Genomic DNA, 72,089 nt, shown 5'->3' on the forward strand with positions numbered 1-72,089 from the left:
ACCCCATGACCAGTTGACGTCCTAGTATTGAGTGACTACCCCATCAGTTGACATCCTAGTATTGAGTGATAACCCCATGACCAGTTGACGTCCTAGTATTGAGTGACTACCCCATGATCAGTTGACATCCTAGTATTGAGTGATAACCCCATGACCAGTTGACAACTCATCCTAGTATTGAGTGACAACCCCATGATCAGTTGACATCCTAGTATTGAGTGATAACCCCGTGATCAGTTGACATCCTAGTATTGAGTGACTACCCCATGATCAGTTGACATCCTAGTATTGAGTGACTACCCCGTGATCAGTTGACATCCTAGTATTGAGTGACTACCCCATGATCAGTTGACAACTCATATTGAGTGACTACCCCATGATCAGTTGACATCCTAGTATTGAGTGACTACCCCTTGTTCAGTTGACATCCTAGTATTGAGTGACTACCCCATGATCAGTTGACATCCTAGTATTGAGTGACTACCCCCTTGTTCAGTTGACATCCTAGTATTGAGTGACTACTCCATGATCAGTTGACATCCTAGTATTGAGTGACTACCCCGTGATCAGTTGACATCCTAGTATTGAGTGACTACCCCATGATCAGTTGACAACTCATCCTAGTATTGAGTGACAACCCCATGATCAGTTGACATCCTAGTATTGAGTGATAACCCCGTGATCAGTTGACATCCTAGTATTGAGTGACTACCCCATGATCAGTTGACATCCTAGTATTGAGTGACTACCCCGTGATCAGTTGACATCCTAGTATTGAGTGACAACCCCGTGATCAGTTGACATCCTAGTATTGAGTGACTACCCCTTGATCAGTTGACATCCTAGTATTGAGTGACTACCCCATGATCAGTTGATATTTTAGTATTGAGTGATAACCCCATGATCAGTTGACATCCTAGTATTGAGTGACTACTCCATGATCAGTTGTCATCCCAGTATTGAGTGACTACCCCATGATCAATTGACATCCTAGTATTGAGTGACTACCCCATGATCAGTTGACATCCTAGTATTGAGTGATAACCCCATGATCAGTTGACATCCTAGTATTGAGTTACTACCCCATGATCAGTTGACATCCTTGTATTGAGTGACTACCCCATGATCAGTTGACAACTCATATTGAGTGACTACCCCATGATCAGTTGACATCCTAGTATTGAGTGACTACCCCATGATCAGTTGACATCCTAGTATTGAGTGACAACCCCGTGATCAGTTGACATCCTAGTATTGAGTGACTACCCCATGATCAGTTGACATCCTAGTATTGAGTGACTACCCCATGATCAGTTGACATCCCTATTGGAGTGACAACCCCGTGATCAGTTGACATCCTAGTATTGAGTGACTACCCCATGATCAATTGACATCCTAGTATTGAGTGATAACCCCATGATCAGTTGACATCCTAGTATTGAGTGACAACCCCGTGATCAGTTGACATCCTAGTATTGAGTGACTACCCCATGATCTGTTGACATCCTAGTATTGAGTGAAACCCCGTGATCAGTTGACATCCTAGTATTGAGTGACTACCCCATGATCAGTTGTCATCCTAGCATTGAGTGACTACCCCATGATCAGTTGACATCCTAGTATTGAGTGATAACCCCATGACCAGTTGACGTCCTAGTATTGAGTGACTACCCCATCAGTTGACATCCTGAGTATTGGAGTGATAACCCCATGACCAGTTGACGTCCTAGTATTGAGTGACTACCCCATGATCAGTTGACATCCCATCCTAGTATTGAGTGATAACCCCATGACCAGTTGACAACTCATCCCTAGTATTGGTGACAACCCCATGATCAGTTGACATCCTAGTATTGAGTGATAACCCCGTGATCAGTTGACATCCTAGTATTGAGTGACTACCCCATGATCAGTTGACATCCTAGTATTGAGTGACTACCCCGTGATCAGTTGACATCCTAGTATTGAGTGACTACCCCATGATCAGTTGACAACTCATATTGAGTGACTACCCCATGATCAGTTGACATCCTAGTATTGAGTGACTACCCCTTGTTCAGTTGACATCCTAGTATTGAGTGACTACCCCATGATCAGTTGACATCCTAGTATTGAGTGACTACCCCCTTGTTCAGTTGACATCCTAGTATTGAGTGACTACCCCATGATCAGTTGACATCCTAGTATTGAGTGACTACCCCGTGATCAGTTGACATCCTAGTATTGAGTGACTACCCCATGATCAGTTGACAACTCATCCTAGTATTGAGTGACAACCCCATGATCAGTTGACATCCTAGTATTGAGTGATAACCCCGTGATCAGTTGACATCCTAGTATTGAGTGACTACCCCATGATCAGTTGACATCCTAGTATTGAGTGACTACCCCGTGATCAGTTGACATCCTAGTATTGAGTGACAACCCCGTGATCAGTTGACATCCTAGTATTGAGTGACTACCCCGTGATCAGTTGACATCCTAGTATTGAGTGACTACCCCATGATCAGTTGATATTCTAGTATTGAGTGATAACCCCATGATCAGTTGACATCCTAGTATTGAGTGACTACTCCATGATCAGTTGTCATCCCAGTATTGAGTGACTACCCCATGATCAATTGACATCCTAGTATTGAGTGACTACCCCATGATCAGTTGACATCCTAGTATTGAGTGATAACCCCATGATCAGTTGACATCCTTGTATTGAGTGACTACCCCATGATCAGTTGACAACTCATATTGAGTGACTACCCCATGATCAGTTGACATCCTAGTATTGAGTGACAACCCCATGATCAGTTGAGATCTTAGTATTGAGTGATAACCCCATGATCAGTTGACATCCTAGTATTGAGTGACTACCCCATGATCAGTTGAGATCTTAGTATTGAGTGATAACCCCGTGATCAGTTGACATCTTAGTATTGAGTGACAACCCCATGATCAGTTGACATCCTAGTATTGAGTGACTACCCCATGATCAGTTGACATCCTAGTATTGAGTGATAACCCCGTGATCAGTTGACATCCTAGTATTGAGTGACTACTCCATGATCAGTTGACAACTCATATTAAGTGATAGGAGTTGTTGGAACTACTTATTTTAAGATATTTTTAGACAAATTAAATGTAGGAACCAGCTTGACGGGCGTCATTTTGTCATAACCACCTTTTTTAAAACTCAGTTTTATTAATTAACTGAGAACAGTACGTGTTAATGTGCTAAGTTGGATGTTTAGAATGCTATGGCTACAAATAAGAAAACAACTGCGAGTTGCTCTTTGAAACCGTCGGTGCGTTATAAGAGTAATAGTAAAATTCACATTATTCAAAGTAGGTGCCGTGCGCTGTTTTCCCTCTGGCCTATTAGTTCAGATTAAGGAACTGCCAGTGACAATATTATTACTGAGACTGGGGGGAAATATTTTAAAACAGTTTAATAAAAATTTGTGAAAGTTAAAAAATAATTACATTTTACGTCGGGAAACGCTTATAAAGCTTGTTTTGAATTTCGCGCAAAACTACAAGAGAGCTATTTGCGCTAACCATCCTTAATTTAGAAGTGATAAATCAGAAAGAAGGCAGCTAAAAAACACCACCCACCGCCAAATATGTTTACTATTCTTTTACAAACGAAGAGTGGGATTAGCTATGACATTATATCGCTCCCACGACTGGAAGGGCGTGTTTCGATGACAGGTTTCGAGGCCGCGACGCTCAGATTGGGAGTCGAGTGCCTCAACCAGAAAGCCTGTTATGCCCTTTGAATTATTTTCATCAATACAACAAAGACAATGAAAGAGATTACATACCCTCACCTTGCCGCAAATGTTCGGAGTTTTGGTCTCAATGAGTGACTGAAATGTGATGCTGATCGCATCACTTATTACACAGTTATTAACAAAATAGAACCTATCCTCTATTATGGATATGTGTTCTACAATCTGTTCCAGGTTTGGAAACATTCTGTCTCGTGTAAAAAAAAAAATACAAATCGGTGTATCATTTTTCGAGACACACATTCGGACCCAAACACAACACCTTCGTCCACCCGTCTTTTTATTGGGTCGATGGTAAGTATAGCCTGAACGTTGTATACGAAAGGTTTAGTTAAAGCGTTGTAAGGAATAAACAACATTATTAAAATGGTAAAAATATCACTGTTCTCAAACATCACAGGTACACGTTTTATTTGAAATTATCCTCTGAACTGTATTACAACTGGATTCCACCTTGTCAACATGAAGCAGGAACACAAATTATCCTCTGAACTGTATTACAACTGGATTCCACCTTGTCAACATGAAGCAGGAACACACATGTAAACACCTTATTCAAAATAATCTGAATAATTATAAAACACGGTCAGGTATTGTTATGTAATACAAGTACGTAGAACTGTACACGGACATTCAGACCTCTAACTGGAGCCTTCACTGGACAACAATGTACACTGTTGCCTGATTAAGCCTCCAGCGAGAGGACCGAAGGCTCGCAAACAGAAGAAAAGGTTTTGAATGTTTGTTTGTAGTGAAGCTACACAAAGGGCTATCTGGACTCTTCCCATTAGTGTAACATTCTACACAGTAAAGTTTAAATAGAAAACGTTTCATATTTCTGGCCAATCGATCATTTAATATCGAAAATCGATTCATGGATCATCTCCTAAAGTTAAATTCTCTCTTGGATACAGTACAGAATTTACAAACGACTTGCTTTTATTCTACAAAACAATTTGCAACTTACTAAGTGTCCAAATAAACATATATTATTACATCAAGATATTTACAAAATTACACGTTTATACGAAAATTTCTGAAGCAAAATTATTGGGGTGTCTCTAAAGATGGCTCTGTTTTTTTCCACCGAAACCTGACAACACCCCTAACCAACCTTCACACAAAGAAAGGTCACACACCTTTACGGGACGTCACTTCATTGGTTGATAACCACATCCTCTACAGGGTTTTATAACAACTAAATAAAATTCATATGAACATTTTTTAATGAAAATGGTGTTTGAGACATTTACTAAAGACAGGCATTATACAAAGAATATGAATAACAGACTGCGCCAGATGCCGCTGTAATCAAATTAAAAAATAAAAAAGTCAAACTTTCATCATTCAACGCAGATAAGTGTATCTGAATATAAAAGTTATAACATTAACTAATCCGATTTTTATAAGTTTGGAAACTTCACGTTTAAGCACTATTAAAATCTAAGAAAGGCTTAAAATTGGTGTAGTTAATTGGAAAAATAATAAAATTCGAATATATAACTATTACTAATCAGACAGAATGCTCGTGAGGTACATCTTCACTGAACAACAAAGTAAGTTATCTGAAACTCTGTAAAATCATTAGTCTGTATTATTAAGACATAAACTTGTTGATAAAGTGGTTTATTCCTTTATAAACCATTTTATAGGAGAAACCAATTTCAAGCACTATGGTATTGCCATCTATTGGCAGATTACGTAAATTCAAAAACAAAGTGAACGTATTGGAGAACGTTTTTTTAACCTGATAAAAAGAAAATAAATTTGGCCCTGGATTAAAAAATATAAAAGCTATAAGTTAAACTTTTTTATTAGTTATGAATCTTTTCCTCTAAACACTCAATATAAATAGAAAACCGAGTGCATTTACACAGACATTATAATTTTTTACAAATAAAGTAAGAAGCCCAGTATTGTAGTCGTGGTGTTTCATGTTATTTATATATATTGCACTCTTCAGTTTTTTATACTCGTATCTATAATTGTATTTTTTTCACATATTACATATTCATTGAGAGAACAAAACCGTTAAACTTTTATAAAAACTAAACATGAAACGATAATTAACATTAGATAAAAATCATATTTACATACAGAGAAAGGCCTAACACCTTAACAAACGTTCACTAATTTAATATAGTATAAATTCACTCACTTACTATTTCTGTTTTTGTGTTCAAATTAATATAGTCCCCAAACTAGAATAAAATAATGCTGTAACAAAACTCACTTCAAACGCTTCCGTTATACACTTTAAACCCACATTGAAACTTAAATGCTACAAAAATAAAACTTTAAAAGTAGTTCCACATAAACCATATTTTATGTTTGTGTAGCTTAAAGTACATAAAGACATTATCGTATTCTATGTTTGGTAGTTTAAAGTACAAGTCTCTGATAAAGACATTATCGTATTCTATGTTTGTGTAGTTTAAAGTACAAGTCTCTGATAAAGACATTATCGTATTCTATGTTTGGTAGTTTAAAGTACAAGTCTCTGATAAAGACATTATCGTATTCTATGTTTGTGTAGTTTAAAGTACAAGTCTCTGATAAAGACATTATCGTATTCTATGTTTGTGTAGTTTAAAGTACAAGTCTCTGATAAAGACATTATCGTATTCTATGTTTGTGTAGTTTAAAGTACAAGTCTCTGATAAAGACATTATCGTATTCTATGTTTGTGTAGTTTAAAGTACAAGTCTCTGATAAAGACATTATCGTATTCTATGTTTGGTAGTTTAAAGTACAAGTCTCTGATAAAGACATTATCGTATTCTATGTTTGTGTAGTTTAAAGTACAAGTCTCTGATAAAGACATTATCGTATTCTATGTTTGTGTAGTTTAAAGTACAAGTCTCTGATAAAGACATTATCGTATTCTATGTTTGTGTAGTTTAAAGTACAAGTCTCTGATAAAGACATTATCGTATTCTATGTTTGTGTAGTTTAAAGTACAAGTCTCTGATAAAGACATTATCGTATTCTATGTTTGTGTAGTTTAAAGTACAAGTCTCTGATAAAGACATTATCGTATTCTACGTTTGTGTAGTTTAAAGTACAAGTCTCTGATAAAGACATTATCGTATTCTATGTTTGTGTAGTTTAAAGTACAAGTCTCTGATAAAGACATTATTGTATTCTATGTTTGGTAGTTTAAAGTATAAGTCTCTGATAAAGACATTATCGTATTCTATGTTTGTGTAGTTTAAAGTACAAGTCTCTGATAAAGACATTATCGTATTCTATGTTTGTGTAGTTTAAAGTACAAGTCTCTGATAAAGACATTATCGTATTCTATGTTTGTGTAGTTTAAAGTACAAGTCTCTGATAAAGACATTATCATTATTCTATGTTTGGTAGTTTAAAGTACAAGTCTCTGATAAAGACATTATCGTATTCTATGTTTGTGTAGTTTAAAGTACAAGTCTCTGATAAAGACATTATCGTATTCTATGTTTGTGTAGTTTAAAGTACAAGTCTCTGATAAAGACATTATCGTATTCTATGTTTGTGTAGTTTAAAGTACAAGTCTCTGATAAAGACATTATCGTATTCTATGTTTGGTAGTTTAAAGTACAAGTCTCTGATAAAGACATTATCGTATTCTATGTTTGTGTAGTTTAAAGTACAAGTCTCTGATAAAGACATTATCGTCTCATCAACTGTTTTAATGGTTTCTTCAAAATCAGATTGGCTACCAATTTTATAAAAAGTTATAGTTGTTATGGCAGATTGTTGTTAATGTAAGTCACTGTTAACACAAAGCTTATTAAACAAAAATGGAACAAACCATTATACATTGAAAAATACTATTCAAGTTGACAGAGAAGTTGTTCATTAGTTATTAGGTATGACTAATAAAAAGTTGAGTTATTTCTATACAAGTGAGGTTTACCAGGTATAAAGATATACGAACAATTGTGAAGAGAAAGCATAATTTGAGTGTCAAACCTGAACGGTTACCTGACAAATGTACAAATCATTTGAAACTGTTACATTTAATGACTTTATGAGTAACTACACCTAATATTTGAGGGACACTGCAGTTGGTGTATTGCTTAGTTTCCTGCTCAAAACTAAAGTATCCAGATGAGAGACGACTGTATTTATATCATTAGCAGACTCGCGTGATAAACCTTTGAACAAGCCAGACATCTACAAAACAATATTAAAATGTTTCTGTTATGCATTGTAACTTCTCAGAAAATCCACATCACTTTACAACCAGCATAGGAGTTGTGGTAGTGGATGTCACTGGGGCTGTGGAGTCCGTGGAAGATGGAGTTGGAAGTGGGGGAACGGGAACACTAGGATGGCTTAAGATGCAATCCTCTTGAGATAAATACGTTTTCTTGTAGTAAGGCGCTGTCAAGTGCTGAACACTCAGGGGGTGATGACTACTCCGTGGGCTACTTGTCGAACGTAATTGTGTCATATTTGACGTGCTCATCACCAAACTATTTTTACTGAGCTCAGATTTAACACTGATATCTCCAGAGACTGAAGAACTGAGTCCAGAAGAGGTGTTAATACCATCTTGGTCACTTTCAATTGTACATTTTGGATCAGGGGTAGGAGCTTCCATGCTGCTCACACTTCCCAGATTCTCTTCACTTTCCTCAAAGTCTGCTCCATCCAAGTACCTGATACATTTCTTCTTTCTCCTGCAATGTACAACAGTCAATACAGATGTACCTTACAAATACTTCTTACCACAGGATAAAGATGATAACATAAACAACAGGAAATGTTCATGTAAAACAAGGGTGATAACATAAACAACAGGAAATGTTCATGTAAAACAAGGGTGATAACATAAACAACAGGAAATATTCATGTAAAACAATGGTGATAACATAAACAACAGGAAATGTTCATGTAAAACAATGGTGATAACATAAACAGTAGGAAATGTTCATGTTAAACAATGGTGATAACGTAAACAACAGGAAATGTTCATGTAAAACAAGGGTGATAAGATAAACAGTAAGAAATGTTCATGTAAAACAAGGGTGATAACATAAACAACAGGAAATGTTCATGTAAAACAAGGGTGATAACATAAACAGTAAGAAATGTTCATGTAAAACAATGGTGATAACATAAACAACAGGAAATGTTCATGTTAAACAAGGGTGATAACATAAACAACAGGAAATGTTCATGTTAAACAATGGTGATAACATAAACAACAGGAAATGTTCATGTAAAACAATGGTGATAACATAAACAACAGGAAATGTTCATGTAAAACAAGGGTGATAACATAAACAACAGGAAATGTTCATGTTAAACAATGGTGATAACATAAACAACAGGAAATGTTCATGTTAAACAATGGTGATAACATAAACAGTAAGAAATGTTCATGTAAAACAATGGAGTAAAACAGTAGGAAATGTTCATGTTAAACAATGGTGATAATATAAACAGTAGGAAATGTTCATGTAAAACAAGGGTGATAACATAAACAGTAGGAAATGTTCATGTTAAACAATGGTGATAACATAAACAGTAGGAAATGTTCATGTTAAACAATGGTGATAACATAAACAGTAGGAAATGTTCAAGTTAAACAATGGTGATAACATAAACAATAGGAAATGTTCATGTAAAACAATGGTGATAACATAAACAACAGGAAATGTTCATGTAAAACAATGGTGATAACATAAACAACAGGAAATGTTCATGTTAAACAATGGTGATAACATAAACAACAGGAAATGTTCATGTTAAACAATGGTGACAACATAAACAGTAAAAAATGTTCATGTGAAACAATGGTGATAACATAAACAGTAGGAAATGTTCATGTTAAACAATGGTGATAATATAAACAACAGGAAATGTTCATGTAAAACAAGGGTGATAACATAAACAGTAAGAAATGTTCATGTAAAACAATGGTGATAACATAAACAGTAGGAAATGTTCATGTTAAACAATGGTGATAACATAAACAGTAGGAAATGTTCATGTAAAACAAGGGTGATAACATAAACAACAGGAAATGTTCATGTAAAACAAGGGTGATAACATAAACAATAAGAAATGTTCATGTAAAACAATGGTGATAACATAAACAGTAGGAAATGTTCATGTTAAACAATGGTGATAACATAAACAGTAGGAAATGTTCAAGTTAAACAATGGTGATAACATAAACAATAGGAAATGTTCATGTAAAACAATGGTGATAACATAAACAACAGGAAATGTTCATGTAAAACAATGGTGATAACATAAACAACAGGAAATGTTCATGTTAAACAATGGTGATAACATAAACAGTAGGAAATGTTCATGTTAAACAATGGTGATAACATAAACAGTAGGAAATGTTCAAGTTAAACAATGGTGATAACATAAACAATAGGAAATGTTCATGTAAAACACTGGTGATAACATAAACAACAGGAAATGTTCATGTAAAACAATGGTGATAACATAAACAACAGGAAATGTACATGTAAAACAAGAATGATAACATAAACAGTAAGAAATGTTCATGTAAAACAATGGTGATAACATAAACAGTAGGAAATGTTCATGTTAAACAATGGTGATAACATAAACAGTAGGAAATGTTCATGTTAAACAATGGTGATAACATAAACAGTAGGAAATGTTCAAGTTAAACAATGGTGATAACATAAACAATAGGAAATGTTCATGTAAAACAATGGTGATAACATAAACAACAGGAAATGTTCATGTAAAACAATGGTGATAACATAAACAACAGGAAATGTTCATGTTAAACAATGGTGATAACATAAACAGTAGGAAATGTTCATGTTAAACAATGGTGATAACATAAACAGTAGGAAATATTCAAGTTAAACAATGGTGATAACATAAACAATAGGAAATGTTCATGTAAAACACTGGTGATAACATAAACAACAGGAAATGTTCATGTAAAACAATGGTGATAACATAAACAACAGGAAATGTACATGTAAAACAAGGATGATAACATAAACAGTAAGAAATGTTCATGTAAAACAAGGATGATAATATAAACCAAATAAACTTGTCACACTCACCTACCAGGTTTGCACCAGAAGTAAGCAGGAAGGACCACTTACTGACCTGAAAGTGGACTTTCACACTCACCTACAAGGTTTGCACCAGAAGTAAGCAGGAAGGACTACTTACTGACCTGAAAGTGGACTTTCACACTCACCTACAAGGTTTGCACCAGAAGTTCTAGTTAACAGGAAGGACTACTGACTGACCTGAAAGTAGACTTTCACACTCACCTATAAGGTTTGCACCAGAAGTTCTAGTAAGCAGGAAGGACTACTTACTAACCTGAAAGTGGACTTTCACACTCACCTACAAGGTTTGCACCAGTGGTTCTGTTGGTCCAGACCAAACCTTGCTCGACATTTCTTCGGATTGTTGGCTATCAGGAACAAAAAGAGAAAGAATGTTTATCACTCCAAGATATTTTTTATGAAACTCTTGTAAAATGATAAAACTAAAAACTAGCCTTATACCTGCTGTGTTTGAAAGAATATAAAATAAGGAGGTTAAAGAAACACTTACAACAACACCAAACTAAACACGAATGATTTTGAACAACTTAGGACACACACACAATGTTGACCAATAACACAAACAAGCAGCAAAAGGGATTTATAAGAAATTTTGTCATTCACATAATTTCAAACTATCTTTGATATACAACTAATATACTTATAACGGACTAATAATAAACTGGCACCTCGGAAACGTTTTTCAGCGTCCATAATCAGAAGAAGAAAGAAACTAAAACGAATCAAAATGCTGTAACAAACAAACGTAAGATATGTAATAGGTATTTGTTTTACCTACTCGCACTGAGAAAATACAAATTACACTAGCTATCATAAGTAGATATGAAATTAACCTAATGAGATGCCAAATATAAAAATGCTACTTACACATCACTTTCCCCACCCTTTGCTGCATGTTTGTTTAAACATGAAAAAGTTTTATGAATTTCTAGTTTTCAAGTATATGATTTTTATACATGCAAACATTTAAAAGTACAAACAAACATGAAACTAAACATGAAGTACAAGATTTTTATGAAACTCAAAGATGAACGTTGTATAACACACAGTTATAAATTTATACAACACTAATCATTCAGTATATTTAAACACATTTCCTTAAACTTTATCCATCGGTTTATATGAACGTTGTATAACACACATTTATAAATTTACATAACACTAATCATTCAGTATATTTACATACGTTTCCTTAAACTTTATCCATCGGTTTATATGAACGTTGTATAACACACAGTTATAAATTTACATAACACTAATCATTCAGTATATTTAAACACGTTTCCTTAAACTTTATCCATCGGTTTATATGAACGTTGTATAACACACATTTATAAATTTACATAACACTAATCATTCAGTATATTTACATACGTTTCCTTAAACTTTATCCATCAGTTTATATGAACGTTGTATAACACACAGTTATAAATTTACATAACACTAATCATTCAGTATATTTAAACACGTTTCCTTAAACTTTATCCATCGGTTTATATGAACGTTGTATAACACACATTTATAAATTTACATAACACTAATCATTCAGTATATTTACATACGTTTCCTTAAACTTTATCCATCAGTTTATATGAACGTTGTATAACACACAGTTATAAATTTATACAACACTAATCATTCAGTATATTTAAACACGTTTCCTTAAACTTTATCCATCGGTTTATATGGACGTTGTATAACACATAGTTATAAATTTACATAACACTAATCATTCAGTATATTTACATACGTTTCCTTAAACTTTATCCATCGGTTTATATGAACGTTGTATAACACACAGTTATAAATTTATACAACACTAATCATTCAGTATATTTAAACACGTTTCCTTAAACTTTATCCATCGGTTTATATGAACGTTGTATAACACACAGTTATAAATTTACATAACACTAATCATTCAGTATATTTACATACGTTTCCTTAAACTTTATCCATCGGTTTATATGAACGTTGTATAACACACAGTTATAAATTTACATAACACTAATCATTCAGTATATTTACATACGTTTCCTTAAACTTTATCCATCGGTTTATATGAACATTGTATAACACACAGTTATAAATTTACATAACACTAATCATTCAGTATATTTAAACACGTTTCCTTAAACTTTATCCATCGGTTTATATCTATGCAAACATTGCAAGAAATTGTAATGATTCTACTTGGATTGTTCAAAGGTAAATAAATAAATATAAAATAAAGATCCATTCTGATATTTTCGGTTAGAAATTTTTATTCCAAATGCAACATTCAGTAAAGCTTATAAAATTTCTGTTGAAACTATTTACTTATCTCTTCTGTTCTGTCTTAAGGCAGTTTATATAGAAAAGTCTTTAATTCAAAGTAAAACATTCCTTTAAGATGTAAGCATAGTCGACAGAAATCTTTAAAACTGTTTATAAATGCACACAATCTTAAATAACTTTCACCACTGTGTTAAACACATTTCAATACTTATGAAGAAAACAAACAATTTGTAACAGTATCAGCTCTGCTCCTAATCTAACGTTTATACACTATTACCAACACTAAGAATGTTCTGGTTAAAACTTGAAAACACTATTACCAACACTAAGAATGTTCTGGTTAAAACTTGAAAACACTATTACCAACACTAAGAATGTTCTGGTTAAAACTTGAAAACACTATTACCAACACTAAGAATGTTCTGGTTAAAACTTGAAAACACTATTACCAACACTAAGAATGTTCTGGTTAAAATTTGAAATTCCCCTCACTGTGCAATTAGAAGAATTATTTACAGAATAGGTCAAAGTTCTTCCTAAGAATATTTCTTGACATAAATTGTTGGATTTAAATGAAATTTTAATAAAAAATCTTCACTGAAAATTCTACATTAGTAACGATGGTAATGTAAGTATATAGGACACAGTAAAGGTACAACGTATTATAAAACATATACTAATACAACAAGACCCACCAACTATTATTTTCAAATACTTGTTTACTGTCTTAGAAATTCATTTAAAATAATATTTCTTTGGATTTATTTGTTCTATAATTACTAAAATAATCCTGACATATTAGACTGTTCAATATCATTTTCCTGTAAATTCAAAAGCATGTAATTTTAGATTAAAACCAAAAATGTCTGTACTGTTTAACTCAGAATTATTGAAACCACTTCTGAAGTGACAACAACTCAGCAAATATTCTTACTTCACTCTTGTATGGCTATCAACAGTTAAACCTGGTATCAGTGACAACAACTTGGTGACAAGATTGGAATATATGTTGTTACTTCATGACTTAAATGTATTAAAGAGCCATCAGACTGTGGTAGATTCAAGAAGACTGGGACTCTAAACAGAAGTCTTGGTGAGAACTTTAGGGGTAAGAGAGAGATAAGAAATGAACAGAACCACCACAATGGACCAAGGGGTTTCATTAAATATCTATAGTTAAGAGCCACAATGTACCAAAGGGTTTCATTAAATATCTGTAGTTAAGAGCCACAATGGACCAAGGGGTTTCATTAAATATCTGTAGTTAAAAGCCACAATGGACCAAAAAGTTTCATTAAATATGTGTAGCTGAGAGCCACAATGGACCAAGGGGTTTCATTAAATATGTGTAGTTAAGAGCCACAATGGACCAAGGGGTTTCATTAAATATCTGTAGTTAAGAGCCACAATAGACAAAGGGGTTTCATTAAATATGTGTAGCTAAGAGCCACAATGGACCAAGGGGTTTCATTAAATATCTGTAGTTAAGAGCCACAATGGACAAAGGGGTTTCATTAAATATGTGTAGCTAAGAGCCACAATGGACCAAGGGGTTTCATTAAATATCTGTAGTTAAGAGCCACAATGGACCAAGGGGTTTCATTAAATATCTGAAGTTAAGAGCCACAATGGACCAAGGGGTTTCATTAAATATCTGTAGTTAAGAGCCACAATGGACCAAGGGGTTTCATTAATATATCTGTAGTTAAGAGCCACAATGGACCAAGGGGTTTCATTAAATATGTGTAGTTAAGAGCCACAATGGACCAAAGGGTTTCATTAAATATCTGTAGTTAAGAGCCACAATGGACCAAGGGGTTTCATTAAATATGTGTAGTTAAGAGCCACAATGGACCAAGGGGTTTCATTAAATATGTGTAGTTAAGAGCCACAATGGACCAAGGGGTTTCATTAAATATGTGTAGTTAAGAGCCACAATGGACCAAGGGGTTTCATTAAATATCTGTAGTTAAGAGCCACAATGGACCAAGGGTTTCATTAAATATCTGTAGTTAAGAGCCACAATGGACCAAGGGGTTTCATTAAATATCTGTAGTTAAGAGCCACAATGGACCAAGGGGTTTCATTAAATATGTGTAGTTAAGAGCCACAATGGACCAAAGGGTTTCATTAAATATCTGTAGTTAAGAGCCACAATGGACCAAGGGGTTTCATTAAATATGTGTAGTTAAGAGCCACAATGGACCAAGGGGTTTCATTAAATATGTGTAGTTAAGAGCCACAATGGACCAAGGGGTTTCATTAAATATGTGTAGTTAAGAGCCACAATGGACCAAGGGGTTTCATTAAATATCTGTAGTTAAGAGCCACAATGGACCAAGGGGTTTCATTAAATATCTATAGTTAAGAGCCACAATGGACCAAGGGGTTTCATTAAATATCTGTAATTAAGAGCCACAATGGACCAAGGGTTTCATTAAATATCTGTAGTTAAGAGCCACAATGGACCAAGGGGTTTCATTAAATATGTGTAGTTAAGAGTCACAATGGACCAAGGGTTTCATTAAATATGTGTAGTTAAGAGCCACAATGGACCAAGGGGTTTCATTAAATATCTGTAGTTAAGAGCCACAATGGACCAAGGGGTTTCATTAAATATCTGTAGTTAAGAGCCACAATGGACCAAGGGATTTCATTAAATATGTGTAGTTAAGAGCCACAATGGACCAAGGGGTTTCATTAAATATGTGTAGTTAAGAGCCACAATGGACCAAGGGGTTTCATTAAATATGTGTAGTTAAGAGCCACAATGGACCAAGGGTTTCATTAAATATGTGTAGTTAAGAGCCACAATGGACCAAGGGTTTCATTAAATATCTGTAGTTAAGAGCCACAATGGACCAAGGGGTTTCATTAAATATGTGTAGTTAAGAGCCACAATGGACCAAGGGGTTTCATTAAATATGTGTAGTTAAGAGCCACAATGGACCAAGGGGTTTCATTAAATATGTGTAGTTAAGAGCCACAATGGACCAAGGGGTTTCATTAAATATCTGTAGTTAAGAGCCACAATGGACCAAGGGGTTTCATTAAATATCTGTAGTTAAGAGCCACAATGGACCAAGGGGTTTCATTAAATATCTGTAGTTAAGAGCCACAATGGACCAAGGGGTTTCATTAAATATCTGTAGTTAAGAGCCACAATGGACCAAGGGGTTTCATTAAATATGTGTAGTTAAGAGTCACAATGGACCAAGGGGTTTCATTAAATATCTGTAGTTAAGAGCCACAATGGACCAAGGGGTTTCATTAAATATGTGTAGTTAAGAGCCACAATGGACCAAGGGGTTTCATTAAATATCTGTAGTTAAGAGCCACAATGGACCAAGGGATTTCATTAAATATGTGTAGTTAAGAGCCACAATGGACCAAGGGGTTTCATTAAATATCTGTAGTTAAGAGCCACAATGGACCAAGGGGTTTCATTAAATATCTGTAGTTAAGAGTCACAATGGACCAAGGGGTTTCATTAAATATGTGTAGTTAAGAGCCACAATGGACCAAGGGGTTTCATTAAATATCTGTAGTTAAGAGCCACAATGGACCAAGGGGTTTCATTAAATATCTGTAGTTAAGAGCCACAATGGACCAAGGGGTTTCATTAAATATCTGTAGTTAAGAGCCACAATGGACCAAGGGATTTCATTAAATATGTGTAGTTAAGAACCACAATGGACCAAGGGGTTTCATTAAATATGTGTAGTTAAGAGCCACAATGGACCAAGGGGTTTCATTAAATATGTGTAGTTAAGAGCCACAATGGACCAAGGGGTTTCATTAAATATCTGTAGTTAAGAGCCACAATGGACCAAGGGGTTTCATTAAATATGTGTAGTTAAGAGCCACAATGGACCAAGGGATTTCATTAAATATGTGTAGTTAAGAGCCACAATGGATCATGGGTTTTATTAAATATCTGTAGTTAAGAGCCACAATGGACCAAGTCGTTTCATTAAATATCTGTAGTTAAGAGCCACAATGGACCAAGGGGTTTCATTAAATATCTGTAGTTAAGAGCCACAATGGACCAAGGGGTTTCATTAAATATCTGTAGTTAAGAGTCACAATGGACCAAGGGTTTCATTAAATATCTGTAGTTAAGAGCCACAATGGACCAAGGGGTTTCATTAAATATCTGTAGTTAAGAGCCACAATGGACCAAGGGGTTTCATTAAATATGTGTAGTTAAGAGCCACAATGGACCAAGGGGTTTCATTAAATATCTGTAGTTAAGAGCCACAATGGACCAAGGGGTTTCATTAAATATCTGTAGTTAAGAGCCACAATGGACCAAGGGGTTTCATTAAATATCTGTAGTTAAGAGCCACAATGGACCAAGGGGTTTCATTAAATATCTGTAGTTAAGAGCCACAATGGACCAAGGGGTTTCATTAAATATCTGTAGTTAAGAGCCACAATGGACCAAGGGGTTTCATTAAATATTAGTAGTTAAGAGCCACAATGGACCAAGGGGTTTCATTAAATATTGTGTAGTTAAGAGCCACAATGGACCAAGGGTTTCATTAAATATCTGTAGTTAAGAGCCACAATGGACCAAGGGGTTTCATTAAATATCTGTAGTTAAGAGCCACAATGGACCAAGGGTTTCATTAAATATGCGTAGTTAAGAGCCACAACGGAACAAGGGGTTTCATTAAATATCTGTAGTTAAGAGCCACAACGGAACAAGGGGTTTCATTAAATATGTGTAGTTAAGAGCCACAACGGAACAAGGGGTTTCATTAAATATGTGTAGTTAAGAGCCACAACGGAACAAGGGGTTTCATTAAATATCTGTAGTTAAGAGCCACAATGGAACAAGGGGTTTCATTAAATATCTGTAGTTAAGAGCCACAATGGACCAAGGGTTTCATTAAATATGTGTAGTTAAGAGCCACAATTGACCAACGGATTTCATTAAATATGTGTAGTTAAGAGCCACAATGGATCATGGGTTTTATTAAATATCTGTAGTTAAGAGCCACAATGGACTAAGGCGTTTCATTAAATATCTGTAGTTAAGATCCACAATGGACCAAGGGGTTTCATTAAATATCTGTAGTTAAGAGCCACAATGGACCAAGGGGTTTCATTAAATATCTGTAGTTAAGAGCCACAATGGACCAAGGGGTTTCATTAAATATCTGTAGTTAAGAGCCACAATGGACCAAGGGGTTTCATTAAATATCTGTAGTTAAGAGCCACAATGGACCAAGGGGTTTCATTAAATATCTGTAGTTAAGAGCCACAATGGACCAAGGGGTTTCATTAAATATGTGTAGTTAAGAGTCACAATGGACCAAGGGGTTTCATTAAATATGTGTAGTTAAGAGCCACAACGGAACAAAGGGTTTCATTAAATATCTGTAGTTAAGAACCACAATGGACCAAGGGGTTTCATTAAATATGTGTAGTTAAGAGCCACAACGGACCAATGGGTTTCATTAAATATGTGTAGTTAAGAGCCACAATGGACCAAGGGGTTTCATTAAATATGTGTAGTTAAGAGCCACAATGGACCAAGGGGTTTCATTAAATATGTGTAGTTAAGAGCCACAACGGAACAAGGGGTTTCATTAAATATGTGTAGTTAAGAGCCACAATGGACCAAGGGATTTCATTAAATATGTGTAGTTAAGAGCCACAATGGATCATGGGTTTTATTAAATATCTGTAGTTAAGAGCCACAATGGACCAAGGGGTTTCATTAAATATCTGTAGTTAAGAGCCACAATGGACCAAGGGTTTCATTAAATATCTGTAGTTAAGAGCCACAATGGACCAAGGGGTTTCATTAAATATCTGTAGTTAAGAGCCACAATGGACCAAGGGGTTTCATTAAATATGTGTAGTTAAGAGCCACAATGGACCAAGGGGTTTCATTAAATATCTGTAGTTAAGAGCCACAATGGACCAAGGGGTTTCATTAAATATCTGTAGTTAAGAGCCACAATGGACCAAGGGGTTTCATTAAATATCTGTAGTTAAGAGCCACAATGGACCAAGGGGTTTCATTAAATATCTGTAGTTAAGAGCCACAATGGACCAAGGGTTTCATTAAATATCTGTAGTTAAGAGCCACAATGGACCAAGGGGTTTCATTAAATATCTGTAGTTAAGAGCCACAATGGACAAGGGGTTTCATTAAATATCTGTAGTTAAGAGCCACAATGGACCAAGGGGTTTCATTAAATATCTGTAGTTAAGAGCCACAATGGACCAAGGGGTTTCATTAAATATCTGTAGTTAAGAGCCACAATGGACCAAGGGGTTTCATTAAATATCTGTAGTTAAGAGCCACAATGGACCAAGGGTTTCATTAAATATCTGTAGTTAAGAGCCACAATGAACCAAGGGGTTTCATTAAATATCTGTAGTTAAGAGCCACAATGGACCAAGGGGATTTCATTAAATACGTGTAGTTAAGAGCCACAATGGACCAAGGGGTTTCATTAAATATGTGTAGTTAAGAGCCACAATGGACCTAGGGGTTTCATTAAATATCTGTAGTTAAGAGCCACAATGGACCAAGGGGTTTCATTAAATATCTGTAGTTAATAGCCACAATGGACCAAGGGGTTTCATTAAATATCTGTAGTTAAGAGCCACAATGGACCAAGGGGTTTCATTAAATATCTGTAGTTAAGAGCCACAAGTTTGATAAATAACAACTGTTCTAAACATCTCATTTAATCAGTGAAATTAGATAGCAGAAGTTGTATGTAGTTTATCTTCTGTTTAGATAAATCACTGACATTGTGCTCAGTTCATATCACGCAGTATCAGAAACAATAACTGACATTGTGCTCAGTTCATATCACGTAGTATCAGAAACAATAACTGACATTGTGCTCAGTTCATATCACGCAGTATCAGAAACAATAACTGACATTGTGCTCAGTTCATATCACGCAGTATCAGAAACAATAACTGACAATGTGCTCAGTTCATATCACACAGTATCAGAAACAATAACTGACATTGTGCTCAGTTCATATCACACAGTGTCAGAAACTATAACTGACATTGTGCTCAGTTCATATCACGGAGTATCAGAAACAATAACTGACATTGCGCTCAATTCATATCACGCAGTATCAGAAACAATAACTGACATTGCGCTCAATTCATATCACGCAGTATCAGAAACAATATCTGACATTGTGCTCAGTTCATATCACGCAGTATCAGAAACAATAACTGACATTGCGCTCAATTCATATCATGCAGTATCAGAAACAATAACTGACATTGTGCTCAGTTCATATCACACAGTATCAGAAACAATAATTGACATTGTGCTCAGTTCATATCACACAGTATCAGAAACAATAACTGACATTGTGCTCAGTTCATATCACACAGTATCAGAAAAAATAACTGACGTGCTCAGTTCATATCACGCAATATCAGAAACAATAACTGACATTGTGCTCAGTTCATATCACGCAGTATTCAGAAACAATAACTGACATTTTGCTCAGTTCATATCACACAGTATCAGAAACAATAACTGACATTGTGCTCAGTTCATATCACACAGTATCAGAAACAATAACTGACATTGTGCTCAGTTCATATCACGCAGTATCAGAAACTATCCCAGATATTTCTACCATGTTAATATACAAGATGAACTCAGCTAGTTTAGTTTCTCTGTTTCTAACTAGAAAAGCGTTAATGGAAAAACTGTCCTAGATAATGACAGAGGATAACCTAATTTGTTATCTCTAGCATCCTTCAATCAGAAAAGAGTCACAGAAACAATATTTTTATAAGGGTACAACAGCATCCTTCACTCATAAAACTGTCATAGAAACATGATTTTTGTAAAGCTATAATAACATCCTTTACTGAGAAACCTGTCATAAAAACATTTAGCACTATTTACTGAGGCAGTTACAGTACCATTCCTCTCTGTAGTATGCTAACAGCAGGTTAAAACAAAGGTTCACAGCTTATGAGTATCTGTTTGTATTTCTTTAAACACTATTTAAATAGAAACGTTACCACTTTGATTCAACATAAAACTCACCTCCATCAGCACTTCTGTCCTTTTTTCTCTTCTTTTTTTTCTTGTTCATTGCATAGTTGTCTCGAGCTGACCACCCCGGATAGAGCTGCATGTGGAGTTGACGCTCCTTACGTGCCATCTCATAATACTTAGCTTGTTCTTCTCGGGACAAGTTGTGCCACTACAACCCATAAATATGCAAAGTGATTAGAACTTCGGTGAAACACAAGGGTGAAATGAAACGTTTTGTTAGTATGAGATATTAGTTAATTAAGTTGGAGTGTTTCACACGTATTGAAAGCCACAAATATATGAAATTTTTGTAGGTTTAATAAAACTCCAAATCACTGAGAATATAAACAACACTGAATTCACAAAGTAGTCCAAACATTGCAGGCTGTATAAAGTGGTTGAGTAACTTCAATATTGTAAGAAACACTGATATGAAACAGTATAGTCAAAACATTGCAGGCTGTATAAACTGGTTGAGTAACTTCACTATTGTAAGAAACACTGATATGCAACAGTATAGTCCAAACATTGCAGGCTGTATAAACTGGTTGAGTAACTTCAATATTGTAAGAAACACTGATATGAAACAGTATAGTCCAAACATTGCAGGCTGTATAAAGTGGTTGAGTAACTTCAATATTGTAAGAAACACTGATATGAAACAGTATAGTCCAAACATTGCAGGCTGTATAAACTGGTTGAGTAACTTCAATATTGTAAGAAACACTGATATGAAACAGTATAGTCCAAACATTGCAGGCTGTATAAACTGGTTGAGTAACTTCAATATTGTAAGAAACACTGATATGCAACAGTATAGTCAAACATTGCAGGCTGTATAAACTGGTTGAGTAACTTCAATATTGTAAGAAACACTGATATGAAACAGTATAGTCCAAACATTGCAGGCTGTATAAAGTGGTTGAGTAACTTCAATATGTAAGAAACACTGATATGAAACAGTATAGTCCAAACATTGCAGGCTGTATAAACTGGTTGAGTAACTTCAATATTGTAAGAAACACTGATATGAAACAGTATAGTCCAATCATTGCAGGCTGTATAAACTGGTTGAGTAACTTCAATATTGTAAGAAACACTGATATGCAACAGTATAGTCCAAACATTGCAGGCTGTATAAACTGGTTGAGTAACTTCAATATTGTAAGAAACACTGATATGCAACAGTATAGTCAAACATTGCAGGCTGTATAAACTGGTTGAGTAACTTCAATATTGTAAGAAACACTGATATGAAACAGTATAGTCCAAACATTGCAGGCTGTATAAACTGGTTGAGTAACTTCAATATTGTAAGAAACACTGATATGAAACAGTATAGTCAAAACATTGCAGGCTGTATAAACTGGTTGAGTAACTTCAATATTGTAAGAAACACTGATATGCAACAGTATAGTCCAAACATTGCAGGCTGTATAAACTGGTTGAGTAACTTCAATATTGTAAGAAACACTGATATGAAACAGTATAGTCCAAACATTGCAGGCTGTATAAACTGGTTGAGTAACTTCAATATTGTAAGAAACACTGATATGAAACAGTATAGTCAAAACATTGCAGGCTGTATAAAGTGGTTGAGTAACTTCAATATTGTAAGAAACACTGATATGAAACAGTATAGTCCAAACATTGCAGGCTGTATAAACTGGTTGAGTAACTTCAATATTGTAAGAAACACTGATATGCAACAGTATGAACTTTCCAAGTTTTCTTAGTCGTAAATTTAAAAGACCTTTATCTCTAATAACTGTTATTCACATATGAGATGACTCTTGAATAACTAAAATACTCATAGAACTGTATAAAAAAAACTGGGTCATTTTGCTTGTGTAATAAATTAGTAAATAATATAACAGCACGGCAATGTTTAAGTTAACACGGTTCTCAATGAATTATAAGTGATTTGTTTTTAACAGATAAGAGTTGCTGTCAAGCTGTTGGGAAATAACTCAGTGTCATCAGTATTGTGTTTTAATACGTTTGTTACTAGTTATGTGTAACCTGAACAACTTATGTAACCACAGTGGATTATAACAAGTTTTTAAAGGTCATTATAACACTATGAATCATGGATATTTTCATACTTACTAGTTTTACAAAAGAAATAAAAAACAAACTGATGTTCAGCTCAAATCTGTACCTAAATTTAACTAAGTAGAAAATAATTTTAGTTTCTTCTGAAATGTGTTACAAGAGAAAAAACATCAATTTTGTTTATTTTGTATTTTCTAAGCAAGGTTCTGACTAATGTTGAGGCCTTTCTCACACACAACTTGCTAAACAAGTGATTTTTCACCAGTCACATTGGTCTGAGAGACTGTGTTACTTTGTATGAGTTCAGCATCTCCCGAGTGGATGGGTAAACTCTCTTTACACATCCTTACATTTACCAAAGTATTCACCTAATTATTTTTATTTAATTTTATATTACCCTTAAGTTTTATTGAAAAAGAAACTATTTACAGCTGTGTTCTAATTAATTTACGATAATGTTCCCACTAATTTACTGTTATGTTTCCACTAATTTACTGTTATGTTCCCACTAATTTACTGTTATGTTTCCACTAATTTACTGTTATGTTCCCACTAATTTACTGTTATGTTTCCACTAATTTACTGTTATGTTCCCACTAATTTACTGTTATGTTTCCACTAATTTACTGTTATGTTCCCACTAATTTACTGTTATGTTTCCACTAATTTACTGTTATGTTCCCACTAATTTACTGTTATGTTCCCACTAATTTACTGTTATGTTCCCACTAATTTACTGTTATGTTCCCACTAATTTACTGTTATGTTCCCACTAATTTACGGCTATGTTCCCACTAATTTACGGTTATGTTCCCACTAATTTACTGTTATGTTCTCACTAATTACGGTTATGTTCCCACTAATTTACTGTTATGTTCTCACTAATTTACGGTTATGCTCCCACTAATTTACTGTTATGTTCTCACTAATTTACGGTTATGTTCTCACTATTTAGAGTTATGTTCTCAACTAATCCATACAAAAGTTTGATAAATACTTGTTTCTCACTACCTTCTTTTACTGACATTTCTTACAAGAAACTTTAAACGTTAGCCTAACGAACAAAGTTAAATTATTTTGATATTTAGATCAGTGTTTACCTTCCTTCCTAATATTTGGTTAATAGCTGCACTTTCTTTCAATGTACATTCTGCAACAACTTTGGCCCGCATCTCCTTCATGTACAACATGAAAGCGTTTAGAGGTTTCTTAATGTGGTTGTTCTTCTCTGGTTCTCGCTGGTGAGAAACATTACTGTGAGTGGATCGATTGTTAGAAGATTCACTGTACTTCACTGGGGAAAACTTTTGCTCTGGTATGTAGGTTGAAAAATTCCTGAAAAAGTTCAGAATTTCAAAACTTGTCTCTATGGGTAACGGTACATACCAGTCTCAGCTAGATGGACTGAATTATTAATTTCAAAACTTGTCTCTATGGGTAACAGTACATACCAGTCTCAGCTAGATGGAATGAATTATTAATTTCAAAACTTGTCTCTATGGGTAATGGTACATACCAGTCTCAGCTAGATGGAATGAATTATTAATTTCAAAACTTGTCTCTATGGGTAACGGTACATACCAGTCTCAGCTAGATGGAATGAATTCTTAATTTCAAAACTTGTCTCTATGGGTAACGGTACATACCAGTCTCAGCTGGATGGAATGAATTATTAATTTCAAAACTTGTCTCTATGGGTAACGGTACATACCAGTCTCAGCTAGATGGAATGAATTATTTTTTACTTCTAAACAAATATTCAATTTCAAGTGCAGTAAAGTAGAAAAGCATCAACTTTAATGATTCTGTAGTTTTCTATTGGAAAAAGTTATTGTATTCAGGTGTCAAACATTGAATTTAGAAAAATAACAAACTATTTAAAGTTGTACATGTAAGTAATAAACAAACAGTATTTCTAGTAATATGTGATTGTCCACAGACACGCACAAACATATCGTGTCAGTAAAATAAATCTATCAGAGAATATTGTCCGACTAATAAAATCCACTTATATATATATAACCAACCTTTAAATTAATAGAAGAAGAAACTGATTTCAGATTCATCTTTACACTGGTGTATAATTACAACAAACGCAATTTTTATCATAAGTGGTCACAATAAAGCACCTACGAGTATCGTGTTACTGCCTATAATTTGTATTTAAATAAAACTGACATCTAGAACCAATAATTTGCTACACTTTGAACAGAGGGCAGAACATTGGAACGTAGTTAACTTTACTCTTATTTTCAAAGGAAGAAATAGAGGTTGTTCCAGTAATTATAGGCCTATTACTCTTACATCGGTGGTGTAAAAAAGATTTTAAAAAGTGTGATAAAACAATGTCCCGAGATTAATAAGAAAAGTTTTTACCCAAATAAAAACCATGCTGAATATTCAATGAAAGCCTGAACGTTATAAAATAAAAACCATGCTGACTATTCAATAAAAGCCTGAACGTTATAAAATAAAAACCATGCTGACTATTCAATAAAAGCCTGAATGTTATAAAACGAATTTATTGTCTATGTAGATAAACGTGTGTATCTGGATTTTCAGAAACTCTCTGACAAGATGCTGAATAAAAGAATTATTAAAAACTAATATCTTTAAATGTGGTGAATAGATTGGCTAATTGGATAAGAAAAAACAACAACAGACGTTTGTTACAAATGGAGTTCAGTCAAATTGGATTAGTATCACAAGTGGAATACCACAGGGCTTAGTGTTAGGACCTTTGATCATTTTATATTCACATCAATCACACAAATAAATGAATTACTTAAATTTACTACTGATGTCAAGACCTTCAATGTGCTGGTTATTAACTGATAATAAAGTATTGAGTGTTGCTGGTTATGATCTGATAATAAGGTATTCAGTGTCACTAGTTATGAACTGATAATAAGGTATTGAGTGTTGCTGGATATGAGCTTATAATAAGGTATTGAGTGTCACTGGTTATGAACTGATAATAAGGTATTGAGTGTTGCTGGCTATGAACTGATAATAAGGTATTGGGTGTTGCTGGTTATGAACTGATAATAAGGTATTGGGTGTTGCTGGTTATGAACTGATAATAATGTATTCAGTGTTGCTGGTTATGAACTGATAATAAGGTATTGAGTGTTGCTGGTTATGAACTGATAATAAGATATTGAGTGTTGCTGGTTATGAACTGATAATAAGGTATTGAGTGTTGCTGGTTATGAACTGATAATAATGTATTCAGTGTTGCTGGTTATGAACTGATAATAAGGTATTGAGTGTCACTAGTTATGAACTGATAATAAGGTATTGAGTGTTGTGGGTTATGAACTGATAATAAGGTATTGAGTGTCACTGGTTATGAACTGATAATAAGGTATTGAGTGTCACTAGTTTAACATAAGAGTATTGAGTGTCACTAGTTATGAACTGATAATAAGGTATTGAGTGCTGCTGGTTATGAACTGATAATAAGGCATTGAGTGTCACTAATTATGATCTGATAATAAGGTATTGAGTGTCACTAGTTATGAACTGATAATAAGGTATTGAGTGCCACTGGTTATGACCTGATAATAAGGTATTGAGTGTCACTAGTTATGAACTGATAATAAGGTATTGAGTGTCACTAGTTATGAACTGATAATAAGGTATTGAGTGTCACTAGTTATGAACTGATAATAAGGTATTGAGTGTCACTGGTTATGAACTGATAATAAAGTATTGAGTGTCACTAGTTATGAACTGATAATAAGGTATTGAGTGTCACTGGTTATGAACTGATAATAAGGTATTGAGTGTCACTGGTTATGAACTGATAATAAAGTATTGAGTGTCACTAGTTATGAACTGATAATAAGGTATTGAGTGTTGCTGGTTATGACCTGATAATAAGGTATTGAGTGTCACTGGTTATGAACTGATAATAAGGTATTGAGTGTTGCTGGTTATGAACTGATAATAAGGTATTGAGTGTTGCTGGTTATGAACTGATAATGAGGTATTAAGTGTTGCTGGCTATGAACTGATAATAAGGTATTGAGTGTTGCTGGTTATGAACTGATAATAAGGTATTCAGTGTCACTAGTTATGAACTGATAATAAGGTATTAAATGTCACTAGTTATGAACTGATAATAAGGTATTGAGTGTCACTGGCTATGACCTGATAATAAGGTATTGAGTGTTGCTGGTTATGAACTGATAATAAGGTATTGAGTGATGCTGGCTATGAACTGATAATGAGGTCTTTGTAATCAATACCATATAAGAAACAATGTCCTTTTCATTTGGTTAATAAATCCTAAATAAATTAAGTATAATAAAACGTTGTTTAGATATTGTACCTATTGCCCTCCACAGATGGCAAAGAAACTCCGTGCTTTGTACCAGCACTCAACAGTCCTGGGTGATGAAGTCCTGGATGGGTTGGTAAACCAGGATGTGGATGCAGAAGAGAAGGAGGACCAAACCTTGGCAGACTTGCTGTCGTCACTTGAAGGCTAGTGGGATAAGTCCCTCGGAACCCTGCAGATGTCATAGGGTACATACTAGCTGTATGCCTAAAAAGAGTTAGAAAAAACATTTACACCAAAATGTTATCTCATAATTTTACAATTTATGTAAAACTATTATTTTAGCTTAAGTCGAGTTCTATTAGTACAATGTCAGTAATGGCCAGGGGTTATTATGCTTGTAATATAATTTTCTCTAAACAATTTTTTATTTATGTTAATAAATTTAAATCTTTGATGTCATCCACCATTAACCAAATTACATGTGGGTGAAATGTCAACTTACCTTCTACTTAAAAAAATAAACAAGCTATAATAAAAGTTGTAAACTGAACCCATAGCAGAAAGTAAATATAGAAATATTTATATGATACAATGGAGAGCATTACAAGCTAAACTTACCTGTACAAGTCTACAAATTTTACAACTTACCACAACTGTTTTTGTTTTGTCTTTGATAGGCCTAGTATAAATTACACTAATTTTTTGTTGTTTCCAGTGGTTTAAAATGGTCCGGTATTGATTAATATGCGCCTCTATTGAAGTTTTTTAGTAAATCAACTGAGAGAAACTTTCAGCATTGATACTCGTGTAAACTAGACTGCATGACAAAACGTATAGTCGTTACTTTCAATAAGAAATATTTGCCCTATCAGATTTGTAATGTCATAACTGTTGTATGTAAAATATAATAATAATTTAAAGGCAGAAATTAATATGTGAAAATAAATGCTTTTTCACTGCAATAAAATTTTCCGCCTACCTCTCTACTATAAAACACAATAGGCCTAGCCATTGCTGTTCTACACGGAAAGCAGCCATCTTCAAATATCATAGTTGTTATCTTATTCACTAGATGGCAGGGCTAACACAAATGTCAGATATTGCTGATAATGGCTACTTTCTTGTTATGAAGTGTTTTTGATTTTTTTAAAGAAAATATATTTGTATACTTTTTCTCACGGGTTTTGTTTTTCTTATAATAAAGCCACATCGAGCTATCTGCTGAGTCCAACGAGGGGAATCCAACCCCTGATTTTAGCGTCGTAAATCCGTAGAATTACCGTTTTACCAGCAGGGGACTTCTCACGGCTTACTCATTTTCGAAAAACGTTTCTTAAAAATGTGATTTTTGACCATTTAATCAGACAGGTGTGCGGTGACAGTGTAGTGTAGTGTAGTTTTATTGTCTTGAAATGTTTACACGTTTTACAACAATTCCTCTACGCTGAATCCGAAAATGATATATATACCTCCATCACGTGGAGATATTTAACAAACCTTCATACGTATGTGTTTTGCTGGAAACCGGGTTTCGATACCGGTGGTAGGTAGAGCATAGATAGTTTATTGTGTTGCTTTAGGCTTAACTTCAAATAAACAAACTGTATATATAAAAAATGGACAAAAATGTCAGGAGTCAGTAAAAATCTGAGAGCATCCATGTTTGGTTCACATATTAATAATAGGGCAAAGCTCACAATGAGCTATCTGCGCTTTGTCTACGACTGGGAATCGTAGACAATGCAGAATTCTTTCAGCTGTGAGAAGTTAGAGGGGTTTCAAGTCACCCCACATCATCTCAATGGAATTAAAATCTGGGCTTTGGCTCGGCCATTCCAGGACTCTCCATTTCTTAGTTTTTAGCCAGTCCTTGGTGGATTTACTGGTATATCTTGGGTCATTGTCGTATTGCAGGGTCCAGTTCCGCTTAAGCTTTAATTTTCGTAAAGATGGTCTCACATGATCCTCAAGCACCCTCTGATACACAGTAGAATTCATGATGGATTCTATGATTGTGAGCTGTCCACGACCAGCTGCAGCAAAGCAGCCCCAAACCATGACACTTCCACCTCCATGCTTCACAGTTGGTATGAGGTTCTTTTCCTGGAATGCTGTATTTGGTTTACGCCAAACATGTCCTCTGTTCTGGTGTCCAAATAATTCAATTTTGGACTCATCTGTCCAAAGAACATTATTCCAGAAGTCCTGGTCTTTGTCTACATTCTCTCTGGCAAACTTCAGTCTCGCCTTGATGTTTCTCTTACAAAGCAAAGGTTTCCTCCTTGTACACCTCCCATACACGTTAAACTTGTGCAGTCTCTTTCTGATTGTAGAGGCATGCACTTTCACATCAACAGTAGCCATAGCCTGCTGTAGGTCCCGTGATGACATGTTAGGGTGTTTGGAGCATCTTGCGGTCTGCTCTCGGAGTGAACTTGTTTGGACGACCAGACCTGGGCATGTTGGCAGTTGTTTTGAAAGCCCTCCACGTGTTGACTATTTTCCAGACAATGGAATGGCTGATTTCAAAATCTTTCGAGATATTTTTAAATTCCTTACCAGACTCATAAGTTGCTACAATTTTCCTTATGAAGGCCTCAGACAGCTCTTTTGCTCTCATCATGGTGTCACTCTCACTTCAACAGTCAGGAACACACCAAACTAAATGTCTGAGGTTTAAATATGGCAAGCCTCATTCAAAATGCTAAATAACGATCTTCTAATCATGTGCACCTGGTGTGATACACCTGTGTGTGAGTTGAGCCATTTTAAATGGGAATAAATGTGGGGATGTCCTAACTTTTTCTTCAGTTAGAATATGCATTTTTTGTAGAATTACATTTACAGAAGATCTTGAAAAGTCTTTTTTTCAGTTTCAATTGTTTAGTTATATTCCTATAATCTCTCAGTATGTTAAATATTGAGATTAAATATCTATATATCCAAAAATGTTACAAAAATACACAGGTTTTCATAGGGTGTCCTAACTTTCATAAGGTGTCCTAACTCGACTGTAACTATCACAGGAACAAACATTCTTGTTGCGTTCCATATTACGAAGCAAATTTTTTACGTCAATCATGGACTCTCGTATTCCATGTTCAGGCTACGCCCAACCCGGTTGTGATAACACCTACTACTCGAATACAGTCCTTGTTTTCAAATATCGTGTGCACCTAATAACCTTCGCGCAAATACCTATTTTTATTCTCGGCAGGTGTCCCTTAGAGCAATGAAAAACCGTTGAATGAAGTAGCCATAAAGGAAAGTGTTTTTGTAAATATTCAAGAAAGAAAATTCAGAATAATTCTATAAAAATCAAAATAATAAAAAGTTCACAACAGCAGGTAAATCTTAAAACACCAGTAAAAGTCCCAACTGCCCCTGGGTGGTGACTTGGGGAAAATAAGAGAGAGATCTGAAACGTTATTTTCACACACACATCCGATTTGAAACTAAAAAAGGTGTAAGTGTAAGAAAAAATAATCTACAATTAACGTAATTTTGATCACTAACACTAAACCAACTGACTTTTAATGCTTTGTCAGCGTTTATCATTTAAACCAAACGTTTATAAAGTATTTACAATTTACTAAAATAAATTCACGATATGATTAAAAAAAATCCATTAGCAAACGCCGTCGACAACACAGATTTCTTTACCAACTACTGTTAATTAAAACGTTAACATGTGGATATTAAATCATTGCTAACTGCATGATATCTTGATTAAAACGTGTAAAAATCTGATTACACAAAGGTTCATTTGCTTATGTAAATCATTTTAATAATATTAATTGAATATTGGTACCATAAGGATACCACTTCTATTCGAATATATTTTGTTTCACAATATGATTTAGAAACCACAAAAAAAAACATTTATTTTGTGAAAGATTAGGTGTTGTAAATCTTATTACACTATCTTTTTGGTATAAATAAGTTAGTCAAAATTAACATCAAGATTTGTTTCGACAATCAGGAAAAATAAAATCAACTTTACACAACACTAAATACTGTCGATAATGAATTATTCAGAAACAATTTTTTACTTCAGTTTTATTTAAAGAAATAAAAGAATTGAAACAAAAAATTATGATGTAATACCAACGTTAGTTAAAAGTACATATTAGTGCCATAATACCTTGATATTTAATGTCATTTATTGGTAAAATAGAACTTTTATTCGTATAGATGGCGCTCTCAGCGTTACCTTTCGTCGGAAAACTGAGCATCGTTAAAAACGACTAAAATATATTTTAATTTTTATGGCATGTTCCTCTAACATAGTTCGTTGTGGGACAAAATTGGAGTTGTTTAAAACTCTCCCCAAAAGGTGTCGCCCAAGAAACCTTTCCCATAATTCGCCAGTTGGGCTGTACGATAAAAGACACTATCAAACTTCACCAACTCATTAGTTAGGCCTATTGTTTCCAAGAGGTAGCCATTCTTTCCACATTTATATCGTAATCATACAGACTAAATATATATATAAATTACTGTAGGATCTGTTAATATAATTGAATAGTGGTCTATCTTTACTGTATGACCTGTTAATGCATTTGTATAGTCGTCTATATTTACTGTATGAGCTGTTAATGTATTTGCATAGTAGTCTATATGTACTGTACGATCTATTAATACATTTGTGTAGTGGTCTATATTTAGCTTTTCGGTTTAAGTGTACAACTCCTGTAAGTTTTCGGAATTCTTGTTACATCTCTATATGAAACAGTTAAAGATAGAAAATTATTTTATTTATAACAAACGACTGTGTATCTTAACAATATTTCTATCACATTCATATTAAGTAAGACAGCTTAAAAATGAAATACAAACTTAACATTACGAAACACGACACTAATTTCAGACGTTCACTGAACATAAGAAATACAACATTCGTTTTAGGTGTTTACAAACAAACGCAAAAACACAACGTTTGTTTTAGAATATCTCAAAATGTAATTAACAATAGACTGTTACATGCAGACAGATATATTTATAAACTTGTAAAAACTGAAACATTTAGTCTTTCAGAGTTCTTTCACTCTTCCTGAACAACAGATACAGTTTTAACTTTAGATTTACTTTTCATATATACTTCCTTATTCACTTGATGTAACGATGTTTGTTTCTTTTAATTGTTGTAAGAAGAGAGCACTACTAGAATGATAACTACTATAAAAGGTATGATTTATAATGATATATTAAGCAACAAAAAATAGTAAGTACAGCGTAATAAAACCTTAAAGAAAGGTTAAACTATCCATAAGGAGGAAGAAGTTATGTGCTCTTGGTGAAGGTCCTATACCCGTAACGTTGTTCATTAAATTCTTAATCGCTCACAGAAAGTTTTACAATCTATCAGCTTTATCAGACAAAACTGATACCTCTTGTTTACTACATCACAAAATAAATAAAAAGGCAACTTGATTCAAGTTTAGGTTTAGAAAAAATAAATATAAGGGTCAACTTCATTCAAGTTTAGGCTTAGCTAATGTGTTTTAAGGCTTAGATAAACCGTTCACGGAGTATAGACAGAAAGAAAGGACGTAACCCTTAAACAGTAGGGATGTTTTAGGTAGCAGCATCAACTGATGATGGCCGCCATTAAATGGTTAAAATGATGGCTAATAATTAAAAGACTGGAAGCATAAATTTAAAAACTAATTCTCTGTTAGTGTTAAAATCTGTGGAAGGGTACTTCTAATAGTTCTAATTTATATGTTTCTTGGACGAGTGTGTGTGGATGCAGAAAAGTTATATAAACGCTTGGTACGTTGGCAGTGTTACTTTTGGCTTGGATAGAGAGAGGGGGGCCTTCAAGGGGTTAATGAAAGGCCTTCGGGCTCCTCGCTTGTTGAAAAGTTCTTAAATGGAACGATTATTTGATGAGTCAAGGTCGAAGCAGTTAACCATTTCTTCGAGCTACGTTCTATCAGAGGCCACGATGGATTACGGTATATGCACTTTATATTAAGTACCATGCTGAACGTGTTGCTTTTCATAATCTGAATTTCATGACTCGTCAATTATCTACAAAACTAACTCTATAAGCTTACCACTGAAACTGTTGGGTAAAGTCAGTGCTAAATACAGGGTGAGGGTACTGGCCTGGACCCGGTAAGGGGTACATCGGCGCTCGAGGAATACCTACATAAAACAATAGTAAATATTTAACAAACAAACAACAACATCGAGTAACGATTCTAAAAAATACATTAAGTAATAAAGCATACTTAGAATAACTAATATCATAAGGTTTACACACTGACAATAATAAAAACAAAAACCAAAGGTATCAACTGGACCACGAATAAACGGTACTTGATAGAAAGTCAGAGTAAGGAAATACCAACACTGAGACAAAGCCAGAAGACAAACGTTTGTAACAAGAAATACTAACACCTAGACAAAGCCAGAAGACAAACGTTTGTAACATGAAATACTAACACCCAGACAAAGCCAGAATACAAACGTTTGTAACAAGAAATACTAACACCCAGACAAAGCCAGAATACAAACGTTTGTAACAAGAAATACTAACACCCAGACAAAGCCAGAATACAAACGTTTGTAACAAGAAATACTAACACCCAGACAAAGCCAGAAGACAATCGTTTGTAAAAAGAAATACTAACACCTAGACAAAGCCAGAAGACAAACGTTTGTAACAAGAAATACTAACACCTGTACAAAGCCAGAAGACAAACGTTTGTAACAAGAAATACTAACACCCAGACAAAGCCAGAATACAAACGTTTGTAACAAAAATACTAACACCAGACAAAGCCAGAATACAAACGTTTGTAAAAAGAAATACTAACACCTGTACAAAGCCAGAATACAAACGTTTGTAACAAGAAATACTAACACCTGTACAAAGCCAGAATACAAACGTTTGTAACAAGAAATACTAACACCTGTACAAAGCCAGAATACAAACGTTTGTAACAAGAAATACTAACCCCCAGACAAAGCCAGAATACAATCGTTTGTAAAAAGAAATACTAACCCCCAGACAAAGCCAGAATACAATCGTTTGTAAAAAGAAATACTAACACCTAGACAAAGCCAGAAGACAAACGTTTGTAACAAGAAATACTAACACCCAGACAAAGCCAGAATACAAACGTTTGTAACAAGAAATACTAACACCAAGACAAAGCTAGAATACAACCGTTTGTAACAAGAAATACTAACACCAAGACAAAGCCAGAATACAATCGTTTGTAAAAAAAAAAAAAAATACTAACCTACACACAGCCAAGAATACTAACATACATATACACTAACAGTTATCTGCTGACGCCACTATAACAAGTTAAACAACTATTAGGAAGATAAAAGATAAAAACATTAGGAAGATAACAAGATAAAAACAAGTCATTTATAAATTAAACAGACAGTAATGTGAAGCAATAAAAACAAGTCATTTATAGATTAAACAGACAGTAATGTGAAGCAATAAAAACAAACCATTTCTGGATTAAACAGACAGTAATGTAAAGCAATAAAAACAAAACATTTCTGGATTAAACAGATAGTAATATGAAGCAATAAAAAACAAACCATTTCTGGATTAAACAGACAGTAATGTAAAGCAATAAAAACAAAACATTTCTGGATTAAAGAGACAGTAATGTAAAGCAATAAAAAACAAACCATTTCTGGATTAAACAGACAGTAATGTAAAGCAATAAAAACAAAACATTTCTGGATTAAACAGATAGTAATATGAAGCAATAAAAAACAAACCATTTCTGGATTAAACAGACAGTAATGTAAAGCAATAAAAACAAAACATTTCTGGATTAAACAGATAGTAATATGAAGCAATAAAAAACAAACCATTTCTGGATTAAACAGACAGTAATGTAAAGCAATAAAAAACAAACCATTTCTGGATTAAACAGACAGTAACGTGAAGCAATAAAAACAAGTCATTTATAGATTAAACAGACAGTAACGTGAAGCAATAAAAACAAGTCATTTATAGATTAAACAGACAGTAATGTAAAGTAATAAAACAAACCATTTATAGATTAAACAGACAGTAATTTGAAGCAATAAAAACAAGTCATTTATAGATTAAACAGACAGTAATGTGAAACAATAAAAACAAGTCATTTATAGATTAAACAGACAGTAATGTGAAGTAATAAAAACAAACCATGTATTGATTAAACAGACAGTAATGTAAAGCAATAAAAACAAGTCATTTATAGATTAAACAGACAGTAATTTGAAGCAATAAAAACAAGTCATTTATAGATTAAACAGACAGTAATGTGAAACAATAAAAACAAACCATGTATTGATTAAATAGACAGTAATATTACAGAAAACAATAAAAATATGTCATTTATAGATTGAAACAGGTAGAAACAGACCATGCATAAATTAAGTAGACAGTACAATATTGTGAAACAATAAAAATAGATTGAACTGGTAACAATATTGCATGATAGGTTAATAAAGTATATTGTAGAATGTTTGTGTTTAAAGAACTTTACTGTGAAATGCCTACTGGTAATATTTCAACAGTACTAGATACATAATACTCATGTATCTGTTGTTCTGGTGGGTATAATTTAAGGAAAATATGTTGGTAATTTATTAGAGTGTCACTGTTCAAAATATTAAGGAATATATGGCTATTCTTAGTATTAAATAAACTTGTTAAAATACCTGTCTTTGGATTTAAATGGACAGGTGGTATACCCATATGAGCTGGGGGTGGTTGTGCAAAAGCATCACTGTTGTACATCATAAATGGAAGGGGTGATGCTGGATGAGAAGAAGGAGCCATAGGGACCTTTCCAGCCTAGATAAATACACATACATAGATACATATTTATTCCATGAAAATAAAGGGTTTTATAGGGACCTTGCCAGCCTAGATAAATACACATACATAGATAGATACATATTTATTCCATGAAAATAAAGGGTTTTATAGGGACCTTGCCAGCCTAGATAAATACACATACATAGATAGATACATATTTATTCCATGAAAATAAAGGGTTTTATAGGGACCTTACCAGCCTAGATACATAAATATAACAGATACATATTTATTTTATGAAAATCAAGAGTTTTATAGGGACTTTGGCAGTATAGATAATACACATACATACATAAATATCTATTCCATGTAAATCATGAGTTTTATAGGAGCCTTGCCAGCCTAGGTGAATATATATACACATACATATTTATTTTATGAAAATTAAGGGTTTTATTCTGATAATTGTATTTTTGTAACTAGTAAACAATTCAGATGTTGAACTGAGTGATAATAAAATAATGGACTTCTCACTGAACCAAACTTGTTATAAAGATAATATTGTCTATAATGGTAGTTTCTATGGAAACACCTTAAGAAAATATTCATGAAAATGTGAAAAAAACGTCAACTTGATTTTTGTTCATGATGCATCTAGGACAAATAAGAATTATTAATAAGTCATTAAAAATGTTTAGACAAAGTTAGAATTATATCTGCCAATGTTCATAAAAGTTAGGGCTAACTATAATGTTTACAACATTTACAAGGTTTGTAAAACTTAGGACTAGCTATAATGTTTACAACATTTACTCTTTACAGTCACTGAGACCTTTCTGAATTGCTTCTGAGAAGCCACTACACTTTCTTAAAAATGAACTACAAGTTATCAACAGTTATACAAGTAACATGTCTGTAGTCATTGAATTTCTCAGTTTAAAATCTAAAAGATAATAGTTTATTTTAGGTATAACCATTTTTTTAAAAGACAAAATCAGCATTGTGAAGCATGATCAAACCAGTAAATTAAATTTTTTTAAAAACAGCATCAAAAACTTTATTAACTTTCAAGTAGTATTACAATGTGACTTATTTCTAATTTCATTATGTCTCCAATATAACAAAGGTTCATATTTATTTGATATTATCACTTCACAAAATTACTGTGATTATATTTATTTGTGTTGTGTTTCCTGACACAGATGTTGCATATCTACAAATTTAAGGTTTTTAATTTACTTATGAAAGTACTGCATATATATGTTTACAGAAACACACGCATGCATGTGTGACTCGTCAGCAGATGGACCCTTCCATATGCTAAATTAATCTGTCCATTACTATCAGCAACTGGAATACAAATATCCATCTAATGGCACACCTGACACCCCAGTACATATGCTTCTTTTTGTGAATTAACACAATCAATGGCTTAGTCCGAGTGCAGCTAGGAGAGCGTATCTGAAACACATCTAATAGCTGCTTGTTACTAATGTTGTTTTTTTCCCCTTACTTCTGCACTTTTATCTTTTAGCACATGGTATGAGGAAATTCACAGAAAATGTTATTTGCACACTACATCTCTAATGGCGAAGCAGTTCAATTGAGACTCCCAGCAAAGGTTCCTTTGATCTCGCCGGTAACCGCTCCTGCAACGTGGAAACCTTACCTAATACATCAGTTGTCAATTCCCACTAGCAAGAGATGACAGCTTAAATTAGATGTTTCATTATGCAATGTTAATTAGCATCTCACAGTGGCAGACTTCCTGGAGAGTCATGTGATACCCTTAAAAGGTGCAGTGAGTTTGCAGCTCCAAATAGTATTATCAACAATCATAAAAAGTGCTGGATGCAACTGTAAGCCAGCCAGAGATGGGAGATTATCAGTCCGAAAGAGAGAGAAATGTTTTCCAAGGCACACGTGGCTCCACCAGCTTAACTGATGTATTTGATTCCTCATGGAACAAAAGCACAAGTAGACAGATGTGAGACAGCCTGAAGAATCCCAACCTTGTCTCTGGTCACTCCTGTCCTATTGTAGGAAAACACGAAAATTGGCCCAGAACTCCTCTCTGTTTTCCACTGCATTAGGTAAATTAAAAGGAGGCTTACTCTTGCCCCCTCTACTGTACAAAAGCTTCATTGATTTCAAATGGAATGGGAAAAAACTCTTAACAATAAAAAACTACTCCACTAAAGTAGTAACTGACCTATATTTGTATGTTCACATTTATTTATATCTTTCACGGTTAATGTGTGGTAGCTTTATAGTTGTACACACATGAACATGACGGAGTGCCAAAGGAACATTTATTCATTCTTTTAAATACATAATAGTTTCAATATTGGCAAAAATATATTTGTGTACTAATAAATAGTGAGAACTTGTGTTCTCACTGTCTTCATAATAATTTCTATACTGTAGGTTACAGTAGTAATGTGTTACAGTCAAGTAACAGTTTGATTTGAAATCATATGTAAAACAATGACACATATTCAAAGTTAGGGTTAACTTACTTCTTGTATTATTTAGTAGATATTTTCTTTCCACATCTGTATTTCAGTTTTCAATCATATATTAGTTCTCATGGTGATCTATTGTTTTTTCATAAGTTTTCTCATAATGACCTATTGTTTTTTTTAGTAAGTTTCTTATTGTGATCAATTGTTTTTAGTAAGTTGTCTTATTGTGATCAATTGTTTTCAGTAAGTTGTCTTATTGTGATCAATTGTTTTCAGTAAGTTGTCTTATTGTGATCTACTGTTTTTAGTAAGTTGTCTTATTGTGATCTACTGTTTTAGTAAGTTGTCTTATTGTGATCTACTGTTTTAGTAAGTTGTCTTATTGTGATCTACTGTTTTTAGTAAGTTGTCTTATTGTGATCTACTGTTTTTAGTAAGTTTTCTTATTGTGATCAATTGTTTTCAGTAAGTTGTCTTATTGTGATCAATTGTTTTCAGTAAGTTGTCTTATTGTGATCTACTGTTTTTTAGTAAGTTGTCTTATTGTGATCTACTGTTTTAGTAAGTTGTCTTATTGTGATCTACTGTTTTTAGTAAGTTGTCTTATTGTGATCTACTGTTTTAGTAAGTTGTCTTATTGTGATCTACTGTTTTTAGTAAGTTGTCTTATTGTGATCTACTGTTTTTAGTAAGTTGTCTTATTGTGATCTACTGTTTTTTAGTAGGTTGTCTTATTATTTTAGATGGTTCTTGTAATGATCAACGCCACTCAGAAAAGGGACATTTTAAGTAGTTTTTTCTAGAAGATAAAGACCTCAGTGTAAATACAGTAGTTATTAATATATTATATCAGATAAAGACCTCAGTGTAAATACAGTAGTTATTAATATATTATATTATTAATATATTACATAAGATAAAGACCTCAGTGTAAATACAGTAGTTATTAATATATATATTATTAATATATTATATCAGATAAAGACCTCAGTGTAAATACAGTAGTTATTAATATATTATATTATTAATATATTACATCAGATAAAGACCTCAGTGTAAATACAGTAGTTATTAATATATTATATTATTAATATATTATATCAGATAAAGACCTCAGTGTAAATACAGTAGTTATTAATATATTATATTATTAATATATTATATCAGATAAAGACCTCAGTGTAAATACAGTAGTTATTAATATATTATATTATTAATATATTATATCAGATAAAGACCTCAGTGTAAATACAGTAGTTATTAATATATTATATTATTAATATATTATAAGATAAAGACCTCAGTGTAAATACAGTAGTTATTAATATATTATATTATTAATATATTATATAAGATAAAGACCTCAGTGTAAATACAGTAGTTATTAATATATTATATTATTAATATATTATATCAGATAAAGACCTCAGTGTAAATACAGTAGTTATTATTATATATTATATTATTATATATTATATCAGATAAAGACCTCAGTGTAAATACAGTAGTTATTAATATATTATATATTATAAATATAGTTATTAATATATTATATCAGATAAAGACCTCAGTGTAAATACAGTAGTTATTAATATATTATATTATTAATATATTACATAAGATAAAGACCTCAGTGTAAATACAGTAGTTATTAATATATTATATTATTAATATATTATATCAGATAAAGACCTCAGTGTAAATACAGTAGTTATTAATATATTATATTATTAATATATTATATCAGATAAAGACCTCAGTGTAAATACAGTAGTTATTAATATATTATATTATTAATATTATTATATATTATATCAGATAAAGACCTCAGTGTAAATACAGTAGTTATTAATATATTATATAAGATAAAGATAAAGACCTCAGTGTAAATACAGTAGTTATTAATATATTATATAAGATAAAGACCTCAGTGTAAATACAGTAGTTATTAATATATTATATTATTAATATATTACCTAAGATAAAGACCTCAGTGTAAATACAGTAGTTATTAATATATTATATAAGATAAAGACCTCAGTGTAAATACAGTAGGTATTAATATATATATTATTATATATTATATAAGATAAAGACCTCAGTGTAAATACAGTAGTTATTAATATATATTATTAATATATTATAAGATAAAGACCTCAGTGTAAATACAGTAGTTATTAATATATTAATATATTATATAAGATAAAGACCTCAGTGTAAATACAGTAGTTATTAATATATTATATTATTAATATATTACATAAGATAAAGACCTCAGTGTAAATACAGTAGTTATTAATATATTATATAAGATAAAGACCTCAGTGTAAATACAGTAGTTATTAATATATTATATATATTATATAAGATAAAGACCTCAGTGTAAATACAGTAGTTATTAATATATTATATAAGATAAAGACCTCAGTGTAAATACAGTAGTTATTAATATATTATATATATTATATAAGATAAAGACCTCAGTGTAAATACAGTAGTTATTAATATATTATATAAGATAAAGACCTCAGTGTAAATACAGTAGTTATTAATATATTATATAAGATAAAGACCTCAGTGTAAATACAGTAGTTATTAATATATTATATAAGATAAAGACTTCAGTGTAAATACAGTAGTTATTAATATATTATATTATTAATATATTATTATATATCTTTTAAAATGTCACTTTCATACTTAATAACAGAGTTTCATTATAGTCAGAGGAAGGCACAATCAGCATTGTCACCACCAACCTATATTATTAGACTCAGCAATATAAGCAGTCAGTTTTATATGGATAAACAGTTTAATTCATGTGTTATAACTAAAATCACTTGAAAACTGGTTTTCTCTTTCAACAAACTAGAGAGGATATGTAAGCAATAAACTGATGGTACATATATATCATGAACAGATTATTTGTTTATCCATTGTTTCTTATAAATATCATTGTTTTTGTATTAAAGCAAATATGAACATATTGATTTCCAATAGAACCTGTGTTTGTATACATATATATGTGAATGATACATTATTGGCATAACAACACATTTCTTACAAATTGAGACTGTTGTGATTGTGACACACTATTTTCATAACAACACATTTCTTACAAATTGAGACTGTTGTGATTGTGACACACTGTTTTCATATCAACACATTTCTTACAAATTGAGACTGTTGTGATTGTGACACACTGTTTTCATATCAACACATTTCATACAAATTGAGACTGTTGTGATTGTGACACACTATTTTCATAACAACACATTTCTTACAAATTGAGACTGTTGTGATTGTGACACACTATTTTCATAACAACACATTTCTTACAAATTGAGACTGTTGTGATTGTGACACACTATTTTCACGTCAACACATTTCTTACAAATTGAGACTGTTGTGATTGTGACACACTATTTTCACGTCAACACATTTCTTACAAATTGAGACTGTTGCAATTGTGACACACTGTTTTCATATCAACACATTTCTTACAAATTGAGACTGTTGTGATTGTGACACACTATTTTCATATCAACACATTTATTACAGATAAACAAATCAAGTTTGTTGAAGTAAATCTCAAGTGGTGATTGTTGAAGTGTCTTTTTCGAGAACTGTTTATACTTAATGTATAGGTCTATATTTGTATAGTAACAATATGTATATATTATACAACGATCATATATAACTCAGATTATAAAGTATACTATACTTAAACATAATAAACCTCATCTGATTTCAAACTAATCAATTTGTGTTATTAGAACAATACAAGTAATCCGTTCTTGTATTATACGGTTCAACAGATATCAACTGACATTATATGGTTCAGTAGATATCACTGTGGATTAATAAAGTTTCTAAAATTTGGTCCAAAGCGCACTAAGAGCCTTATTACTAATGATAGTCAGGTTTTAAAAGCAGTTTTGAAGCACGTTCATATTAAGTACTTAAGTTAGAACGTTCTTTAGACGATCGATGGGAATTAGTAGCTCTCTCCTGATCATCAAATTGATTGTGCAGCGTTTTCAAAATTCATCCTTCCGTCCATATATAACTCAAGTCGTCCGTGCACAGTAGCTAGGACTACAGGCGTAACTAGTCGTGTGGTTCCACTCTAGCAAGGCGTGTTAATCCGAAGGAGAAATAGAAGACAAAAAAAAGACAGCCACCTTGGTGGAGTGAAGCCTTGTGCATACATATCAGTATCTTATTACACTAGCAAGCTCATTAAAACTTGGCTTGTAGTAACCAAGCGGCCGCAGTAATGCTTGTAGTAACCAAGCAGTAATTGATTATTTCCTTCAACGTTCCAACCTTCATTCTTCCGGAAATGTAACAATCGGCGTTTTCAAGTTAGAATTACAGGATTGTATTATGTCTTGTTCTACATTCCTAAAAGGAGGGGGGGTTCAGTACTCAAGCTAGAAGTGGTCCACTTGAAAAGGCAGTTTCTTCCCCACCATATTAGCAGAAGGCTTCAGTGAGACCCAGAGCTGGTTTGTACACGATTCAAACAAGAAAGGCCGTCTTGTAAAAACTTAGAGATTACCTCAGGCGTGCTACTTGTCTTACTGAAAACAAATAAAATACCTTACAAAGTAGTTATATTTAAACCTATTTATAGTAGAATGGGTTGAACCGCAAGCTGATATAACCACTAACAAAGTTCCAGGATGGAAAGCCAGCTAACGAATATAAAAACACACTACTATCAGCAGACAGCATGCTAACAAAATGAATATTATTTAGAACGTTCAGAACACACCCAGGGTTTTGTTTTTTTTTTATTTCGCGCAAAGCTACACGAGAGTTATCCGTCCCTAATTTAACAGTGATAGAGAGAAGGCAGCTAGTCATTATCACCCATCGCCAATTCTTGAGCTACTGTTCTACCAACAAATAGTGGGATTGATCGGACATTATGCCGCCCCTGCGGCTGACAGAGTGGCCATGTTCAGTGACGGGCATTTGAACCTGCGGTCCTCTTATCGCGAGTCGAGCGTCCTAATAACCGAGGAAAATTGGCAAGTATGTCACGTGAATCAGTCACTTTTGTTCTTTCGACGCCATCTTTCCCATGGAACTAGCGGCTGACTTTAAGAAATGGTTCGAGGCTTCAACTCTGAACCATTTAACTCCCAGCAACGTACCGAACTTCAGGTTTATCCAATAGTAACAATAATAATGTATTCCTTCTACTCGTTGAAACGTGAAGCTACACAGGGGGCTATTTGCACCGTACCCACCATGAATATCGAAAGCCGGTTTCTAGCGTTATATGACCAGAGATTTTTCAAGTCTGAGGGGCGAAACGGTAACTTACACACACACGTTTTCCGTTGCAGCAAATTGGTTTCACCGAAGTAACGGGTTCTAATATTGGTTTCATCGAAGTAACGGGTTCTAATTGTCGTTTGAAAAAACAAACCAAGTAAACGTGTCACATTGTAGACATTATTAATACGATATGAATCATTAGTATGATTTGTTTTTTAATAAAGGATGCGAAGTATAATATAAAAATTTGGGGTTTGTCTCCTCTGACCCAGAGTGACATATGTACAAATCGTGTTTTACACATAAACATTCCTACAGAAGTACGGGTCTAATATTGTTAATATAGTCTTCTAACAGGACCGTTTAACACGTATTTACAACACATCAATACTCCTGAGATTGAGCGAATTCAAATCCATATTTAGTTACTTCGTTAAGTTGTATTCCATACGTCACTATAGCGTCTCAAACAGCTGTTCAAGTTGAAATACCACGTATTAAATAAGAAACACGTGTCATTGTACAATAGTAAAAACAAAGCTCATCACAGGTGAATGTTTGTGTTTGTAATAACTACAACCGGGGATATTCCTTGTGGAATATTTTCTAGAAGCAAAGCAAATTGTTATGTAAGTAAGAAAACAAGGGTTTTGTTTGGAATTATACACAAAGATATATAAAGAGTTATCTGTACTTTTCCCACCACGAGTATGGAAGTCCGGTTTATAGCGATATGGGTCCGCAGACAGTAGTGCTGTGACACTGGAGGTAGTGCAGTAATTAACAAGCAACATCATTTGATAACTATTATATAGAGGACGGTCCTAAACCGTAATAAATAACTATGGAAATGCAACCACGCAGTTTTCAATATTGTGTAACCGAACTTAAACAATTTTCGATTACATGTCAATTGTCAACTTGTGTACAATTAGTGGGTCTCAGCGCGACTAGCCCGACATTCAATTTAGCTCGCATTCGCTTCATAATGCACACAGTGACAACTGTGATGGAGTCCGTTATTCTGGTCTTTAGCTCAATGATGTGCAATATAGGTTTGCGATACACGATATCCTTAACATACCCCAATACTTCTTTCCTGTATTTACATTGCATCACAGTCACTGACTTGATCTCTGAAAGCCATATAACACATCGAGTCTTTCCTTCCACATGTTCTATAACATGAGATAACAGTATTCACACTATTAACAAATATGACAATAAAAAACGTTTCACTCAGACTACAAGATACTGAAAACTATGTGGTTGTATTTTCTTACGTATTTAATTATTGAATCTTAAAATAGGAAAGATAATTTTGGTCAACCCTGTATAATAGAAGGGCAACTTGGCAAGTGAAAAAAAAGCCAAATTAGACCAAAATCAATGAAAAAATTCCGTCATTTGTAGATTGTCGTTTTCAAGGAATTGTCTCGCGTCAGTCACTACGTCAAGAATTTTTATACAGTTTTTATGTATAGGTATGAAGTTTGTTTGTTTGTCTTTTAATTTCGCATAAAGCTACACGAGGGCTATCTGCGCTAGTTGTCCCTAATTTAGCAGCGTAAGACTAGAGGGAAAGCAGCCAGTCATCACTGCCAACTCTCGGGCTACTTTCTTACCAACGAATAATGGGATTGGCCGTCACATTATAACGTCAGCATGGCTGAAAGGGTGAGCGTGTTTACTAAAACGGGAATTCAAACCCATGACCCTTAGATTGCGAGTCAAGTGCCCTAACCAGTTAGCCATAACAGGCCTTCTAGTTTTTAATTTACTCAGTATATATAAAAGAACTGTGAATCGTCTAACTACCTGGAGAATGTAAACTTTGATTTGTTTTTTTTAAATCAGTGTTGTCATATTGCGTTCTACAGCATTTTCGCGCGATTTTTTTATTTTTTGGGATTGACTGACTGATTATTTTGAATTAAGGTACACAATGGACTGTTTGGGCTCTGCTTCCAACGGGTATTGAAACCCATTTTATAGTGGTGTGAGTCCGCAGACATACCGCTGTGCCACTGGGGGTCATTTTTGTAAGTTTCGCCATCTCAAAATTAGATGAGGTACATCTTCGAGCCGCAAACCATGGACTCTCAGATTCACAGTATGGCTGGAAAACCAGTAAGTCACACCCGGCCTAACTAATATATAACATAGAAGCAGTACATCCTGTGTCCTATGTGACGTCGCTGTGTCTGGATGCACCTTAGAAATCCGTCAATCAGAAACGTGATAAGCCAGATAACGCACGCTCGTGGTATTTGTTTAACAAGTGGCGGGGGGAATGAAAGAAAAAATAAACTTGGCAAGACACAGAAGCCTGGAGGACCCTTGTTTAAAATATCAAATAGAATAGATACTTCCGAAAGAAGAATGAGAGACGATATAGCAAATACGTAATAATTGACATAACCTGAACGTATACATTTCGGTCACTAGATTTTATCTATGAGGCAAAATTGAAAATCTAAAGTGTTTTGATTGGACAGAGCATCATTATAAACCACTCGATTAGAGTTCCTTTGTTCTCGAATAAAACCACTCATTTCCTGAGACACGACAAGTTTGAGTTTGGTTTGTTTTGAATTTGGCGCGAAGTTACACGAGAGCTATCTGCGCTGACCGTCCCTCATTTAGCACCAAACGATTAGAGGGAGGACAACGCACCCCATCGTCTATTCTCGGACTCTCCTTTCTACCAACAAATAGTGAGATTAAGCATTACATTACAACGACCCCCCTCCCAAGTGAAAGGGCGAACACGTTCGGTGACAGAGAACATACTAAGTCTCCTTAAACAGTGTGAATACGATGGGCTCGCGACCAGGAAAATGAATTAGAATCATGTTTAGTCCATCACAGGCTAGGTTTGTGTTGTGGTCATGATGTCAAGTAATTTACTGGCGAATCTGAGCTCGGCTGTGTAACAATGAGTAGGAGATAAGGTTCGTGAACTTCTTTGATTTGGTTTGTTTTTTTAATTTTTTCGTAAAGCTATACGCTAGCCGTCCCTAGTTATTTAGCAGTGTAAGACTAGAGAGTGAAGGCAGCTAGTCATCACCACCCACCACCAACTCTTGGGATAGTCTCTTACCAACGAATAGTGGGATTGCCCATGGCATATATCGCTCCCACGGCCGAAATGGCGAGCATGTTTGGTGTACAGGGTGAAAGTGTGATACTAAGTCTGATAACTACTGTTTAGTTGCACTGAACAACAACGAGCGACAAGAAATAGTTCTTATCGAAACACATACATCCGTACAACCATGAATTCGGACGAAATGTTTGGTCCAGTTACTGGGGTTGTCCCTGGAGTGGTGCGAGGTTTGGACACGTTAGTAAGAGGAGGTTAATACAAAACATTAACCTCAAGTGGGAAAGTGATCGCATATAAATAATGTCTACATCAGGTTGAACTGTATTAAACAGCCCGAGGTAACAAAAAAAACCGGTTCTGTGGTGATCTATTATAAAACGTATTTGGTAGGGGTCCAACAAAACGCCTGTTCAACCGTAACCCTACGCCGAAAGATCACGACAAAGCTGCGACTATTTCTTATTATGTCCAGGATATACACGAAGTGATTTTCCGCTGTCTGACTTTAAACCGTAAATAACTATAACTAAAGGTCTCGACATTTTAGAAAGTACTTCTCAAGTCAAAAATATACAGAGTGAAGAAAGTTGGTAGCTAACAGATTACATTATATGGAATCTTTCGTTCTGCTGGCTAAAAAGTTTATATATATATAGAACAGTAGAAATAAGTGTTCGTCAGTTAAGGCAGAGATTAGTTTACAAGCCAAACCAGAAAGAATACAGATATTTACATTCATTTCAGCTAGACTTGAACAATTCGATTCACACAGAATACAAGATAGAACTGTATCTTTTGTACAGGAGTTAAATGGTGTGTATTTAGGAAATGATACAAGAAACAACAAATGTGGTTACCTTGTATTTAGGAAACCTTATAAATACGTTATATCAAGAACATCGACCGTTAAAAACCAGAATGACAGCCTCGTTTCGTGAAGAGATTACCGATCGGGTTAAGAAACCTTCTTTGAAATAAGGCACATTTCAAGGTTGATACTTGATTCAAAATATGATCTTAACACTTGAGAAAATATGATAAATACGGTCTTAACACCTGACAAAGGTTTGTTTGTTTTTGAATTTCGCACAAAGCTACTCCAGAGCTATCTACGCTAGCCGTCACTAATTTAGCAGTGTAAGACTAGAGGGAAGGTAACTAGTCATCACCACCCATCGCCAACTCTTGGGCTACTCTTTTACCAACGAATAGTGGGATTGACCGTCACATTATAACGCCCCCACGGCTGAAAGGGCGACCATGTTTGGTGCGACCGGGATTCGAACCCGCGACCCTCAGATTATGAGTCGCACGCCTTAACACGCTTGGCCATGCCGGGCCCTGACAAAGGATAAGACAGGATATGCGTGACAATAAAATATCATAACAGTGAACAAAAAGAAGGCAATAATCCAACAATACTACATCTGATATATTCTAGAAGACAACAATATTCCAACAACACTATATGTGATATATTCTAGAAGACAACAATATTCCAACAATACTACATCTGATATATTCTAGAAGACAACAATATTCCAACAATACTATATCTGATATATTCTAGAAGACAACAATATTCCAACAATACTATATCTGATATATTTCAGAAGACAACAATATTCCAACAATACTATATCTGATATATTCTAGAAGACAACAATATTCCATCAATACTATATCTGATATGTTCAGAAGACAACAATATTCCAACAATAGTATATCTGATATATTCATTTAAGAGCAGTACAATATTCCAATAATACTATATCTGATATGTTCAGAAGACAACAATACTATATCTGCTGTGTTCGGTGCAGTTTAATATCAGTTTCATCGAGGTCACTATATATAGTAAAATTGGTACAGTTTTATTTAGGTCATTTATGTATAGTACAATTTGTACAGTTTTATTTAGGTCATTATGTATAGTACAATTTGTACAGTTTTATTTAGGTCATTATTTATAGTACAATTTGTACAGTTTTATTTAGGTCATTATGTATAGTACAATTTGTACAGTTTTATTTAGGTCATTATGTATAGTACAATTTGTACAGTTTTATTTAGGTCATTATGTATAGTACAATTTGTACAGTTTTATCTTGGTCATTATGTATAGTACAATTTGTACAGTTTTATTTAGGTCATTATGTATAGTACAATTTGTACAGTTTTATTTAGGTCATTATGTATAGTACAATTTGTACAGTTTTATTTAGGTCATTATGTATAGTACAATTTGTACAGTTTTATCTTGGTCATTATGTATAGTACAATTTGTACAGTTTTATTTAGGTCATTATGTATAGTACAATTTGTACAGTTTTATCTTGGTCATTATATATAGTACAATTTGTACAGTTTTATTTAGGTCATTATGTGTAGTACAATTTGTACAGTTTTATCTTGGTCATTATATATAGTGCAATTTGTACAGTTTTATTTAGGTCATTATGTATGGTACAATTTGTACAGTTTTATTTAGGTCATTATGTATAGTACAATTTGTACAGTTTTATTTAGGTCATTATGTATAGTACAATTTGTACAGTTTTATTTAGGTCATTATATATAGTACAATTTGTACAGTTTTATCTTGGTCATTATGTGTAGTACAATTTGTACAGTTTTATTTAGGTCATTATATATAGTACAATTTATACAGTTTTATCTTGGTCATTATGTGTAGTACAATTTGTACAGTTTTATTTAGGTCATTATGTATAGTACAATTTGTACAGTTTTATTTAGGTCATTATGTGTAGTACAATTTGTACAGTTTTATTTAGGTCATTATGTATAGTACAATTTGTACAGTTTTATTTAGGTCATTATGAATAGTACAATTTGTACAGTTTTATTTAGGTCATTATGTGTAGTACAATTTGTACAGTTTTATCTTGGTCATTATATATAGTACAATTTGTAGTTTTATTTAGGTCATTATGTGTAGTACAATTTATACAGTTTTATTTAGGTCATTATGTATAGTACAATTTGTACAGTTTTATCTTGGTCATTATGTATAGTGCAATTTGTACAATTTTATTTAGGTCATTATGTATAGTACAATTTGTACAGTTTTATCTTGGTCATTATGTGTAGTACAATTTGTACAGTTTTATTTAGGTCATTATGTATAGTACAATTTGTACAGTTTTATCTTGGTCATTATGTATAGTGCAATTTGTACAGTTTTATTTAGGTCATTATGTATAGTACAATTTGTACAGTTTTATCTTGGTCATTATGTGTAGTACAATTTGTACAGTTTTATTTAGGTCATTATGTATAGTACAATTTGTACAGTTTTATTTAGGTCATTATGTATAGTACAATTTGTACAGTTTTATCTTGGTCATTATGTATAGTGCAATTTGTACAATTTTATTTAGGTCATTATGTATAGTACAATTTGTACAGTTTTATCTTGGTCATTATGTATAGTACAATTTGTACAGTTTTATTTAGGTCATTATGTATAGTACAATTTGTATTTTATCTTGGTCATTATGTATAGTGCAATTTGTACAGTTTTATTTAGGTCATTATGTATAGTACAATTTGTACAGTTTTATCTTGGTCATTATATATAGTACAATTTGTACAGTTTTATATAGGTCATTATGTGTAGTACAATTTGTACAGTTTTATCTTGGTCATTATATATAGTGCAATTTTTACAGTTTTATTTAGGTCATTATGTATGGTACAATTTGTACAGTTTTATTTAGGTCATTATGTATAGTACAATTTGTACAGTTTTATTTAGGTCATTATGTATAGTACAATTTGTACAGTTTTATTTAGGTCATTATATATAGTACAATTTGTACAGTTTTATCTTGGTCATTATGTGTAGTACAATTTGTACAGTTTTATTTAGGTCATTATGTACAGTACGATTTGTACATCAAATTATGAAGTTCTTTATTTTCAAACCAGTTTGTTTATCGGTTTTATTTATTTGAATTAACTTTACATGAAGAGCTATAAGCTAGTCCTCGCGACCCCAGAGTGGATCAAGTGACCACAACATCTATAAGCTAGTCCTCGCGACCTTAGAGTGGATCAAGTGACCACAACATCTATAAGCTAGTCCTCGCGACCCCAGAGTGGATCAAGTGACCACAACATCTATAAGCTAGTCCTCGCGACCCCAGAGTGGATCAAGTGACCACAACATCTATAAGCTAGTCCTCGCGACCCCAGAGTGGATCAAGTGACCACAACATCTATAGGCTAGTCCTCGCGACCCCAGAGTAGATCAAGTGACCATAAAGGAAGGAGTATAAATTAGTCTGTTTGTTTGAAGCTAAGCACAATGGACAATTTGCACTGTGCTCACCACGGTAACGAAATTCGGTTTACAGCGTTGTAAGTCCACAGACGTGACATTGTGATACGGGGAGGGGGGAACTCTTGTGATACGATAAGTAAAATTTTGTATGAAATATTAGTTTTACGACAGAAAGAGTTGTGGTCCAGATAGTAGAATATGAAATATTAGTGTTACAACAGAAAGAGTTGTGGTCCAGATAGTAGAATATGAAATATTAGTGTTACGACAGAAAGAGTTGTGGTCCAGATAGTAGAATATGAAATATTAGTGTTACGACAGAAAGAGTTGTGGTCCAGATAGTAGAATATGAAATATTAGTGTTACGACAGAAAGAGTTGTGGTCCAGATAGTAGAACTCATATCATTATTTACATGAACAACAACTGTAGTCGTGTTAAACATTATGTGGTTCCAAAGTAAAATATTAAACCTAATCTTCCATGTAAGAAGCCCTGCTTGCGTAAGCATCAAAATTTACTAAAACTTAAAACAAAAACTCTTGTAAATTAAGTTCCTGAAGCCGGTGGCTTTGTCTCCATGATTTAATATCTAAAACAGACCAGAGATCCAATTTGTGTGCTCATTTGATTAATCTCTTCCACAAGAAGCCCGAGTTTCATTTCATGAGTCTGGGTAGTTCGTCATCCATAAAAACTACCATGAGATCCCAGTGTAAGTAGTTTGTAACATTGTTAGTAAAAGTACCACTGAGCTAATACAGACTGAAGTTGGATAACAGACAATATAGTTTGTACCCACGAGGCTTAACAGGTAACTGAAGTAAAACAACGTCTTTTGTTATTAAAACTACGCAAACAATTCCATGCACGATTAAAAAATATAGAAATAAAGCTGTTTAGCGAGTCTAGTTTTGAAACTTGTAAATCTTTGTTATCGCCATTTGTGTATTAGAAACCTGATTATTTTTAGTTACATTTCAAGCGCCAGTCGTCCCTAATTTAGCAGTGACAGATTAGAGGGAAGGCACCCACCGCCAGTTTGTGGGCTATTCATTTACCAGCGAACAGTCTGGTTCAACGTCACAATATAACATCCTCACGACTGAAAAGGGCATTTTGGGTGACGGGATTCGAACCCGTGATCCGTAGATTGCGACCAGCGTTATTTGCCTGATATTTAGAGTTCTGTACTTTTGACAAATGCAGCTTCAGACTTCCTCCTTAATTTAAGTCTAATTTTCTAGTTTATTTATTTGTATGACGTTAAGCACAAAGCCATACAATGAGCTGTCTGTGCTCTACCCGCCACGGGTATCGAAACCCGGTTTTTAGTGTTTTAAAGTCGCTAATGGGTTTATCTTCAGAATATTTATTTCACTGATGTCTCAATGGCATGATTACAATTTGGAGAACCATCACTGTTTGAAACGAAATCCTGCAAATACGCAAAAACATGAAGTCCTATGCTACGTTACAGTTGTTATTAGGAAATAATAATATCAAAAACATGAAGTCCCATGCTACGTTACAGTTGTTATTAGGAAATAATAATATCAAAAACATGAAGTCCCATGCTACGTTACAGTTGTTATTAGGAAATAATAATATCAAAAACATGAAGTCCCATGCTACGTCACAAAATTGTCTGTTGAGATTAGGAAATAATAATAGAGATATATTTACACAACAGAAATATCGCTTACACTATGTTATAATAATGCAAAATTTGTAGATAACATTTAATAATGTATAGTAATCATGGTGCTGCTAACATTTGGCCAATTATGTTATACTATAATATACAGCTTCCCTTAGGAATTTTCAAGAATTATAAGACGGTATAGTTTCTCCGAAAGAGAGCCGAAGGCCGCTTGGAAGGATCATCTGTTTTAATCACTCATACTACCGTACAGTAATGTGTTGTCTGTCAGTCAGGCAGTAGACACTAAAATGACGTCACACAAGGTACGTTTAACGTTGTAATTTTTACAACGTTACAATTTTTACAATAGTAGGCGTGCCATGCATGAATCACGTGGAAAACTATATAGTCTGTAAGTTACAACACAGCATGACATATGAACTTCGTAAGCAAAAAATAAAAATATTTGCTACTCTCAAAAGAGAACAATATCGGGGACGCTGCCGAAGTACATCTAGTAGAGTATTTGTGGATACAGAGAAAGAAGGTGTGTGTGATTCACTGGTGAGAGTTTATTCATTTAGTAATATGAACCGATTCTCACCGTTTGTACTGTCCCCACGCACGTACTAGATGAGCCAACCCATACAATAGCTTCACTCGCCTCCTTCGACCATATTAGTGGCATATTAATTTATCCTAGTGAGTTAGAGGTACCGTTGTGAGTGTGAGACAATTTAATTGCCAGTAGGTGTTGAATCTATCAGCCTTTACTGTAATCTTTCACCTGAAAATTGGGAAAAGTCGTCGCAGGCAGCGCTCGTGTAGCTTTGCCCAAAATCCAGCAAACAAAACTGTGAATACTGTACTGTTAACAGAGTCAATATAACAGTGTGAATGGTGCAACGCCTTCCAGATCAAGTGAAAAACATAATGGTGTTCTGAAAACTGCAAGACCTGCTAAAGATATGAGATATTATACTGTTCAAGACTAGAATGAAAAACAGAGCAGCATGCGTGTGTATGTGTTTATAACTTGGATTGTTGTCATGGAGTCATTGTAAGGCGTATGACTCATAAACTATATCTAAGCCTCAAAATTTTGTTTGTTTATTTTTGATTTTCAGACAAAGCTACAGAGAGCTATCTGCGCTAGCCGTCCCTAATTTAGCAGGGTAAGGCTAGAGGGAAGGTAGCTAGCATCCCCACCCACTGCCAACTCTTGGGCTACTCTTCAACCAACGAACAATTGGATTGACCGTTACATTATAACGCCCCCAGGGATGAAAGGGCGAGCATGTTTGTGTGACGGGGATTCGATCCCGCGACCGAACAACATGGCCATGCCGAACCACAAAAGTTTGTGTCAATAATTTTCTATGAAGGGAGTGAACTGCCTGTAGTCCCGAATGAGAAGCTGCTTCACTCTACGACAGTGTGTTGTCTGTCAGTCAATCAGAAGACATTAAAATCACGTCACATAAAGGACACTTAACGTCGCAAGGGGTAAAAAATAAAACCGAAAAAGTTCTAAGGATACATGTTTAAAACCCTTTAGGTGTAATAATTTTGTGAAATCATAAAATTAGTAGGGAAGTTTTATATGACAATTCTGTCTTTTTTCCTACCTCGTGGTAATATTCAAGTATTTCTAAAGACCAGCATATATTCGAGTTTATAATACACAGTAAAATATATTTCTTTAATTTATTTAGTATCATCGAAAGAAAACTCCTTATTCGTTCTTTCCCTATATGCAAAATGAGGCTCTTAATCACGTAGCACGTGCTGCGCAGATCGGAAGCGTTCCTTTCATGTCGAGCAGAATAGCTGAATGTTTTCGAGTGCCCCCAACTCAACTGAAAATGAGACGGTGAGCATAAACTTGTGCTCCGCGTGCCTCAGTTCACGTGGAGACAAAATTATTCAAAAAACAGAAATCGGTTTATCGATACGATGTGTATTTCTACGTTCTTTGTCCCCATGTTAAAACTTTTGACAAGACACAATACTGGAAAATTTCACAAGTAAAATGTGATATATATTAGAAAAGAGAAACATAAGAGTTTAACAATAACAGTATAATATTTAACGTCGAATTACGCTGACAAATTACAAAACTGTCCTCGTAACCCTCACAGAATCTTGCTTGCAGGACATGAGCCGCTTCGTAACAAAAGACCTTCCTTTTATTTAAAGCATGCTGTTGAAAACATAAAAACACCGACGTCGCGGCGGGCTGCCGCCAGCGAGAACACACAGTCCGTTCTAGAGTTGAAAAACAGTATTTCCTATTAGCAGATCAAGTTGAATCAAATGAAAGCTATTAACGCTGTGAAAAGCACCTTTTGTGTGTGTTACAGCCCTGGTTCTTAGAAATATCGAATTTGTTTGTAGTTTATAAGACATGCTTCTCCCATTAGCTACATTAAATAGGTTAGATACAACGTACACATTCAAGAAATTGCCAGACAAAAAAGAAAAAAAAAATCTTCTTTTTTCCAGTCGAAGTAACTTTTATAATCCACATGAATATGAACATGGTTGTTCGTGAGAGACGACGACAGTGGATCTCGTTTGTTTCAGAGTCAACCATGAACCTTCTTCACAAAGGTTTGCGGCTACTGACTGGCCGTACATCTCAACTGACGTACTAAAAGGAGAGGTGGTTTAATACGCACCGCCGATTCTTGGACTGTTCTTGTTTGCCCGAAAATATGATTGGATCAACACTTTTTATACGACCCCAAAATTCGCAACGGAATTTTTTGCGACAAGGGATTGCAAACCATGAATTCTCAAATTTGCGGTCCTAAACATGCCCGACCAGTAATAGTTTAGTAAATTCAAGTTTCAAGACAGCACTCACAACAAGAGCAAAAACTGACAAAAACAAAACCTACCAGTTACAATTGTCGCGAAAGATAGGCCCAGCATGGCTAGGTGGTAGGACGCTTGACTCGTGATCTCAGGGTCGCGTGTCCGAATCCCCGTAACACCAAAATGCTCGCCCTTTCAGCCGTAGGGCGTTATAAAGTTCGGTCAATCCAACTATCCGTTTGTAGAAGAATAGCCCAAGAGATGGCAGTGGGTGGCGAGGACGAAGTGCCTTCCTCTAGTCTCACACTACGAAATTAGGGACAGACAGCCCTCGTGTAGCTTTGCGCGAAATTCAAAACAAAAAAGAACACTACCGTTCTCAGTTAACTTATAAAATTAACGTTTCCTGATATAAGATGTCAGTAAACAGTCATTTCACATAATGATTTATTATGTATCATTAACCGCTCCAGGATTACACAGTAATTAAAATAGCTAATTTAATAATCGTTAGTAATGATTCACAAACTCTCATTTCAAAAACTTATCTAATTATAAAATGTAGTGAAACATTTAACAGAATATTCCATTTCTCGAAATATATATTTCAAATTTATGGACCACGAAATATTCAACCACCCACGTCTTCTGCCAAATGGTTGTTTTAAAATGTCCACTTTCATACAACTAGCTGACACATGTACTTAACACCCTGGGATAAACAGGTGTAACAACCAAAGTAAGTTTTAAAATGTCCACTTTCATACAACTAGCTGACACATGTACTTAACACCCTGGGATAAACAGGTGTAACAACCAAAGTAAGTTTTAAAATGTCCACTTTCCTACAACTAGCTGACACGTGCACTTAACACTCTGGGATAAACAGGTGTAACAATCAAAGTAAGTTTCAAACTGTCCACTTTCATACAACTAGCTGACACGTGCACTTAACACTCTGAGATAAACTGGTGTAACAACCAAAGTAAGTTTTAAAATGTCCACTTTCCTACAATTAGCTGACACGTGCACTTAACACCCTGGGATAAACAGGTGTAACAACCAAAGTAAGTTTTAAAATGTCCACTTTCACACAACTAACTGACACGTGTACTTAACACTGTGGGATAAACAGGTGTAACAACCAAAGTAAGTCTTAAAATGTCCACTTTCCTACAACTAGCTGACACATGTACTTAACACTGTGGGATAAACAGGTGTAACAACCAAAGTAAGTTTTAAAATGTCCACTTTCATACAAATAGCTGACATGTGCACTTAACACTGTGAGATAAACAGGTGTAACAACCAAAGTAAGTTTTAAAATGTCCACTTTCATACAACTAGCTGACACATGTACTTAACACTGTGGGATAAACAGGTGTAACAACCAAAGTAAGTTTTAAAATGTCCACTTTCATACAACTGGCTGACACATGCACTTAACACTGTGGGATAAACAGGTGTAACAACCAAAGTAAGTTTTAAAATGTCCACTTTCATACAACTGGCTGACACATGCACTTAACACTGTGGGATAAACAGGTGTAACAACCAAAGTAAGTTTTAAAATGTCCACTTTCATACAACTAGCTGACACATGTACTTAACACTGTGGGATAAACAGGTGTAACAACCAAAGTAAGTTTTAAAATGTCCACTTTCATACAACTGGCTGACACATGCACTTAACACTGTGGGATAAACAGGTGTAACAACCAAAGTAAGTTTTAAAATGTCCACTTTCATACAACTAGCTAACACATGTACTTAACACTGTGGGATAAACAGGTGTAACAACCAAAGTAAATGAAAGAAACATATTTTCTGTTTAATACAAACCAAATCAAACAGCAACAGATATGAAAACAAGTTCTCAACACATAAGTACGATCTAACACTAGTTTTAATACACTTAATTAAGTACAATCTCACAGTATTTTTAACACACATGACGTACTGTATAACAAGGTTTAACACACATGACGTACTGTCTAACAAGGTTTAACACACATAACGTACTGTCTAACAATAGTTTAAAATATAAACAGAAGTTATATAACAATTAATACACAGAACTATATAATAGTTAACACATACGTAAACATAAGCTATACCATAGTTAGCCACAACCTGTAAAATAACTTTCAACGTACACGTAGCGATAAACTAAATAATATGTAAGATATACCCAGGCAACATACGTGATTAGAAAATTATTCGTAACTATAAAATATGTTTCGTGAACATTCATTGGTATTTCTTAAACCAATAAAACACGTCAGAACAAATGTTTTGTTACTAGTGCCACTAAGTAAGAATAAACTAACACTGTTTCCTTATTTTCAGACTTTACGTAGTCAGGTGTGCGAGAAGGAAGAACCCAGTATCTCTATTAATGTGTTTCTGTTCCTCACCACCAGGTAACAGAAGAAACTTGGAGTATTTTGTTTGAAGACAAGAAGAGAAAAAAAAAAACAACCTTTCATTTATTTAGTTGTAACGAAGCTACATGAAACTATGACACAAAATTTGATAAAGAAAAAAGTATACGATCCTAGTGACTATTTTTATAAATAACGAACGACCATGCCATTTTTAATAACAAGATAAACTCTTAAATCAGTTATAAAAGTATATACGTTGTTGTTATTTGCACTAAACCTGTATACATTCTTATGTATGCAATGAAATAATGTGCACTAATCTACACTTTACTCGAATCTAGCTGTGTGTCAAGACCTGTAAACATGCTCACCATTTTTGTACCACAGAATAGCTGGATGTTTACCAATCCAGAAGAAAGTGTGTGAATAATTATTGTATCTTCACTCTAGGAAAAACAACAGCAAAAAAACCTTAGAGACCCCTAACCCTGAAATGTTTTATTATCACCTAACCCTGAAAGGATTTATTATCACCTAACCCTGAAAGGTTTTATTATCAACTACCCAATACTATCTATTAAATGGCGCTGTTGGTTTTATTTGGTTCCAGACCATTTGATGTATACATTCTGTTTCGATGTGGGAACCAACAGTGACCACTGAACTTCGCCGTCCCCGAAATTTAGTTCGGTCGTACGTCAATATTTGTTACAAGGACAGACAACTGGCCTGGTAGCGCAATATTACAGCCTCCTCCTAGAGATAATGTTTAAACTGCGGTGTGTAACAAGAGTTATTTATGAAAGATAAAGAGACAGTGTGGCAGTAACTAGAGGCACTGTTCTGAAGGGTACGTCTTATTTCATGTTCATATGAACGATTTAGCTTCATGACATTCTGAGAAACTTCATACATACATATATATCGTGTTACTTTACCAACAGCCTTATCGGGGAATATCATACATACATATATATCGTGTTATTTTACCAACAGCCTTATGGGGAATATCATACATACATATATATCGTGTTACTTTACCAACAGCCTTATGGGGAATATCATACATACATATATATCGTGTTATTTTACCAACAGCCTTATGGGGAATATCATACATACATATATATCTAGTTACTTTACCAACAGCCTTATGGGGAATATCAGACATACATATATATCGTCTTACTTTACCAACAGCCTTATGGGGAATATCAGACATACATATATATATCGTGTTACTTTACCAACAGCCTTATGGGGAATATCAGACATACATATATATCGTGTTACTTTACCAACAGCCTTATTGGGGAATATCATACATACATATATATGGTGTTACTTTACCAACAGCCTCATCAAGGAATATCATACATACATATATATCGCGTTACTTTACCAACAGCCTTATGGGGAATATCATACATACATATATATCGTGTTACTTTACCAACAGTCTTATCAGGAAATATCATACATACATATATATCGTGTTACTTTACCAACAGCCTTATCGGGAATATCATACATACATATATATCGTGTTACTTTACCAACAGCCTTATCGGGAATATCATACATAGATTTATATGGTGTTACTTTACCAACAGCCTTATGGGGAATATTATACATACATATATATCGTGTTACTTTACCAACAGCCTTATGGGGAATATCATACATACATATATATCGTGTTACTTTACCAACAGCCTTATGGGGAATATCATACATACATATATATCGTGTTACTTTACCAACAGCCTTATGGGGAATATCATACATACATATATATCGTGTTACTTTACCAACAGTCTTATCAGGGAATATCATACATACATATATATCGTGTTACTTTACTAACAGTCTTATCAGGGAATATCATACATACATATATATCGTGTTACTTTACCAACAGCCTTATGGGGAATATCATACATACATATATATCGTGTTACTTTACCAATATCCTTATGGGGAATATCATACATACATATATATCGTGTTACTTTACCAACAGCCTTATGGGGAATATCAGACATACATATATATCGTGTTACTTTACCAACATCCTTATCGGGAATATCATACATACATATATATCGTGTTACTTTACCAACAGCCTTATGGGGAATATCAGACATACATATATATCGTGTTACTTTACCAACAGTCTTATCAGGGAATATCATACATACATATATGTCGTGTTACTTTACCAACAGCCTTATGGGAAATATCATACATAGATATATATGGTGTTACTTTACCAACAGCCTTATGGGGAATATCATACATACATATATATCGTGTTACTTTACCAACAGCCTTATGGGGAATATCAGACATACATATATATCGTCTTACTTTACCAACAGCCTTATGGGGAATATCATACATACATATATATCGTGTTACTTTACCAACAGCCTTATGGGAAATATCATACATAGATTTATATGGTGTTACTTTACCAACAGCCTTATGGGGAATATCATACATACATATATATCGTGTTACTTTACCAACAGCCTTATCGGGAATATCATACATACATATATATCGTGTTACTTTACCAACAGCCTTATCGGGAATATCATACATAGATTTATATGGTGTTACTTTACCAACAGCCTTATGGGGAATATCATACATACATATATATCGTGTTATTTTACCAACAGCCTTATGGGGAATATCATACATACATATATATCGTGTTACTTTACCAACAGCCTTATGGGAAATATCATACATAGATATATATGGTGTTACTTTACCAACAGCCTTATCGGGAATATCATACATACATATATATCGTGTTACTTTACCAACAGCCTTATGGGAATATCATACATACATATATATCGTGTTACTTCACCAACAGCCTTATGCGAAATATCATACATAGATATATATCGTGTTACTTTACCAACAGCCTTATGGGGAATATCATACATACATATATATCGTGTTACTTTACCAACAGCCTTATGGGGAATATCATACATACATATATATCGTGTTACTTTACCAACAGCCTTATGGGGAATATCATACATACATATATATCGTGTTACTTTACCAACAGTCTTATCAGGAAATATCATACATACATATATATCGTGTTACTTTACTAACAGTCTTATCAGGGAATATCATACATACATATATATCGTGTTACTTTACCAACAGCCTTATGGGGAATATCATACATACATATATATCGTGTTACTTTACCAATATCCTTATGGGGAATATCATACATACATATATATCGTGTTACTTTACCAACATCCTTATCGGGAATATCATACATACATATATATCGTGTTACTTTACCAACAGCCTTATGGGAAATATCATACATAGATATATATGGTGTTACTTTACCAACAGCCTTATGGGGAATATCATACATACATATATATCGTGTTATTTTACCAATATCCTTATGGGGAATATCATACATAGATATATATGGTGTTACTTTACCAACAGCCTTATGGGGAATATCATACATACATATATATCGTGTTATTTTACCAACAGCCTTATGGGGAATATCATACATACATATATATCTAGTTACTTTACCAACAGCCTTATGGGGAATATCAGACATACATATATATCGTCTTACTTTACCAACAGCCTTATGGGGAATATCAGACATACATATATATATCGTGTTACTTTACCAACAGCCTTATGGGGAATATCAGACATACATATATATCGTGTTACTTTACCAACAGCCTTATTGGGGAATATCATACATACATATATATGGTGTTACTTTACCAACAGCCTCATCAAGGAATATCATACATACATATATATCGCGTTACTTTACCAACAGCCTTATGGGGAATATCATACATACATATATATCGTGTTACTTTACCAACAGTCTTATCAGGAAATATCATACATACATATATATCGTGTTACTTTACTAACAGTCTTATCAGGGAATATCATACATACATATATATCGTGTTACTTTACCAACAGCCTTATGGGGAATATCATACATACATATATATCGTGTTACTTTACCAATATCCTTATGGGGAATATCATACATACATATATATCGTGTTACTTTACCAACAGCCTTATGGGGAATATCAGACATACATATATATCGTGTTACTTTACCAACAGCCTTATCGGGGAATATCATACATACATATATATCGTGTTACTTTACCAACAGCCTTATGGGGAATATCAGACATACATATATATCGTGTTACTTTACCAACAGTCTTATCAGGGAATATCATACATACATATATGTCGTGTTACTTTACCAACAGCCTTATGGGAAATATCATACATAGATATATATGGTGTTACTTTACCAACAGCCTTATGGGGAATATCATACATACATATATATCGTGTTACTTTACCAACAGCCTTATGGGAAATATCATACATAGATTTATATGGTGTTACTTTACCAACAGCCTTATGGGGAATATCATACATACATATATATCGTGTTACTTTACCAACAGCCTTATCGGGAATATCATACATACATATATATCGTGTTACTTTACCAACAGCCTTATCGGGAATATCATACATAGATTTATATGGTGTTACTTTACCAACAGCCTTATGGGGAATATCATACATACATATATATCGTGTTATTTTACCAACAGCCTTATGGGGAATATCATACATACATATATATCGTGTTACTTTACCAACAGCCTTATGGGAAATATCATACATAGATATATATGGTGTTACTTTACCAACAGCCTTATCGGGAATATCATACATACATATATATCGTGTTACTTTACCAACAGCCTTATGGGGAATATCATACATACATATATATCGTGTTACTTCACCAACAGCCTTATGCGAAATATCATACATAGATATATATCGTGTTACTTTACCAACAGCCTTATGGGGAATATCATACATACATATATATCGTGTTACTTTACCAACAGCCTTATGGGGAATATCATACATACATATATATCGTGTTACTTTACCAACAGCCTTATGGGGAATATCATACATACATATATATCGTGTTACTTTACCAACAGTCTTATCAGGAAATATCATACATACATATATATCGTGTTACTTTACTAACAGTCTTATCAGGGAATATCATACATACATATATATCGTGTTACTTTACCAACAGCCTTATGGGGAATATCATACATACATATATATCGTGTTACTTTACCAATATCCTTATGGGGAATATCATACATACATATATATCGTGTTACTTTACCAACATCCTTATCGGGAATATCATACATACATATATATCGTGTTACTTTACCAACAGCCTTATGGGAAATATCATACATAGATATATATGGTGTTACTTTACCAACAGCCTTATGGGGAATATCATACATACATATATATCGTGTTATTTTACCAATATCCTTATGGGGAATATCATACATAGATATATATGGTGTTACTTTACCAACAGCCTTATGGGGAATATCATACATAGATATATATGGTGTTACTTTACCAACAGCCTTATGGGGAATATCATACATAGATATATATGGTGTTACTTTACCAACAGCCTTATGAGGAATATCATACATACATATATATCGTGTTACTTTACCAACAGTCTTATCAGGGAATATCATACATACATATATATCGTGTTACTTTACCAACAGCCTTATCGGGAATATCATACATACATATATATCGTGTTACTTTACCAACAGCCTTATGGGGAATATCATACATAGATATATATGGTGTTACTTTACCAACAGCCTTATGGGGAATATCATACATACATATATATCGTGTTACTTTACCAACAGCCTTATGGGGAATATCATACATACATATATATCGTGTTACTTTACCAACAGTCTTATCAGGGAATATCATACATACATATATATCGTGTTACTTTACCAACAGCCTTATCGGGAATATCATACATACATATATATCGTGTTACTTTACCAACAGCCTTATGGGGAATATCATACATACATATATATCGTGTTACTTTACCAACAGTCTTATCAGGGAATATCATACATACATATATATCGTGTTACTTTACCAACATCCTTATCGGGAATATCATACATACATATATATCGTGTTAATTGTACTTTTTATAATCGTTTCTTTTCGTGTTCTTTTTTTATATTATCATATAATTGGTAAAAATATTTATGATTAAGACAAAATCGCTCCATGTATGACAGTATGGAGTAATGTACCCAAGAGACAGAGGTAGACATAAATAACCGTCTGGGAGAAAGGGGAGAAACTTTGTAGTCCTTTCCGTCGATTTTGTGATTAATGGAAAATGTATTTAGTCCTAGAAGTTCACTCGTGGATTCAATACTTTCTCAGTTAAGAGTCCTGAAAGATTATTCATCACTTCGACACATTCTGAGCCCAGAGTTCTCAAATTTCACTCACAACTGTGACACATTCTCGGGCGTTATAGAAATTCATCACTCATCACAATTACCGTTGTCGCCCCAGTGTACTTTTAGTCTTTACATAAACGTTGTACAAATAGTGCGTATTATTTAAAGGATTCTGTTTCCTCGCGTTTCACAAACCATTAACTTATCAGTCGCGGCTTATAGTTCGTCTCTCAGTTGTGTATATTTTTCCCGAAGCACTAACTTTTATCTCTGTTATCTCTTGACCGATTTAAGATCTAATTACAAATTTGAATTTGGAAAGTCCAATCCTTTTTATTGATGTATTTTACCACGCCCAAGGTCTCATAAATTAATTTACTCTAATCTTGTCTAAAATAATTTTAATTTGAAGATAGGCTGGTAAAATCCTGATATGTAATGAGACAGAAGCGAGTGTACGCGCGCCCAATTCTTGGTATTACTGGCGCACAAAAATATAGCAAATTCTAAATGTATTTCAAGTATTGAGGATTCCTTCTTGTTATTTTGGCGTAAGATATTCTGTTTTAATTTTCTGTATGCTTCTTTGTGGGTGTTTTCATCTAGTTAACTATTAATCATGTTTTTGTAAATTTGAAACAAGCTTAACTATACATGTCTACTTTACCCAACATTTCCCAGAATATTCACGAACAGTATCTTTAGTAGTTAACAGAATATTCACGAACAGTATCTTTAGTAGTTACCAGAATGTTCACGAACAGTATCTTTAGTAGTTACCAGAATATTCACGAACAGTATCTTTAGTAGTTACCAGAATATTCACGAACAGTATCTTTAGTAGTTACTAGAATATTCACCAACAGTATCTTTAGTAGTTACCAGAATATTCACCAACAGTATGTTTAGTAGTTACTAGAATATTCACCAACAGTATCTTTAGTAGTTACCAGAATATTCACCAACAGTATCTTTAGTAGTTACCAGAATATTCACCAACAGTATGTTTAGTAGTTACCAGAATGTTGACCAACAGTATCTTTAGTAGTTACCAGAATGTTCATGAACAGTATCTTTAGTAGTTACCAGAATATTCACGAACAGTATCTTTAGTAGTTACTAGAATATTCACCAACAGTATCTTTAGTAGTTACCAGAATATTCACCAACAGTATGTTTAGTAGTTACCAGAATGTTCACCAACAGTATGTTTAGTAGTTACCAGAATGTTCACCAACAGTATCTTTAGTAGTTACCAGAATGTTCACCAACAGTATCTTTAGTAGTTACTAGAATATTCACCAACAGTATCTTTAGTAGTTACCAGAATATTCACGAACAGTATCTTTAGTAGTTACCAGAATATTCACCAACAGTATCTTTAGTAGTTACCAGAATATTCACCAACAGTATCTTTAGTAGTTACCAGAATATTCACGAACAGTATCTTTAGTAGTTACCAGAATGTTCACGAACAGTATCTTTAGTAGTTACCAGAATATTCACGAACAGTATCTTTAGTAGTTACCAGAATATTCACCAACAGTATCTTTAGTAGTTACCAGAATATTCACCAACAGTATGTTTAGTAGTTACTAGAATATTCACCAACAGTATCTTTAGTAGTTACCAGAATATTCACGAACAGTATCTTTAGTAGTTACCAGAATATTCACGAACAGTATCTTTAGTAGTTACCAGAATATTCACGAACAGTATCTTTAGTAGTTACCAGAATATTCACGAACAGTATCTTTAGTAGTTACTAGAATATTCACCAACAGTATCTTTAGTAGTTACCAGAATATTCACCAACAGTATGTTTAGTAGTTACTAGAATATTCACCAACAATATCTTTAGTAGTTACCAGAATGTTCACCAACAGTATCTTTAGTAGTTACCAGAATATTCACCAACAGTATCTTTAGTAGTTACCAGAATATTCACGAACAGTATCTTTAGTAGTTACCAGAATGTTCACCAACAGTATCTTTAGTAGTTACTAGAATATTCACCAACAGTATGTTTAGTAGTTACTAGAATATTCACCAACAGTATCTTTAGTAGTTACCAGAATATTCACCAACAGTATGTTTAGTAGTTACTAGAATATTCACCAACAGTATGTTTAGTAGTTACCAGAATGTTCACCAACAGTATGTTTAGTAGTTACCAGAATATTCACCAACAGTATGTTTAGTAGTTACTAGAATATTCACCAACAGTATGTTTAGTAGTTACCAGAATGTCCACCAACAGTATGTTTAGTGTTTAGTAGTTACCAGAATGTTCACCAACAGTATCTTTAGTAGTTACCAGAATATTCACCAACAGTATGTTTAGTAGTTACTAGAATATTCACCAACAGTATCTTTAGTAGTTACCAGAATATTCACCAACAGTATGTTTAGTAGTTACTAGAATATTCACCAACAGTGAAAAACCGAAAACTATAAGAAATATATTTTTTATTGTTTGTGTCATGTGTAAAAAACCAGGAGCTATAAGAAATATTTTATTTATTGTTTGTGTCACGTGTAAACAAACCAGGAGCTATAAGAAATACTTTGTTTATTGTTTGTGTCACGTGTAAACAAACCAGGACCCATAATAAATATTTTGTTTATTGTTTGTGTCACGTGTAAACAAACCAGGAGTTATAAGAAATATCTTGTTTATTGTTTGTGTCACGTGTAAACAAACCAGGACCCATAAGAAATATTTTGTTTATTGTTTGTGTCACGTGTAAAAAACCAGGAGCTATAAGAAATATCTTGTTTATTGTTTGTGTCACGTGTAAAAAACCAGGAGCTATAAGAAATATCTTGTTTATTGTTTGTGTCACGTGTAAACAAACCGGGAGCTATAAGAAATATCTTGTTTATTGTTTGTGTCATGTGTAAAAAACCGGAAGCTATAAGAAATATTTTATTTATTGTTTGTGTCACGTGTAAACAAACCAGGAGTTATAAGAAATATCTTTTTTATTGTTTGTGTCACGTGTAAACAAACCAGGAGTTATAAGAAATATCTTTTTTATTGTTTGTGTCACGTGTAAACAAACCAGGAGTTATAAGAAATATTTTGTTTATTTCTTAATGACCCACTTGAAATAAAAATTTATTTTAGAACGTCTGCTGTTGGTATTAACACTTTTAAAAGTGTTGGACTTACCATTGTGACACTAACTAGTTAGAATGTCACAATAGGTCACATGCGCACCCGGAAAACGTATATGTGATAAAATAATATTGAAATGTGGAAGTAGGGTGAGTTTAAAGTTTCACACAAATCACACAGTGTTACATTTTCACACCTTTTATAACTGTCACAAAAACAAATAGAAGTTACACACTACACATGTTTAAAAGTGTTTTATTACCAAACTGTTGTTTGTTAGTAAACACAAAGCTGCACAAAGATACATGTCAGTTATGCCAACACAGGTATTGAAATATGGTTTATAGTGGTATATACCCACATACCACTGTGCTACTGAGGGGAGATACTGAAGGGAAGTAAACACAAAGCTGCACAAAGATACATGTCAGTTATGCCAACACGGGTATTGAAATATGGTTTATAGTGGTATATACCCACATACCACTGTGCTACTGGGGGGAGATACTGAATAGAAGTAAACACAAAACTGCACAAAGATACATGTCAGTTATGCCAACACGAGTATTGAAATATGGTTTATAGCGGTATATACCCACATACCACTGTGCTACTGGGGGGAGATACTGAAGGGAAGTAAACACAAAGCTGCACAAAGATACATGTCAGTTATGCCAACACGGGTATTGAAATATGGTTTATAGAGGTATATACCCACATACCACTGTGCTACTGGGGGGAGATACTGAAGGGAAGTAAACACAAAGCTGCACAAAGATACATGTCAGTTATGCCAACACAGGTATTGAAACATGGTTTATAGTGGTATATACATACATACCACTGTGCTACTGGGGGGGAGATACTGAATAGAAGTAAACACAAAACTGCACAAAGATACATGTCAGTTATGCCAACACGAGTATTGAAATATGGTTCATAGCGGTATAACACACATACCACTGTGCTACTGGGGGGACATACTGAATCGAATCTATCATATAATTTCCTTTATCTCGGTTGTTTACAAATGTGCTGCTAAGAATAGAAACTGACTTAAATGTTTTAGTTTTATTTGAATGTAAACATGTTTCATCCAGTTCACTACCATTCCTCCTGTTGTCACCATAAGTAACGTCAAGAAATCAAATTTCGATACCAGGACCATAAAAATCTGGTGAATTATCTAAGTGTTCCTCAGCCAACTAGTTAGAAAAACTGTAATCTGGTGAATTATCTAAGTGTTCCTCAGCCAACTAGTTAGAAAAACTGTAATCTGGTGAATTATCTAAGTGTTCCTCAGCCAACTAGTTAGAAAAACTGTAATCTGGTGAATTATCTAAGTGTTCCTCAGCCAACTAGTTAGAAAACTGTAATCTGGTGAATTATCTAAGTGTTCCTCAGCCAACTAGTTAGAAAACTGTAATCTGGTAAATTATCTAAGTGTTCCTCAGCCAACTAGTTAGAAAAACTGTAATCTGGTGAATTATCTAAGTGTTCCTCAGCCAACTAGTTAGAAAAACTGTAATCTGGTGAATTATCTAAGTGTTCCTCAGCCAACTAGTTAGAAAAACTGTAATCTGGTGAATTATCTAAGTGTTCCTCAGCCAACTAGTTAGAAAAAATCTGTAATCTGGTGAATTATCTAAGTGTTCCTCAGCCAACTAGTTAGAAAAACTGTAATCTGGTAAATTATCTAAGTGTTCCTCAGCCAACTAGTTAGAAAAACTGTAATCTGGTAAATTATCTAAGTGTTCCTCAGCCAACTAGTTAGAAAAACTGTAATCTGGTGAATTATCTAAGTGTTCCTCAGCCAACTAGTTAGTAATCTGGGAATTATCTAAGTAGCCAACTAGTTAGAAAAACTGTAATCTGGTAAATTATCTAAGTGTTCCTCAGCCAACTAGTTAGAAAAACTGTAATCTGGTAAATTATCTAAGTGTTCCTCAGCCAACTAGTTAGAAAAACTGTAATCTGGTGAATTATCTAAGTGTTCCTCAGCCAACTAGTTAGAAAAACTGTAATCTGGTAAATTATCTAAGTGTTCCTCAGCCAACTAGTTAGAAAAACTGTAATCTGGTAAATTATCTAAGTGTTCCTCAGCCAACTAGTTAGAAAAACTGTAATCTGGTAAATTATCTAAGTGTTCCTCAGCCAACTAGTTAGAAAAACTGTCTGGTAATTATCTAAGTGTTCCTCAGCCAACTAGTTAGAAAAACTGTAATCTGGTGAATTATCTAAGTGTTCCTCAGCCAACTAGTTAGAAAAACTGTAATCTGGTGAATTATCTAAGTGTTCCTCAGCCAACTAGTTAGAAAAACTGTAATCTGGTAAATTATCTAAGTGTTCCTCAGCCAACTAGTTAGAAAAACTGTAATCTGGTGAATTATCTAAGTGTTCCTCAGCCAACTAGTTAGAAAACTGTAATCTGGTGAATTATCTAAGTGTTCCTCAGCCAACTAGTTAGAAAACTGTAATCTGGTAAATTATCTAAGTGTTCCTCAGCCAACTAGTTAGAAAAACTGTAATCTGGTGAATTATCTAAGTGTTCCTCAGCCAACTAGTTAGAAAAACTGTAATCTGGTGAATTATCTAAGTGTTCCTCAGCCAACTAGTTAGAAAACTGTAATCTGGTGAATTATCTAAGTGTTCCTCAGCCAACTAGTTAGAAAAACTGTAATCTGGTAGCCAATTATCTAAGTGTTCCTCAGCCAACTAGTTAGAAAAACTGTAATCTGGTGAATTATCTAAGTGTTCCTCAGCCAACTAGTTAGAAAAACTGTAATCTGGTGAATTATCTAAGTGTTCCTCAGCCAACTAGTTAGAAAACTGTAATCTGGTGAATTATCTAAGTGTTCCTCAGCCAACTAGTTAGAAAAAATCTGTAATCTGGTTCCTCAGCCAATTATCTAAGTGTTCCTCAGCCAACTAGTTAGAAAACTGTAATCTGGTGAATTATCTAAGTGTTCCTCAGCCAACTAGTTAGAAAAACTGTAATCTGGTGAATTATCTAAGTGTTCCTCAGCCAACTAGTTAGAAAAACTGTAATCTGGTGAATTATCTAAGTGTTCCTCAGCCAACTAGTTAGAAAAACTGTAATCTGGTGAATTATCTAAGTGTTCCTCAGCCAACTAGTTAGAAAAACTGTAATCTGGTAAATTATCTAAGTGTTCCTCAGCCAACTAGTTAGAAAAACTGTAATCTGGTAAATTATCTAAGTGTTCCTCAGCCAACTAGTTAGAAAAACTGTAATCTGGTAAATTATCTAAGTGTTCCTCAGCCAACTAGTTAGAAAAACTGTAATCTGGTGAAATTATCTAAGTGTTCCTCAGCCAACTAGTTAGAAAAACTGTAATCTGGTGAATTATCTAAGTGTTCCTCAGCCAACTAGTTAGAAAACTGTAATCTGGTGAATTATCTAAGTGTTCCTCAGCCAACTAGTTAGAAAAACTGTAATCTGGTGAATTATCTAAGTGTTCCTCAGCCAACTAGTTAGAAAAACTGTAATCTGGTGAATTATCTAAGTGTTCCTCAGCCAACTAGTTAGAAAAACTGTAATCTGTGTTCCTCAAACTAGTTAGAAAAAATCTCTGTGTGAATTATCTAAGTGTTCCTCAGCCAACTAGTTAGAAAAACTGTAATCTGGTGAATTATCTAAGTGTTCCTCAGCCAACTAGTTAGAAAAACTGTAATCTGGTGAATTATCTAAGTGTTCCTCAGCCAACTAGTTAGAAAAACTGTAATCTGGTGAATTATCTAAGTGTTCCTCAGCCAACTAGTTAGAAAAACTGTAATCTGGTGAATTATCTAAGTGTTCCTCAGCCAACTAGTTAGAAAAACTGTAATCTGGTGAATTATCTAAGTGTTCCTCAGCCAACTAGTTAGAAAAACTGTAATCTGGTGAATTATCTAAGTGTTCCTCAGCCAACTAGTTAGAAAAACTGTAATCTGGTGAATTATCTAAGTGTTCCTCAGCCAACTAGTTAGAAAAACTGTAATCTGGTGAATTATCTAAGTGTTCCTCAGCCAACTAGTTAGAAAAACTGTAATCTGGTGAATTATCTAAGTGTTCCTCAGCCAACTAGTTAGAAAAACTGTAATCTGGTGAATTATCTAAGTGTTCCTCAGCCAACTAGTTAGAAAAACTGTAATCTGGTGAATTATCTAAGTGTTCCTCAGCCAACTAGTTAGAAAAACT

At 33.8% G+C, this 72,089-nt stretch overlaps 1 protein-coding gene across 2 annotated transcripts; it reads right to left on the reverse strand.

The window, feature by feature from the left end:
• Nucleotides 1–5,580: 5,580 nt before the first annotated feature.
• Nucleotides 5,581–38,344, reverse strand: LOC143234722 (protein pangolin, isoforms A/H/I/S-like). Of its 2 annotated transcripts, XM_076472280.1 has the most exons (7): nucleotides 36,217–38,344; nucleotides 33,588–33,678; nucleotides 27,574–27,789; nucleotides 24,338–24,572; nucleotides 21,192–21,351; nucleotides 11,136–11,205; nucleotides 5,581–8,455 (listed from the first exon to the last, which is right to left on the reverse strand). In XM_076472280.1, exons 1-7 carry the CDS (start codon nucleotides 36,335–36,337, stop codon nucleotides 8,005–8,007), a joined length of 1,344 nt encoding a protein of 447 aa, XP_076328395.1. In that variant the 5' UTR covers nucleotides 36,338–38,344; the 3' UTR covers nucleotides 5,581–8,004. The 2 variants fall into 2 exon arrangements, with proteins under 2 accessions (XP_076328395.1, XP_076328396.1); XM_076472281.1 differs by lacking the exons at nucleotides 33,588–33,678; nucleotides 36,217–38,344 and adding an exon at nucleotides 28,505–28,611.
• Nucleotides 38,345–72,089: the final 33,745 nt, after the last annotated feature.

The sequence above is a fragment of the Tachypleus tridentatus genome, chromosome 12 (genome assembly GCF_004210375.1).
Source record: "Tachypleus tridentatus isolate NWPU-2018 chromosome 12, ASM421037v1, whole genome shotgun sequence".
NCBI classification, from domain to species: Eukaryota; Metazoa; Arthropoda; class Merostomata; order Xiphosura; family Limulidae; genus Tachypleus; species Tachypleus tridentatus.

Bases quoted from the DNA above. Each gene is read 5' to 3' on its own strand.
- LOC143234722 (XM_076472280.1), bottom strand. From the start codon at position 36,337: ATGGCTCCTTCTTCTCATCCAGCATCACCCCTTCCATTTATGATGTAC. The intron at 21,352-24,337 runs GTAAACACTGAT...TATGGGTTGTAG, and splicing joins ACCAAATATTAGGAAGGAAG to TGGCACAACTTGTCCCGAGA. The intron at 11,206-21,191 runs GTGAGTTTTATG...TGTTCCTGATAG, and splicing joins GGACAGAAGTGCTGATGGAG to CCAACAATCCGAAGAAATGT.